This window comes from Symsagittifera roscoffensis, chromosome 1, assembly GCF_963678635.1.
Source record: "Symsagittifera roscoffensis chromosome 1, txSymRosc1.1, whole genome shotgun sequence".
NCBI lineage: Eukaryota > Metazoa > Xenacoelomorpha > Acoela > Convolutidae > Symsagittifera > Symsagittifera roscoffensis.
In genome coordinates, this window is record NC_087062.1 from 88,218,091 (window position 1) to 88,287,719 (window position 69,629).

General features: G+C 36.1%; 4 protein-coding genes across 4 annotated transcripts; all 4 read right to left on the reverse strand.

Annotated features, from left to right (window-relative positions):
• Positions 1-1,246: 1,246 nt before the first annotated feature.
• LOC134857181 (pre-rRNA-processing protein TSR2 homolog) lies at positions 1,247-9,091 on the reverse strand. The gene is made up of 2 exons (XM_063873557.1): positions 8,819-9,091; positions 1,247-1,714 (listed from the first exon to the last, which is right to left on the reverse strand). The coding sequence occupies exons 1-2, from the start codon at positions 9,005-9,007 to the stop codon at positions 1,289-1,291; spliced, it is 615 nt and encodes a 204-aa protein (XP_063729627.1). The 5' UTR covers positions 9,008-9,091; the 3' UTR covers positions 1,247-1,288.
• A 3,955-nt stretch (positions 9,092-13,046) lies between these two features.
• On the reverse strand, positions 13,047-19,487 carry LOC134851709 (protein moonraker-like). Its single transcript, XM_063867925.1, has 3 exons — positions 19,069-19,487; positions 15,568-15,825; positions 13,047-15,271 (listed from the first exon to the last, which is right to left on the reverse strand). Exons 1-3 carry the CDS (start codon positions 19,445-19,447, stop codon positions 13,212-13,214), a joined length of 2,697 nt encoding a protein of 898 aa, XP_063723995.1. The 5' UTR covers positions 19,448-19,487; the 3' UTR covers positions 13,047-13,211.
• A 4,009-nt stretch (positions 19,488-23,496) lies between these two features.
• LOC134851717 (putative E3 ubiquitin-protein ligase UNKL) lies at positions 23,497-41,774 on the reverse strand. The gene is made up of 6 exons (XM_063867937.1): positions 41,522-41,774; positions 38,224-38,837; positions 35,903-36,222; positions 34,837-35,775; positions 25,252-25,307; positions 23,497-25,079 (listed from the first exon to the last, which is right to left on the reverse strand). Exons 1-5 carry the CDS (start codon positions 41,771-41,773, stop codon positions 25,264-25,266), a joined length of 2,169 nt encoding a protein of 722 aa, XP_063724007.1. The 5' UTR covers position 41,774; the 3' UTR covers positions 23,497-25,079; positions 25,252-25,263.
• Positions 41,775-47,812: 6,038 nt separating this feature from the next.
• Positions 47,813-51,487, reverse strand: LOC134851725 (transforming growth factor-beta receptor-associated protein 1-like). Its single transcript, XM_063867948.1, has one exon. The coding sequence runs from the start codon at positions 50,809-50,811 to the stop codon at positions 48,253-48,255; it is 2,559 nt and encodes an 852-aa protein (XP_063724018.1). The 5' UTR covers positions 50,812-51,487; the 3' UTR covers positions 47,813-48,252.
• Positions 51,488-69,629: the final 18,142 nt, after the last annotated feature.

The following is a 69,629-nucleotide window of genomic DNA, read 5'->3' on the forward strand; positions in this document are numbered from 1 at the left end:
TGAAAATAGCTATGTTCTTTTTTTTCGTTCAGATTCCATTATCACACCAAGCCGAAAAAAAAGACACTAATTGGAAAAATAATTTTGTTGTAATTTTTTAACACTGGTCGGAACTTTGTGCAACTTGCACAGTAATCCACTATCCTTGTTTCATTGTTTATAATTTGAATCGATTTGCAAAAAGTTATTGTTTTAGGTAAGGTATTTAGCGAATAAACTTCAAAACATTTTGTTTCCTTTCGTAGGCTAATTGCGTTCCCAAACAATGAAGTTTTTTCAAGCAAGCTCATCAAGCGATAAAAGTTTCAATTCATTTTCTATTTTACATTCTCTATGGTTTGCAATTTAGCAACCGTTTTAAAGCAGGATAATAAAGCAATGAAACTTTTGAAATATTGTTTTTATAGCTTGAATCCATTAGTTAAAAGATAAGTTTTTTCCACTAAGCCATACAACCGAAAAACGTTTCAGTTGGTTTTCAAATTCGAATTGATTCGCATAAAGTAGTTAACCCATGCAATCTCATCAAGTGATGACCCTTTGAATTATTTCCATTAGTTTACAGCGCAAAACGTGACGCAAGAACATCAGTTTTTAGGCTAGCTCATCGAGCGACGAAACTTGAAAACTATTTCGAGTTATTCCATAGCACTAATCGGTTCGAAATGAGTTGAAACGATGCATCTTGAACATTATTTCAAGTTAATACATAGTGCGACTCGATTCGCAAAGAGCTTAAATTATTCAAGCAAGCTCATCAAGCGATGAAATTTAAATATACTTCAAGTTACATTTTAACAAGAAACGGCACGCAAAAACAAAGTTTTCTATGCAACCTCATCAAGTGATGAAACTTGAATAATTTGTTATTTCATAGCGCAAATTTCTAAACAAGCTCACCGAACGCAGAAACTTTACTTTATAGCGCGAATCGATCTCAAAAATTAAACTTTTGGTAAACAGCGATTAAACCTCAAAGTATTTTACACATGTTATTCGCTTAATATTTAGATAGAGTTTTTGACAATTTCTAATTATGCGAAATTATAAGAACAGTCTTAATATCTGAATCTTTTACGCCAACAAAATCAAGGTTTATCATACTCAGGCTGATGCGTAATAAGATTGGAAAGTGTATTTTCCACGGAATCGACTTCAATCAGACATCAAGAGGCCCAAAGAGTTTCAAGATTGCTAGTTTTCTAACACATCTGTAAACTGTCCATTTCAACTTTTTGAAAAAAAATTTCGGCAAAAATAAATCGAGGAAAAGACATAAAATCAAATATCATGGTTTTCTCGATTTAGTTTTACTCTTTTTTGAGACTTCAGTCCATCCATCATCTTGCATGTCAATATTTGAACTATCGTTTGCTACTTTATCACCGTGTAGATTCAGTTCTTCCGCTTCTTCAACAGATGGCTCTTCGCCAATTTGCCAATTCTTCAAGTGAGTTGTAACCGAGCAATTGCAATCCATGTTGACATCTTCGTCATCATCTTCATCATCATCGTCACCTTGTTGGAGTCTGGATTCGGATTGAGTCACTGCAGCTACTGGTGCGTGACCAATCAGTTTGATCAGCTCTGACTTTCTGTTGGTGGTGTACAGCTCGTAGCATTTGCAAAGGAGAGTTCCAATTTCAATTTGACTGTTGTCGTCCAATTCTGTGTTGAATTCGTCCTGCATTAGATCTTCCAGCATCTCACTGACCTATAAAAAGCCATTATTATTTTGAATATACTACTACTACTAATGCGTTTATTGTCCATTTTCCCATTGTTTTCCCGGCGGGGTTGCACATTCGGAAAGTGCGTATGCAATGGTTCAGATGAGGATATTCTGAGTAGCATTCAAGCTATTTAATGGAGGATAACACGTCTTTCCATGCTATTCGATAAAGGCAGTCTGTGGATTTCAGGCTCAAAGTATAAAAAAAACTGCTCTTATTTTCCGACGTTCTGAACTTTCCGACGTTCTGAATTTTCCGAAGCCCTGAATTTTCAGACGTTCTTCTAACTCCTGTGAAATAGTGTTTAGTAAGAAATAGTGTTATGAAATATTTTAAAAAACGGATATTTTCAAAACAAAAACGAAAAAAAATTAAACTTCCATAATTTTACAAACAAGATCGCATGTAAAGTATCTTTATGATTTTGAGCTCACGATAGCAATACCTTTCGCATGATATTAATAAATTCCGACAAAAACTGCTAGTTATAAAGTCGAGATTCGTCTGGAAAAAAAACCACGCCGAGCGCAAGTAAACCGTCACTTTCTTCGAAAATCGGAATAATAAGATAATAAAATACTGTCCCTCTTATGCACTTTCCAGAATATCTTGATGAGCGAATATAGCATACTGAGTATGATGCAAACCATAGCTCAGATTGATTTTACACCGGTCAGTTAAAACTATCGACCAATTATATTTCAGTTCTCACAATGACATTCGGTAACATACATAGGGTAATAGCCCACATTTTTCTCCGAACCATCCTGAATAAATGAAACAAGACTGCTCGTATATCAGGGCAAAGCCAGGGAAATTCCGAATACTTTCAATGTATCGAATAGTTTTTGGGAAAAGATAATGAGAAACTATAAATTTTGGACAAAATCAAAGATCAAGTAAAAAAAAATTTGAGTTGGAGGAAATTCATATTACCGATTAACTAGCCTCCATAATTTAATTTGGATTTTGTTGTGCGGAATAATTCACCACGCATAAATAATTCGCGTTACGCTTTCAATATTATGAATAATATCTTCAAAGCGCCCATAAATTAGTCTTGAGCATGGGCAAATTGGCAATTTTCAAACGCTCAGAACTTCGCAAAAAATAATCAGGCGGTGAAAAAGCCGAACATAGACAACTGGCAGTTGGAAAATAGTAATGAACGCAAAAACAAAAAAAAAACACTTAGTTGAAAAAATCTTTCGAATTTCAAAAAAAATAGATGCCCTTTAAGCTCTTTGAAGTTTTAAAACGATTTATGATTGGCACTTTTTTGATAACATTAACCCAACTTGAGAACACTGGATCAACAGGTAAAGTTTTTATTCCGCTGGAAATCTTAAATTAAATTCCACTATTGAAACTAGAAATCGTTCACGTTTTTTCGCGACATTTCCACGTTCGTTTTTGGAGAATGCTATTTACGTCACTTTGTAGAAGTTAGAACATAGTTGAAAGATGCCCGAGGGAAAGAGCCTGGCCTGAGGGCCGAAGTGCCCGAGTGCGGCTCTTTTGCCCGAGGCCATCTTCAACTTTGCTCTAACTGTTGAAGAGTATGTTTTTGCTTTCTGAGTGAAAGATGCCAGAAAATTGTCAAGAAGCCCGAAAAATTTAGAAAGGGCCCGGAAAAGGGCGCGAAACTATGCAAATGACTTCTTCTTTCATTCATGCGTTCTAATATTTCATTTTTCATTCATGCCTTGTCGTGAAAGAACATGTGTGAAAGAGCAAAAACACACTTTTCTCAGCAAAAGAATTTCGATTGCACTCAAAAAGTGCATATATACCTAAGTGCATTCATAAATGCATCAATATGTATGAATACACGTCTGTAGTTATTAGAGCATGTTCAGACTTTTTCCTGAAAAAAAAAATTTTAAAAAATCAGCAAGACATATAAGAGTCTTCACTAGTTCATTACTCTTAATCAGAGCTAGAAAATCTTTTTACATTTGATTTCAGAGAGTCGATTTCTTCAAACGGATATTTAAAAAAATTTGTTCAAACTTATTTCGATCAGCAAAAATTGACTGAATTAAGACAAAATCACCCCAAGCATAAATATTCCGTTCTCTTCTAGAGTCGGAAGGACAAGACTGTTGGTATATCAAAAACAGTAAGGTTCCGAATGCTCCGAATAGTCTGACTGTACATTAAGCCCAATTATAATTCTTTTTGGTTGAAAAATTGACAAAATAATCTCAAAACATTTTTTTTTCATTTTGTTCTTCGATTTATCCATCTTCCACAGGCTAAAGTTAATATTCAAAGAATGAAATTAGTGTATCGAATCCTTAAAGTGAGACCAAAACACCTGCCTTAATTCAATTTGAAACGCATTAAACCGCCGCTTAAGCGTGCTATGAGAACGCAATATATCGCGCGTTAATTATCCCAGATTAGCTATTTTCAAACCCCTTTAACATAACTGATCACAAGTGAAAATTGTTTTTACTGTTTGAGCTTCGCACAAAAATATCTTTCAGATGATAAAAAAATTTCCGACGAAGACCCTTAGTTTAAAAATTGAAAATTGACTGAATAATGAGAACCAGCCCAGGCATAAATATTTGGTTTTTACGTCGAAAGTCGGAATAATAATTTTATCATTTTAATTTCATTAAAATAACCTTATTATAATCTAAGCGCTATCTTAATTAAAACATCGACACATAATTGAAATTTCGATTCGACTAAGTTGATAGACCATAAAAATACAAATTGAAAAAATTCTAAGTAACTATATTTTGTGCGTTTGTATGAAATGAATATTTTATAAAGAATTAACTTTCAGAATTAATACATGTTTGGTGAGGCCATTCTACCATAGATCATTTAGGAGAAAGCGATTAACAATTGATCCTTAAAATGAATCATTTTAAGCAAAATATATCACTCAAGTTTTTGATATAGGGTAATTTTTTTCGAAACATTCGAAAGCAAAAAAAAAGTTGCAGACATTTTAGGGGGCATTCGCAATTTGGAGAATGCTCCAGATTTAAATAAATTTCTTGCCATAATCTGTAGCGAAAATACATATGACTTGTCAGCGCAGCAGAGCTGTGTTATTCCAACAGGATTGAAATTTGTTCGAAAAATTAAACCCCGGCGCCCATGAGAACAATCTCCCCCAAAATATACCAAGTGAACAATCTCCTTACTAAAGTTAATTGGTAAATTGAAGCAGTAAGGCCTGCATGTACTATGCTGAAATCGGATTGGCTGAAAAATGTTACTTTTGATCAAGTGAACGATCTCCTCCCTAACTTGATTTAGAGGGTAATTTGTTCACTTGATGAAATTAACAAAAACAAATTTTGAGCCTTTTTCCGAAAAAAACTATACGACCTAAATACGCGCCTTTACTTAGTCCAATTACAATTATATTAATTAAGCGAAAAAAGCGTAAGCTACTGAAAACAAGTGGACACAAATGATAAAATACAAAAGTTTCTATTATAATTAAATATCAAATAATTGGCTTCTAGAACCAGGGTTGAGAAAATAGACAAGCAAATCAGACGATCCGGCAATTATCGACCAATTACATTTCAGTATTCTCACTATGGCATTCGGTAACACACAAACAAGCCCGAATAATTGAAACAAGACTATATATATATATCCGAAGCATTAGACTGCCGAGAAAAATTTTCAAGATCTTTATGCCCGAATATAATGGCTGACTGTAGACAATTTTTTAACCATTTTAAACAGTCCACAACTAGTTTTCATTGAATCACCATTCGAAATAGAAAACAACTGTCAACTACCGCCTTGAATACTTTGCCAAAAAAACTTATTGCAGTAAGGATGCAATTTTTCAGAAATATTTCGCACGAGGAATTATTTAAAACACAAATTCTCAATCTAATACTTTTCTAACTCAGCTTTTTTTCTATTGCTTTTTTCAGTCTAATGCTATTTTTTTAACTCCCAATCTAATGCTTTTTTCATTTGTTTTACTCCGCTCGAATCAAAATTCAGACCTCAGGTATGGTCAATTTTTTAAAATAATTAATGAGCAATCCTCCCCTCTAACTATTCGTACGTAAATTGCAAATATAAATAACTCAATTTAAAAAACGGATTGTTTTTTACGTCTAATTTTTTTGCTTGAATTGAAATTTATACCGCAGGGGACAACAATTTGACAAAATTGGAAAATATTTAATAAGCAATCCTCCCCTCTAGCTAGTCGTAGGTATGTTGTAAACAGCAACAGATGTATGCAAAAAATTAGCTGATCGCAAAACACAAATTAAGCTATCACCAGAACCGTTAACAATCTGCCATAAAACAAAGTGTGAGAAATTTGAGGAGCAAATTGCAACAACAAGGCAACCAATTGAAGAAAATTATGCTCCTGTTACAAAACAAACTAACTAATTTCAAGTGATTTGAAACTTGATTTGAAGGCAATCTGAGCCAGCACAATTTGACAAAAAGAAATTAAAAAACAACGAACTGAGTAACTATTATCAAATAATATTGTAAGAAACTGAAACAAACAAAATTTCGATGATCTGCGCGCAAAAACAGGAAAAATAGTTTTGTTTCTCTGTATGTAGTTGCGACTTTTTAACACAGACGACCAGACGCGAAAAAAAGCCGCGGCAAAACACAATTAGGCGAAAAGTAATATTACCTAGTACTGACAATTGATTGACACTTGGAACGAATTATCAACTAGTTTTCAAATGAGCGAAAACAAAATAACAAAGTAAAAACCGTAAGCATATCCAACATATAGTCAGAAACGCGTTATCAACAACGAAACTGAAAAAAAAACGAATTGATTTTAAAAAAAGTAAAAACAAAAAATAAAACACTTTGGAGGTCTTTGAATTTCCAGAATCTAGTATCATTGAAACTTTTCTCTAGAAACTAAACAAATTTGAAAAAATCGGATCAAAGTAATTGCTTCACTCCGCTGAGAACTAAAAACGTAGCCAACAGACATTTGCAAAAGAGTCAATTAAACTAAGGAAATAGAAAAAAACTGAATTTCTTTTTGGAAAAAAAAATCAACTTTCGAACTTCAAGTAAAAGCTTAATGGCCTTTGAATTTCAAGAACACTTCTTTGATAAAATTACCTCACTTTGAGAAAACTGGATGTCAAAATCCACTTTCGAAACTAGAAAACGATCTTGATTTCTGCGCCATTTCTCTTTCGCAATTGGAGAGCGCAATTAACCTATTTTTTTTTTGCAAACGAACTTGAATTGAACTCAAAAAGTAAATCCATACCTAAAAGCTTTCATAAATGCATTAATAGGTATTATGTTTTTCTGTAGTTATTAGAGCATTTTAAGACGCGTACCTAAAAAGCAAAAACAAAATCACCAAGAACTGTTTAAGAGTTTTCACTAGGTTCAACCAATCATTAGATTGATGAGGTTGATTAATCATTGCGAAACATTTCAAAAAACATCAATTAAAAATTTACATAGACGAGAAGCTGCGCTTTGCAAAAACTTGCGCGAAAAAGACCAAAAAGCAGCTCTATCAAGTGAAATAAAAAAAAGTAGAAATAAGCCTCGAATAAGCAAAAACTCGGCTACGTGTCGGATTCGAAACTGTAACCTATCAACTTTGAGTCTCACGCACTAACCACTCAACTACGGATGCTTAAAATCAACTAGCCACCAATAACTCAGTTACATATGCTAATAAATTGTCAATTCGATGCAGCAAAAGTAGAACCAAATACAAAAAGACACATGTAACAAATTGGGAAGTATAAGAACAAATTATGTAAATTATGCATTTCAAAGAAAAATGCGAGATACTTTGAGTTGTAAAACTTCTGAAAAAGAGCTTTTTATCACTGTACTGCTGTTTGAAGCAAATAATTCTTCTTGGTTCATTCGATGACTTAAAATGCATCAGCTGAGTTAACTCTTCACTAATCAAACCACATACGATATTATACTGCTACCGCAGCCTACCGATTCAAAAGTGCCACCATATGTAGCCTTTATATTTGCGACTTAGGTTGGAAAAAAGGAAGCTCGTACTAATACACTTTGCTACGCAAGTGTAATGAAGCCAAAAACAATAATCAATTTTCATTTCGTAACAAAATACTTAGTTACCTGCAATACACTAAGAAAGCACACCATTGAATTATTTCAAGAAACACATGAATCCGAGAAACAAAAGAATATTAGCTAGGTTCGAAAAAAAATCAAAGTAGTTCGAATCAAATCAAAAAACAAAATACAGAATATGATCGATCTACAGTCTTTTAAGTATCGAAATAAAGCAAAACTATGATGAATTACATCTGTCTATTTCAAATTGAAAATCGTTCTCGAGGTTATGATCAATTTTTCAGGCTTGTGATACCACACCCTATCAATTAGAACGATTCTATAGAATTTCAAGCTTTGTTAAACCCCAGAATATCAATAAGAACAGGTATCGGCCTTTGAAAGATATAGCGAAATATATATACAGGCGAAGCTGCGCTTCGCAAACACCAGCGAGAACGACAAAGAGCAGCTCTAGAGTTCTAAAAAGTGCAATAAGAAAAAGTAACAATAAGCCTCGAATTAGTTAAAAACTTGTCGACGTCTCGGATTCGAACGTACGACCTACAAATTATGCGTCTCACGCACTAACCACACAGCCACGAACGCTTAGTCCTTCATAAAAACTATCCACAAAAAAACCGAGAACATGCTATAAAATTTCTAATGCTACAGTTCGTGGTTATAGCAAAAGGCACAGAAGTGAACACTTTTAATGAACATTTTTATTTGCTAGTTTTTATTTGTAAGAAAAAAAGGCTCGTACTAAAACACTAGCTGTTCGCTAGCTTAAAAACACGAATTCCAAGACCTTGAGACTCACAACCAGAAGCTTTAGTGCGACTTTAATTAGCGAGCTAAGAATTAAATTGAGCTTTCACAATGAACCAAAGTCAATTTCTTAGTTTTTTCAAGAACATTCAATTCACTCACAACTTCGCCAAAAAAATTAGCGTGGAATATACTTGAATCACAAAAAGTTTGACAATCACAGAAAACAATGTAACTTTATTCAAGTGAGATCAATTTTTTTGCTTACTTGCCTCGTAGTACTTGAGATCTTTGTTTTTGAAGAAACAGTCTGCAATTGCACCTGCCATCCATTCCCCCTTCTCTACACTATGAGCTCCTCCGAAACCATGCTGGATGGCAAGTTGTAGGGCAGTCCACCCTCGCAACACCACCCCCACACACTGCAAGAACTGTAGATTCTCCTCCTCTTCCACACTCATTCCAACTACCTAGCCTAATCAGTCCCAAAAGGATCTCACAGCTGAAGTGACAACTAATTAATCTGAAAATGCAAAAAGAACTGAAAATGATTGGTCTAGCGGTGTAATATTTTCTTTGGAAATTATGAGTGTTGATTTAAATTATCCTGACAAAAGAAATGAAACTTGAAAATTAAAACGCGTTTTCTTAATTTGGGTTGATTTTAGACAAAAAATGATGGAAACCAATCTGGTTTAAAATTTTCACAGAACTGTCATTTATGGCTTTTTAGTCAATCAAAAACTACTCCAAAACTGTTTGTTCCTTTACTAACAAAACTAAATCACTGCAAGACTCTTATGTATACCAACAAAACATACACTTCGCATACACCGGCAAAAATATGACTGATAACGCTACTGCAAAAAATTGAATGAGTAAAACTTTGATTCTATAAAGTTTCTTAAGTGGTTGCACTTCGCATACACCGGCAAAAACATGACCGATAACGCTACTGGGAAAAATTGAATGAGTAAAACTTTGAGTCTACAAAATTTCTTAAATGACGCACGAAAATTATGCGTCTACATAACTTCTAAGCGACGCAAGCCAATTATGACGCATTTGCAGTACCAATCAATTAAAAAAAAACTAACCAACTAACATGCCTCAATTTATAGAGCGGACGCATTTTAACTAGAATACAAAAAGTTCAATTAAAACCTCCGACCCTGCCCAGGTTCGAACCCCCTTATTTTGTTGCGGGTCTCCTTCCCTACCTCTACGCTACAGATCCATACCTTGAAGCTAAATGCTATTTGTAATATAATAGTCTATGTTAATATCCTTAGCATTGGCTGCAGTTAATAGCTGGTTATTGATCAAAATGAACACTTTCAAAATGAAAAATAACATTTGCGACTTAGGTTGGGAAAAAAAAAGAAACTATCACACAAGCTTTGCTGTTGTAATGAAAGTTGTGATCTCCAAAAATATAGGCAAAAAGTAGAATATAGGCAAAAATCTAGGCAAAAAGTGTTTTATATAGTAAACATGATATTAAATAAATGAACTGATATATGGAAAAACTAAAAATTTACCTCTTATGGGAATTGAAACTAAGCCATTGACTACCTAAAGCTTTGGAGTCTACTAATTATTGGCTGGTATTTACCGAATACCAGCTTAGCAGACACTAAATTTGGCACTTTTAAAACGTGGCACTAACTTATGCGACCTGCGTTAGGAAAAAAAGATTCGCAGAATAACACAAGCGTTTGCTCGTGCAATTACACGTTAACTAACATATATATCGTACGTTCAGTTATCAAAACATGAGCTTAAATATTTACAGATCTACAGCTAACAATTGAAACCAACTGCAAACCAACTGCAATTGAAACCAACTGCAAAAAAATTAGCAAACAGAACTTCGAAGTATGTTACAAATGAAGTGGAAAAACTATTACATATAAAACAGAAAAAGGATTTGTTTCGTGTTTGAATTTATTAAGTTTTCAAACAAGTCCTAGTGGCGTTGATCTTGGGCATTCAAAAAATTGATGCCAGCGGCTTACTGATTTCAAAAGTACTACCAGATATTTCAAGGTAAAAAAGCGCTTAAAAAGGCCGAAAAACTGAAGCCGACATCAAATAAGCTGAAATTCAGCCGAACATTTTCGTCAAAAAACATGAAGGAAAAATTTCATGTAACGCTAAAATAGGATACACGGTAGCGATGTAAGTAGCGTATGCAAAGTAGATTACATAATTTGAAAATTAAACCGACTGCGCTTAAGTCGACAATCATGAAGCAAAAGAACAATCAGTAGAAAATTGATATCAAATCTCTATAATTATACAAATAATGGTTTGACTTCTAGATATATCATGAGTAGTAACTAGTGCCCAGTTGTTAGATATGAATTTTCGTACAATTGAGGATGTCAGCAGCATCATAAGTGACTCAACTGATTTTGTTAAACTAGTAGTTAACCCACAAAAAAGTCTACATTCCTATTTGATGACGCATGCTAATTGCAAGCATAATAATAAAAGAAACATAGCCAACTAACACTTGAAAAACAAAAATGAAGGCAAGGAAAACACTGACTTCTTTTTTTAGAAATACTTCTACTTTCGAATTTTAAAGAAGAAATATATGCCCTTGAAGCTCTTTGAATTTCACGAACAATTTATGATTTGTGCTTTTTTGATAAATAGAAGCATATTTGAGAAAACTAAATCAATAGAAAAAAATTTTATTTGGCTAAAAAATCTGTCACAGAGGCGAAGCTGAGATTCGCTCCACTCCCGATACAGATCACAAAAGCTGCTAAGTCAAAAAAAATCGTAAATGTCAAATTAGACCTATCAAAATTAGATCCATCAATATGAATATTGCTAGTTTTAGACAAAAACATACCACGACAAGAGAAGGTGAAATTGGCTCCGGCAGAAAATTTGTCAAACGGTAACAAAGCCGAACAGACCTTAGCAGAAACCATTTAAGCTGAAAAAAAATTCAACAAGACGGAAGATTTACACATATTATTAAGCCCCCTAGCCCTCAACAAAAAAAAAACACACATACATGCACACACACACACACACTCACACACTTATTCACTCGTCAAATGAAAGAAGTTGAGGCCAGTAAGCCGATATAAAATGACCTTAACCTATTAAGGCAAAAAAAACGGAAAAAAAACCAAAAGTCCCCCTCACCCTCGAAACACACACACTCACGCAAAAAATATATATTAGCCTGTCAAGTGGAACAATATGAGGCCACTAAGCCGATGTAGAAGGCGCTGAACCTATAAGGCCAAAAAAAATTGAGACTAACTAAAAAATATAACATCCCCCTCACCCTCAATACACACATTGTCACCCAAAAGAAATGTTGCTCACTCGTCAATTGAAACAATTTTTGGCCAATAAACCGATGTAGAGAGCGCAAAGCCTTTTAAACAAAAAAAAATCGAAAAAAAAAGAAAATTTCCAACTACTAAAAAGCTATTAAGCCCCACTCATTCTCAAAACACACACACACGCAAAAAATTTTATTCGCTCGTCAAATTTAAAAAAATGAAAGCACCAAGCCAAAAATTAAGCGATACCAATGAAGCCGCAAAAAAAAATGAAACATTCAAAAAAGTCTTAGACTAATTAAAATTATTAAATCCCCCTGACCCTCAAAACACACACAAAAACTTTTTTTATTCGTCAGACGACGCCATAAGAGGCCACTTAGCCGATATAATATCGGTCGAAACCTATCGAGCTAAAAAAACGGAAAAAAACAAAAGAACGAAATTTTAACAAAACGAGTAGGTAACATTACAACCAATGTGAAAAGCCCACTTCGAATAGGACAGATATTTTAAATGCTAGCCAGCAACAAATGCGGTAAATTTTAACTAAAAGAGGCTTTCAGAAAATGAGTCCAGATGAGTCCTGTGAACAAATTATTTACAGGGAAAAAAGCCTAGTACCCGATTCCAATACCCTTAATAATCGCAAGGATAATAATTCAATTCCATTTTCGAAATTAGAAGTCGATCACGTTTTTGTGACCTTTACATTTTAAGTGTTCGATAGTGAAGTTTGCCTTCTTTTTAACAAGGGAAATGAAGTGGACCAAAGAATCAAGGTTTTGTTTCAGATAATAATTTTGGAAATAAAAACAAGTCGAAAAGAATCCGCTGAAAAACTTTCAAGTAGTTGCGCATGTCCAAAAATATTCTAGAGTATCACGTGAGTAAACACCATTATTTATGAAATTGATACATACCATGAGGAACGGATTAGATGGACCCATGATACAAGAAGACTCCTAATGACAATAACGCTTCAAATACGAAAACCTTAAGTACCAGGTTGCACTACTCATGCTGATCGCAATGGTAATTTAATGATGTTAGCAAGCTGTTAAATTGTGAAAAAAAAACTCTTTCCAGCAGCAATTGACATCACAATACTGTTACGTAGTGTTCTCATTGCAGTAATGCAATGAAAAACCGATACCACCAGCAAGATTCAGACTGATCATAATTTGTGAGCCGATAACACTGACTCAAAAAGAGCTCTCAGAAACTGAAATTCAACATTGAATACACTCAAAAGAATTAAACTTTCAACATATTTACACACTATGTACAACCACATCACAGTTCTAATCGACCTTATTTAATTGACTGTCTGAATTTATGCACATGTATTCTACTCTTCGCTTGGCTTGAATTCTCCTGCGTAAATTTCCTGTGCAAATCCATCGCACGCACTTGAAAACTCATTCATTACAGCCTCTAGACAGTCAGCTAATATCTCGTTCGTTATTTGATCCATCAATCCACTCGGACTTACTTTATTCAAGTCTACATTCAGAGTTTCCGCAATTTGTTTCTGATGTGAAGCCACTTCAGTCTGTACAGCTGTGAACAGATTCTGATCAACTGATATTTCAGTCCTGCCGACCATCGATGAGTCATCATAGTAACTACCACTCATTTCTTGCAATGCAGACGGCTTCAAGGAACTTTTTCCTTTGTTGACAATTATCAAGTCTCCAAATGATGACATATTATGATGATGTGACTTAGGCGAATCTATTACGGATGGATAGTCTCGGAAATGAACATATTTGAACGGATTTTTCGATGTATCTTTGGCATCAAAGCTGAAATCTTTCAAATCCAGAGCTCGCAAGCTGAATGCGTCAGAGTTCAAACTTTGAGCAATCTCATTTTCCATGTCCTCAATTTTTTCCAATCGCCTCAACATTTCCTGTAGACTTTCAACTGTTTTCCTGTCGAATTTTGTTCTGCTTTCTCGCTTATGGTCAATGTTTTCAAAAACTTCTGTGCTCTTTTCGTCTTTGATCTTCCACAGAGCAACTTGGTCCAATCTCTGCTCTATGAGAAAGTCCAGAATCCTGTCGGCTATTTGTTCGTAATCGAACGACTTAAAACCAAACGAGCACTCTTTCACGAGGTACCTAAATGTCGGATCACTCATACCCTTCAGTTGCAAAATAACAGCTCGCGCGTCTTTGTCTTCACTCGCGTACTTTTGAAGCTTCAAACTGCAGATATCTCTTATATCCTCGTAAGCTTCGGGTGTTAATCCCTTTTTGCTGTCAAACAGTCTTTGCGTTGTGTGTCTCTCTTTCTTCATCTCTGCAATCAACTTATTGGTCTCTTTCACGTAAGACTTCAGCTCTTCTTCCGCTTGTTCGTGAGTCACCATACTTATTTTGTCATCACGAATCGGAGATTGCCGCTTTTTAGCGACTGGAGATTTACTTTGACTTCTGTTGCGCCGGCCGCCGCCGCGAGCGGGCGACAAAGATTGGTTTCGTGAGCTCGACAGAATGGTAGATTGATCGATACTATCTCGCAACCTATCTAGAGATTCGTTCGGCCGCATATTCACAGGCGATGAGCTCTTCGGCTTTGCTTTCGTCTTCGAATTATTGGTGCTATTAAAATCCGAGATCGGATTTCGAATTAACATGTCCGAATGAACTGATTTCAACTGTGACGCAACTGTCGATTGCAGTATGTTCGACTTCACATTTTTCGGATTCAATTTTGCAGGCACTTGGGATCTAGTAGTCGTATAAATTACATTCCGTTTTGTATTCTTGACATTTCCGGGGGTCTTCTTTTTGCCAAACACGCCAACGTTGGCTTCAGCTATTTTGGGTTCTGTGTTTTTCGATTTCTCGTCCCGGTCCAGAATTTTATCAATTCCCAGAGCAATGATTCCAGCTCTTAATGTTTGATCTCTATCGGGACTCATTGGGGGAGAATTAACCACTCTCAATTTTCCTGAAATTTGCGGGGGAATTTGAATCGCAAGCTTCTTGGACGCTTCGGGTTGCTTGCGCGTTAAATTATTTTCCGTCACAATTTCTCCAACAGACAATCCGTCGAGAATTTCTACGTGACAATCTATCTTGTCAATTCCAATTTGATCATTTACTAATGATATTTGTCGTATCAGATGGGACAATTCACTGTAAGTTCGGCTAAACTGCTTTTCGACTCCGTGACCCTCTCTGCTTACTGCAGCCACATCTTTTGCCGTTTTCGCTACATTTTTGTGCACACTGAGTAGTTTATTCAACATAACGGTCACTTGTCCGATTTTGGAGTCGGAGGGGGAAATAGACTGGACGTCTACTACTATGTTTCCATCTGCAGTCAACTTGTTCACGTCTGTCTGCACCTGGCGTATCTGCTGCTGCAGTGAGTACAGGTTGCGTGCACACCGGATAGCTGAATTAAAACACCGAGTGTCGTTATAATATTCAGATGTTTATGGACAAATTATTGATCAAAATGTAGATCAATCGACTGTAGATTAATTGTTTGTATAGATGCAGCCAAAATTAGATGCAAAACTTGTATAAACGGATGCAAAGTAAAACGCAAAAAAAAAACGTTCGATTTCTTTTTAAACTTAGTTTTAGCATTTTTCATTTTTTCGCGTAGCTTTGAAATTTGGACCGCGAATTGTTTGGATCATGAATTCAGGCTCAATTATCTTTAATGATCACTAAATCAATGCTTACTCTGCTGATTAATTCTAGTTTCCATTTTGCGCTCTTCGTCCGCCTCCCTGGTGAATGCAACAGTAGTCTGGGACGCCTTCTGTGCCATCCAGCGAATGCACTCGACTAACTCACATCTCGATTTCCCAATCTCCTCAAGTGCCTTAGCCATGGTCTGGTGCTGCGATGCGGAGGATACACCACTTCCATGCACTTCACCCGACGAAGCTTGTTTAAACTTGTTATTTGCAGCAGGTTTCGCATATGTGACTTTTTTACCTATAAAACACCAAACAAGTCAAGACAAAAGTAAACAGGACGTAAGAAATTAACAAAAATTTACAAGGTGACAAACTCAAAAACCTTCTAAAACAAACAAGGGTAGCCGGTTGCTGAGTGACTCAAAATTTTCTAACTATATTTATCATTGCAAAAGAAACTAAATGCAGAGGCGAAGCAGAGCTTCGCACCACGTCCGATACAGCAAAAAAAACAGGATTCAAACCATAATTATAAAAAATGCTTGAAGCCTGTTCAAAATCGCAGAATTCTGAGAAATCGAACCCATTTACGGATAAACATAGCCAACAGACAGTTGGAAAGAATCAATGAATGCAAGCAAACAAAAAATCTCAACTTTCGAAATTCAGAGAAAAAATAAATACCCTCAAAGCTCTTTGAATTTCTAAAGCAATTTATGATTAGCTTTTTTTGATAAAATTAACATATTTTGAGAAAACTGGATCGATAAGTAGAAATTTTATTTGCTGGGAACTCTTAAAATTAAATTCCACTTTCGAAACTAGAAGTCGATCACACGTTTTTCGTGACCTTTACAATTTTGCAGTTCGATAGCAAGATTTTAAGAAATTTCCTGAAAAGAAAAAAAATCCTTGCGACCTATGTAAAATATGAACAAATTATAATAATTATAATAATTGTAGTTCCTGCGAATCGCAGAGGAGCTATCAGTAGGACTTAACAGTCCTGTCGAGGATAGTCCGTTTGTATTATTTCCCCACATTCCAGACTGTGTTATTTTGTTGAGCGAAGCTCTTTTTTTCGACTCAAAGCCGTTTTTGTGCGTCTAGAACTTTCACGTGGTACCACTTTTGCAGCCAAATTTAGTCAGGTTGTGGTAGACCTGAAGCTAGAGGTTAAGTGAGAGCTCGTCCTCACACACTATCATTGCCATGGCATGGGATCGATTACACGATCTGACGATTCTAAAGTGAACGCCTTACCACTATGCTAAGTGCCCCTATTATTCTATATCGACCAACAAATTCGAACTAAATCTCGCGATCGAGAAACCCAAATCATCCAAAGTTCTAAGTCGCAGCAACTAGCCAGTTTTTTTAACCTGGTTTTTATGCAACCTTCAATACAACCAGTTTCATGCGTAACCAAAACAGTTCAAGAAATTACGAAAGTCAAAGGCTATGTAAACATAACTGCCAAATTATACTGATCATTTTTTTCCTGGAACAAAAATCTTTAATTATTCTTCAAGAATTTCGTCTGAATTAAGCATGTTTCCCATATAATCAAAAACTAAACAAAAAAGAAATCAACGTTTGTTTGCCGAAGCAATTTTTTTAAAACAAAAAAATACTAAATCTAAAGCGGATTGAACCAATGGAACTATTCTGACAAATTTCATTACTCAAACGCCTCCATGCGACAATAATATTTTCATTTTGAGGTTTTGCAGTGGTTCGAGTCCCGCTATGATCATTACTTGTTGCTTGAGGTTAAGGCAACATTAACCAAGCCCAAAAAATAGTAAAAAAAAATACAAAAGCAATTATCCGTGAAGCGCTGAACAACTCGTTCTTTGGAGCGACCTTTCCTTGAACTGAGGTATTACTCAATTTTGCTCGTGAACTGTAGAAAGAAAACCAAATTTCATGGAACGACACAAATAAAAAAATCCTATTTTGGACGCTCGCCATTAATTTAAGGAAAATTGTCGAGTCTAATTGTCTAACGCTTATTGATAAGTGCATTTTTGAGTCTAATTAGTTCCAGAGCGCCTTTTTGAATTCAAGCAAAAAGTAATCTGGCAAAAAGTGAAGTCATTAGATATATGATTGAGCACAAGACTGGTACTTGCACCATAGCCCGAATACATTGAAAGGGTTTCACCTTTCGAATGATATAAGAAAAATTCCGTCAAAAATGGCTAGTCATAAAGTCGAAATTTGTCTGAAGAAAAAAAAACCCACCCCGAGCACAAATATTCCGTTACTTTAGTATCGAAAGTCGGAACAATAAGAAGGATTTTGCAGTTACAGAAGATTCATAACATTACAGGATCAATTTCTTAGATTTGTAAGAAAAACTAACGGGAAGAAAAATCAAGCTCCCGATTAAGTCACTTGCCTCGCAAAAGGAAAAAAAGAAGAAGCAAAATCAAAGGATCATAATTTGCTTTCAAAAAAGATTTCTAAGAAAAGTTAACGTAATGGTAAATAGATGAACAAATATTTTGTCGGTACCTTCATCCGCTTTTCACAAAATTTGAGTCTGAAAAGCAAAATCTTAGAGAGAGAAAAAGTTCAACGTAAAGCCGAAGCTGCGATTCGCAAACACTAGCCAGAAAACGACAAAAGTGAAAAGTGTAATAACAAAAAGTAGAAATAAGCCTCGAATTAACGAAAATTCGGCTCACGCACTAACCACTCAGCCACAAAAAAGCAGAGAACAGATGCTTTGAAATTTCCAATGTTTTAAATCTTGATTATAGCAAAATTACCACCAAATAAACACTTTTATTTGCGCGTTAGTTTGGAAAAAAAGAAGGTTTGTACTAATACCCTACGCCCTCACGAGTGTAAAATCATTTTATGCACAGGCTTCAAATTGACACCACACAGTAAGCCTGCGGATTTGCTGTGAGTTATCTAAAATTGGTCAAGAAAAAACACCCAACGCCACAGTTCTTTCCCATTTTACAAGAGTGCTCTGAACAAAAATGCAAACAATCACAAAATATTGACTTCTAAATAAACTTCATCATCAGGTTCATCATCATTCTGTTCGGTTCACCATCATCAAAACATGAGCAAGCTAGGTTTAACCTTCATCTAATTCGAACAAAATTTATGCTCAATAATTAAAACTACCAACAAAAAGACATAAAATTAGGCAGCGTAATGGAACAAAAAACTGAAAAATAATGAAGTCAAGACGAGAGAAAGGACAAATATACGAGCTGTTCATCTCTTACTTAACGCATAAAAGCAGTTGATCTCCTAGTTAAGAATTACATGTTATTATTATTAATAACATGTAAATTATAGGTTTTGTTGGGCTGGGAAATGTTGCCTCAAGCAACGAGCACAGATCAAATTACGCCTCAAATCTCCGCCCCTCTCGATTTGAAGCGGAGACTTCAACATTTCACCACCTGTCCCCTAGAGTTATTATTTCATCAAAATAACAGCACAAAATAACTCATTTTTTCATATTGAGCTCAAAGTCAATTTCTAAAGTATAACTTATGCTGAATAAACTAACCTTTGCCTCCCTTCCCTATAGTTGGCTTGTCAGCTTGGCGACCTCTTGCTTGCTCCTCATTTGGTAAATTCACAGTGTCATACAGTGGAACCTTTCCCGCCTTCGTAATAGTAATCGGCGGCTCTACAAACTTCATTCGCTCCATGTCCAGTCTCGCCATCTCCATTGCCAGAGCCATACGACTCCCATTCAGAGAGTTTCCCAAGTTAGCCAGATCCACGTCTTGCATCCCGTTTGGCGGAAGATGAGGAAAGCCGGATGGCCTCTGGACGAATATGGGAGTAGGTACGGCTCCGAAGTTAGTGTAAACATTGGGCACGGCGCCAGGATTATTTGTCAGCTCTAGCTGAGTTAGAATGTGATCTGTAGGGTTCATCATCGTCCTTCTTACCAGTGTCTGAAACGCTTGCTCATCTATGAAATCTGAAATGCGAATGAGATCGCTTTATTACCAGAAAAACAATTGGGTCTTTCCCATTATAGCACTACCAATCAAGTAACAAAAAATTATAGCCATCACACTGTGATTTTACGATTATGGTGCGGGTCTATAGATTTTGCTGAGGGGAAGGGGGTGCTAAATGGGGAAACATTCAAACAAGTTGCCTTAATTATAATTTGATTCATCGAGATATCATCGAAGTCATGTTTGAGAACTTTTGCTAATGATGAATTTGACGCTCTTTAATCTAACATACTCCATTTTTTTCGCTCAAAAAATCATTCGTTGTATCAAAATTTTTCTCATTCTCAAGAGTATGCAGAGTTATTGCCTAATCATTATCAACTGAGTTCAATTTTCTTTATTGAAATCTCATTTTAAGATAAACAACTTTTCTGAATAGTTAGAATTAAGGTTCTTACATGGAACCATGCCCAGTGCAAAAAAAAACAGCGAAACACATCCAGCTTTCTCCCAACAATTTGAGACACAGAGGCGGAGCGGAGCCTCGCGGTAATTGCGATACATCACAGAAATAGCATCGCCAGCTAGGTGACAAACTAAGCCGATAATATTTGATTAGACGACCGTAACACCAAAAAATAATGTCCTAAAAACCCTGCCCATAAAAAAAGAGATCTAGAAATTTCAAGGGTTCCCTCATCAAAACAAACTCTTTTTGGAAAACAAATGATGCAACAAGAGGCTTCTTGACCAATTTGAGATGAGCCGAAAACTTTAAAGCCGAATCAAACTTTGAATGAACAAATATTATCATGGGAAATTATTTTAAAAATCCGAGTGGAAAAATGTACAACCAAGGTTATGGACAAACTTCGATTACAACGGCTCAGCGAATGTCTGTTGGGTGTGCAGTGTCAGTCCTTAGCCTCTGAATCCTGTGAACAAAATTTTACGAGAAAAGTTAGGTACCCGATAACAACACAATTTCTATCGCAAGTGCAAAGACTGGATTTGAAAATAAATTCTTTTTACTGGATTAATAAGTAAACCAATGCACACCGCTAAAGTTTCCCAGTCATTTTTTTTAAAACTAGTAGTCGAGTCCATTTTCCCGCCAATTTCAATTTCCTTATAGGAGAATTTTCCCCCGTTCATTTAGCGTAAAATTAAACAAGGAAGCGAAAAACAGCTTCGCAGCACTTGCGAAAAAATACAGTACGGCAAACTGACGGACAGAAAATGAGGCGCAAGCCGCAGAAAAAAGTTCGAAAAATTGATCTACCAAACTGAACAAAGATTAAAATTGAACATTATAAAGAATACGGAGTTGAAAATTGTACAACCAAGGTATTAGACAAACTTCGAATATAACAATTAATAAAGTGTACACATTCTCAGTACACGTCTGTCGGCCAACAGGTCTGTTGGGAGTGCAGCTTCAATCCTTAGCGTCTAAATTTTCATTAGAAAATACCTTGTCGGAAAGCCTTTATGCCGAAAAAAAACAAGACTTAAGCCTAATGAAAAATTAATATATCACTCACCCTCAAAACGCACAAATACTCAAAAACTTTATTCAACAAATGAAACAATATGAGGTCACTAAGCCGATATAAAATAGGCCAAAACCTATTAAAGCCCAAAAAAAAAGAAAAATAAAAAAGCCGAAAAATTTCAAAAAATTTAAGACTAACGAGAAGTTATTAAGTCCTCCTCACCCTCAAAACACAGACACGCACACACAAACATTTTTGCTCGTCGCAACATTTTTGTATATAATATAAGTCAAAACGTATGAAGCCGGAAAAAAAGCCAAACAAAATTGTCATGAAAAACTTGAACAATAATTTCGATTAAAACTTTCAGCATTTTGTACGATCTAGAGGTGAGCATAAAAATATGTTTCTTTAGCAACAACTCGAAATTTTGTCACTAAGATGATAAAAAATAGGGTGAAATAACTTGGGCCGAATAAAGTTTTTAAGCGACAAAAAAAACTGAAATATACAAAGTCAAGGTTAGTAAAATTACAACCAGAAGGGGTAATCAGAATGCTGAAAACAACTATAATGTAAAAAAATTTAAAAAAAAAATTCTGAAAATAATAAGCCGACAACTTTTTTTTTGAAACGGACTGTTTCCCGTTTGAAAAAAAAACAGGTCCTTTTAGGTTCGAACCCAAGACCTTTGCCGTCCCAGGCGCATTTGCGTTAGCTCCAGAGCAAGTGTACCGGAGACGCAAAGTAATTTGAATTCATTTAGAACTGTACCTTAATTTGTCATTTCGAATTTTGACCATTCTGTGAACAAAGTTATTAGCGACAAAAAGTCAAGTACCCGATTGCAATGACCTTGCTTATCGAAAGAGTAATTAGCAAAGGAACAAAAATTACGAACGAAGCCGACAACTTTTGAGCAAACAATTTTCATTTCGTAAAAAAAAGACTTTCAAATCTCCCTGAAACTACAATGAACAACACTTGCTTATATTTATAGCTCAAGAAAAATCAGTATGTGGCAACTAAGCTGACAAAACTTGAGCAGATGAACGAAAGTCAATTTTTACCGGAAAACAATTTCCACAGGGCCCCGAGGGAACGAACCTGGAACAGCAAGAAAGAGAAGCAAGTAAGATTCGTAAAAAAGTAGTTTGCCATGAAAAAAGTCTAGTTCGCATTAAAAGACACATGTTCTCGCAAGTGTAAATCTGATTTTAACTGACTTTTAAAAAATAGCTGAAGAAAATTGAATTAGGTGAATGCAAATTTGAAATTTATATTTAACTGTATCATTGTTAAAAGACAAACTATCCCGCAAGCAACACATCCTCTCATTTTCTAGCTTACAAGGCCGTTTTAAAATAGCGCCTTTTCATTATTTCTCAGAAGACGAGAGGAATTATATTTTAACGAGAAGGGTGGTAAATGCAAAATAAACGAGTTCAAATGAATTGCTTACATAAAGAAAGATACATTTTAGAGGTAAAGTAATTTTTAAATCAATCTATTCAGTAATTGCAGTTCAATCTAGCAGAACAACAAAGCAAAGTTATAATTATTTATTTTACATAATTTCGACATTATATCACAACTATGATAGGTAATACAGTTGGGCTTGAATTGAATTGAGCTGAACAAGTTAATTAATTTACCATAATGAAGTATATATATATTCGCAATAGAAGCACCATTGCTAAGTTAGCACCTTTAGCTAATATAATCAAACAGACAAACAGTTATAGAATATCTAATCATGGCCAACAGGCAGTTGGAAAAGTGTCAATGAACTCACGAATTCAATAAAATGGCTGACTCTTTAACTGGAAAAAAATCACTTTCGAAATTCGAAGAGAAAATTATATCACCATAGAGCTCTTCGATTTTCAAGGCAATTTCAGGATTGAAACTTTTTTGATAAACCTTAATTTGAACTTTTGTTATTGGAGAGCATTATTTCCCTTTTATTTGCGAAATGAAATTGAAAGAACATCAAAAATCAAACCACCAAATATAAATTTGAGCGTAATTAAGAATATTTCTCGACAACCACACAAACAAAATATGTGAAAATTCGCTTCGTTCATTAACACTTAATAACTATGGCGACAAATAAATCCATGAAACCTAGATAGACCAACGGGAAAGAAACTAAAACGGGCAAACCAGGTCAACTTTAGTATCTGTAGATCAAAAAGCCGAAAAATAACAAACTAAAAACCCATGAGTAGTTAGAAGAAAAATCTACCTGCGATTCAGTTTAAGATAAAGAACTAGAATAAAGGTTTGAAAAACTACTGCGACAGATTGAGTGAAAATGCGCCTTAAGCACTTGAAGGAAATGTTAGCACTGAAAACAAACAATTAGAAAAGTTTTTATTATCTGAAACTGCCATCTAGCAATTTGAAATGAAAAAAAAACGAAACTTAGTGTCTGATTAGTCAAAAAAAATCAGCTGATCATTCAAAAGTCAAAAAATTAATGTTTCAATTCGATAGAATCAAAATAGCTTATAATTTGTTTGGTTTTTATATTCGTTTTTTCTGAGGACTTTTGAACAACGATCAGCCGTCTCATTCATACAAGTGAGAATCAAATCGAAAACAAGCGAAATGCAAATTGATCCAATTCTTGGATACTTATTTGATCTCGACATTTTTTTCTCTCAGCTGTTGAACAGTTTTTTTTTTTGAAACAAAGGCTCAAGTCTAATCATAATTTGAACATAAATTAGAGCACGCTAAGAACCGAAAGTGGGCAATTTGAAAGGAGCTGTAGATTAGAGGTAAGTAAGCGATACAATAATAATGCAGATAGATAGATATCTTATTTATATAAGCGAACATGTAAAAGGTAAGGAGCTATTATGGATGGAAAATCTGTTCGAATGCTAGTTGATGCACATAAAAACCAGACAATTATACAACAAATACAGCAGCGACATAACAAGGTAGGTGAAGGTGATAATCACGATGATACTGATATTACCTCTAATTACATTATCCAAAGACCGTTCAAGTTAAAGCACTTTTAGCACACCGAAATAGAAACTGCATTTCTTACTAGGTTGGAAATCGGCCTACTTAAAGCTCACTATTTTCAAAACTTACAGATTTTTGAACTTTTATTTTAAATTGACTGTATAACCACCGATAACCAAGCTAGTCAAAGCAACATGGTAACGTATGATTGAAATAAACTAAACAGATCGAAATTCTATCAAGAGAAAACTGTCACCTATTAATCTTCTTCACCGAAAAACGAAACTCATCGCCTCTGCATTTTCGTACAAAACTTTCTCTTGAAATGTTTAAAATATGCACCGGAGAACAATGATCAAAAGTATTAGCTTTAATTGAATTTAATAAATAAAACTAAAAAAACCGTATGTTAACTTTTTCAAATCAAGTACAAAGATGATAGAAGATAACATCTACAATGAGGAAAACATTTGAACAAATCCAAACGAAAAGGCCGAACACACAAAACGATATAAATTTTATAGTTTTATCTTGATTTCAAGAGTACAGAAATAGAGCAATTTCGAAACAGTCATGATATAAACCAAAATATAAGCACTAGTCATTCGTTAATCTACGAGCTCGGTGGCAATTTGAATATTATAATTGAATTTGAATTAATTGCAATAAAATTGGATTTGGAATAAAAAGAATTCTAGAACTAATACCGATTTGGTATCTAGAAGAAAGCAAGAAAGAAAGAAAAGAAATAAATTTGACAACAGCTCACTGAGCCGACAAATCTAAACTAAAAGTCAGTAGTAGCACATCAACCAAATTGTTGTTTTTATAGCATTTGAGGAGGATTTATTTATGAACTTGAACCACAATTCACAGACCAACTTGTCATCTTCGAAGCAAATTTAAGCGAGTATATTTGAGGGCAAACATTTAAAAAGAAACAAAACAACCTGCGCCAAAACATATCAATATTGATTCAAATGCAAAAATGCCAGCCGAACTTCGAATAACTTCGACTAGTTCACGCCGAACTTGGACTAGTTCACGCCAGAAAACAGATGATGCTTCTTCCATGTTTTTGCTGTTAAACCGAAGCACCATGATCGGCGAGGAGAATTGCATTGGATCTAAATAAAATATGAAACTTGATTAGGATCTACTTAACAATCGCCCACCCCCGTTTCTTGAAATATGCGAGATTTTTAAGTAGAGCTCTTGATTAAATAATAGATTTCACACATTCATATTCTATTTAATGAATTTTACTATGACAAACATATCAACACAATATGTACTCACTGGTCGCCAAGCTCAGCTGTCGTTCATTTGAAAAAGGGCTTCAAATTGTTCTTCCACTGAAACAAAAGAAAAGATGAGTAGGCGAACACATGGCAATTTTCTACCTGTTGGTTCACAAGAGGCAAAGCTGGGGTCTAGGACAACAAGCCGAGGTGACTTCCAGCCGAAAATTAAACTTTACAAGCACCTCAAATAGGGGTGTGCGGACTTACTTACTAGTAAGTAAGTTACTAGTAAATGTACTAGTAACTTACTAGTAAGCAAAATAAGGCTTATTACTAGTAAGTTGAACCAAAATGAAATTTTTCAAAAAAATGAGGCTCAATTATCAGTCGAAAGAGAAGAAAAACTTGTTTTCATATACTGCAACGCTGCTTCACTTAATAATATTTATCATAATGATTATTAAGCGGATTTTGTGTTTGTGTAAAATAAATAGTCTTCAAACTTGGTAGTTTCAAGCAGATTCTGAGTTTTTGAAACTTACTAGTAAGTAAAAGTAACTTACTAGTAAAAAAAGTGGTAACTTACTAGTAACTTACTAGTAAACGAATTTTACTTACTAGTAACTGCACAACCCTAACCTCAAATCAATATTTTTTCATCTGTCAAACGTTGCTTTTCAAAATCTTACGCTAGTTTAGTCCATAATAAGCGTTATTTATGACGATGAATCACTTAGGATTGGCATCCCTTAATAATATAAGCCGGTGTTTGAAATGCATAAATTATAAACAAGAAATTTACCTTCAACCGTGTTTAACTTTCCTAAACATCATTTAGAGGTTTAAATTTTAGGAAAACGCTAATAATTACCGACTAAAGATCATGAAAATGAGAAAATCTTCAGAAAAGTTTTCAAATTAATCTTATTTCATGACTTAATGAGAAACTTTTCGGCTTTAAGTCCCTAATTTTACGTTTCGGCTTGAAGTCCCGTCGGCTTGATGTCCGGCACCCGCAAAGCTGAGCTTCGCACCACTTCCGATACACACACATGAAGAAGGCCGCTAAGTCGGAAACAAAATCGGAAGTGTCGGTGACATTAGATCAATCAAAATGAATAAGGCTAATTTTGGAACAAAAAGATGGACAGACAATAGAATGTAAAATTAGTATCTACAGAAAATTTACCAATTAGTATAAAATAAAGCCGAGCAATTTAATAAACAGTCAACATATGCTTCGAAAACTGTGAAATAACTCAGAAAACCAATAAAACTGAAAAACTTGAAAAACGGGATAAATGGTGAAAACCTCATACCGCTGAAATTTCAGCAAATTAAATGCATTTTTGAAACTAAAAGTCATTCACATTTTTCGTAACTTTTCCCATTTCGCTGTTCAATAGTGGAGTTTGCATTCTTTACAAGGAGGAAAAGAACTGAACTTGAAACACATCAACAGTCAAACAGCAAAAAACTAATTGAGCGTAAATAATTTTCTTTAAAAAAATCAACACGACCTATAGAAGCGTATTAACTACGTTGATTACCTCATAAAAAACAGACACTCTAAAATAGAGAACGCAATTTGCCTCAACTTTGGCAAATGAATTTGAATAAAACTAAACAAAAAATTAAACCGCAACACTGACAGAATGCAATTTTTTATTTTATTATTAGCCCCCGGCCCACCTGCCGCCAATCAGCCTTGGGCCTTTTTTCCGTGGGGAGAGAGATGTCATCCATTTTGCCGCAGCCGCTCCCACCTTGAGGAGGCGGATGACACTGTGACCCCTCCAACCGCGACCGAAGCGGGATTCTAACCCAAAACCTTAGTGTTGAAGGCCGCGCGTATTACCAACTCAGCCACGATAAAAACGCAATAAGGCCTGGCGGTGGGCGCGCGTCGCACACAGAGCAGTCAGACATTTTCATAATTAGTTCACGTCTCAGTTCTCACCAGATAGCAAAACAAGTAATCCCGTTTGCAATATCTTTCACGCAAATCGATGAACCAAAACAACAAGACTGCTCGTATCAGGGCGAAGCTTTGAATGTTCCGACTGCCTTTTAAGGTTTATGGAGCAGTAATGGAGCAGTAATAACATTGAAAAATTAAATGAAAAAAAAACGCGAAATGAAAAATTTTTTTTTGTAAAATTTGAAATATTTTATGAAAATAATCCTCGCACACGCCATATAAATTACAAAACGATAGATTTCGCTCCTTGTAACAAATCAATTATGGCAAATAAGCTTCTTTCAACCAATTTGGAACGATTTATAAGAAGGATTAAATCTCCGCTTACACGTTAATAGCTCGAAATATATCGCGCGTTAATTGTCCCAAATTGCTCAAAATGGCCAAAACGGCAATCTTTAAACCCTCATAACTTTACGAAAAATGATCACAGGTGAAATATCTTTTTAAATTTAAGCTCAGGACAACAATACCTTTTGAATGATATCAAAAAATTTGCGTTAAAAATGGCTAGTTAAAAAGTCGAAATTTTCCTGAAGAAAAAAACTCATCCCGAGCACAAATATTCCGTTACTTTCGTATCGAAAGTCGGAACAATAACGGGCAGACCGAGTGAGTAACATAGGCACACACTGAAACATCTCTTTAGCAACTGTACAATACTCAATTTTATATATACAGGAGAAGCATATCTTTGCACTACTTTTGATACCAAAAAACATATTCAAGAGTAGAATAGAGCAAAAAATGCTTTAGCATGAGTTTCCAATGAATATACATTCTTATATTATTTCAAGAATATTGTTTCAAATTAAAATTCAGTCGAAGATTTTACTTGCGGATTGCCTGCCCCAACCCCCCTTCCCCCTCCCCGACCAAAACAGGGTCTTTTACTGATTTTGGGAGCTCCAGAAAATCAACTTGGTCGACCTAAAAAAAGGTCGACGAAATTTTTTGAAAATCCTCGGGGAAATGCTAGATCCGCCCCGTTAAATTTGGTCTAATCTCACATCATTCCTCTTCCAAAAGCGTTTCAGTGGAATGACATTAACTTGGTTCGGAGTTCGAATTTTCAGCCAACCAGAATCGCGTATTTTATACGCAGTGTTTAGCAATTTTAATCGAAATTAAAATGTGGTGTCTACTTATACAGAAGCAGGCTTGCCACTATTTTCTGAAAACAAAAGAACTATTTGATTTGAAACACATATTCGATGGTAAACGTTGGCCTACAATGGCCAAACAACCAACAATGGCCAAACAAGCGCATTCATATCTCAAACTTATTAATTAAACTCGGCGAGTTTTCAGTAGTTTCGACGAAAAAAAAAGGATGCCATTAAACAGTATTTAAGGGGAACCTTCTGGATCAATCATGATTTGGGTCTATAAAAGTCCCGACTATCAGAAAGACATCGAAAAATTGACATTTATACACCAGTCTATAAATATATACCAAGTGATCTCCCTTGGGGGGAAGATGTTAGCGTGGCCACCGACCAAGTTAAATGGTAAGCCTTAATTATGCGGCCTAGGAAATAAGACGAAAAGCAAATTAGACGTGACCAACAAAAACGAATTTAGACGTCGATGCAAAATTACAAATATGGGAAATTAGACGTAATTGTATTGTTCGTGTCTGTTTACCGACTACAATTAACTTTCGTTGTTAGCTTTCTTAAACGCAAATCAATTTTTCATATGCCCCAATTTTCACATTCCGCATTTTTAACATGCCGCAATTGTATAATTTACGCATTTCAAATGTTTTATAATCTTGAAATTAACATTTTATAAATCAATTGAGATAAATAGTTTGATATGCAGTGGGATCATATATTATTTTTGTAATTATGAAAACTTGTTTTAAGCAATAAGTTTTGTTAGCCCTTTGCTTTCCGTCTAAAATGCTAGTTTTGCGAAAACAATTTAACGTCTAAATTCGTTTTTGTTGTTCACGTCTAATTTGCTTATCGTCTAAAGAACTCCTTTGAGCCTTGAACATGTGCTGAAAATTGACGCTCGCGAAAGATTAAACTTTGTTGCCACTTGCGAATTGAAAAGCAAAGTTTGCCAAATTTAATAATCGAACTATTTTCACTAATTTCTCCGGTAAGTTTTAATCGCCAAAACAAATAGGAAAACTTTTAAAGCCTTAAAAATCAAAAAAATCAATTTTTTGACCTTATCTACGCTTTCACAAACACCTTAAGCATGTCATCAAGCCAACAACCTATCAAAATTGTGAGCAGTTTTTTGATTTTGATGAAATGTTACAAAAAAGAGCTGAAGAAAAAGGAAGAACAAAAGAGTTAAGGCAGCAACGATGTTGCCAAAAAATCTAAATTTTTCATAATGGGTCTATTTGCAGAAAATTTGAAATTCAGAAACAATAAATCAAAAACCGGGAACAAAAATTTGTACTGTTACTACTTTGCTCTCTTTCTAGAATCTACTACGAAATATAATAGTTAAAATCAGCTTTCCAAACCAGAAAAGATTTAGGTTTTTCGTGACCCTTACACTTTTGTGCTCTTGTGCTTTTACGAAGGAAATAAATTAATTTAGAACAAAATCAAATTTGAGCTTGGTTATGTATAATTAACTTCGCCCAAAGCTTTGCAATAAAGTATGCGTCTATGCTTGGTGAAAAAGAGGACTGACCATTTTGAAAGACTACGCTTGAAAGATAACTGGTTAAAAAAAAGCATAGCCGGTTGCTGTGCAAGCAGCACAGAATGTTCCAACAACATTCCTTAAAAATTGTTTTTCCCTTTTCTTCTAATTAGTGTCGGTTTTAGTGCAAAGTGTCATTTAAGAACAATACAACCGCGCAGAATTTTAGTTAATAAATTATAATCGACAACATTCGTCTGTAAAAAAAATGACATAAAAAAAATTTAGAAAACCTTTATTGCACTCTAAATTTTACATCCTAACTAGGTTTCGATATAGTACATTTAAATTTTCTAAATAAAAGTCAAAATGAAAGTGCACAGAGGCAAAGCGGAGCTTCGCAACACTTGTGATGCAAAAAAAACACCTTGCACTACAAAACAACGAACGAAAAAAAGACTAAAGGCAAAAAATTCTGAAAAATTATTTGGGAAAGAAACTACTTGACAAAAGTTGAAAAATTACAGCTACAAAAACTTCATATTTGTATCGGATGAAGTTCACAAACAGTATTTCAAAATTGGAATGGAAATCATTTATCGAGCGGCAACAACAAGGAGAAACCTGTTGGGCCGAAAACAATACTATTGTCATAAAAAACTTCAAAATTAACAAGTAAACCAATAAAAACCCTACCAGATAAAAAATAAAAGCATTTAAAAAACGGAAAAGGAAACGAACGAAACTAGGTCGAAACCACGAACCCAAAAAATGGAGACATTTTTGTTGAAAAGATAATTACAACCCGAAACGGGCTAGAACGAATTACAAGCGAAGTGATAGTAATTTTATTTGAATTTTCAAGAAATTGAGCATGTTAGATCATCCTCTAGAATAGAAGATCCTCTAGAAGTGAAGATCCCGTGCCTAAAGTTATTTACGGGAAAAAAGTCTAGTACCCGATTGCAATACCCTTGCTTATCGTAAGAGTAATAACGATCGTTACTCTATCGCTTTACTCGCTCGAAATTGAACTATAATCAAAAACTTAAACCAGCTTTTCTCGAGACTGGGATAACTTTTCGAAAAATTTGATTTTTGAATCACGACTGAGAGGGCTTTAATTTGGTATATCACTCAACCCAATCCATAGATTACTTGTGGTCCCTGATTTCGTAGAGAAACAAAAAAAACTTAATCCAAAGTTCCTCCCCATTTTCAATGGTCGGAACAAAAATGCGAAATAAATGGAAAAAGTAAAATCTAATTATAACGAATGTTTGCTATTGCAAAATTATGATAGGCGTCAATTTCCCAAAAAAAACACAACCACAACATAAAGAGATCAAATTTCAGTTTTCAACGATACTTAATTCGCTTTCGGCGTTTAAAATTTGAGCAAAGTAAATTATCTACAGAAATTTAATTAGATTGAAGAGATAATAAAACCCAAGAAAAGGTGAAACAATAAAAAAGCTCGCTGAAATTGACCTTTAAACGGTATTTAAAAAGTGCACTAAAAGAAATATTAAAAAGCCTACAAAGGTAAATTACGGTAAAACAGAGATTCTGACGCAAATTCTGCGCAGTACAAGCCAGATGCGTCTAGAAGTTTAAGGCCAGCCAAGCAATATAAAAAAAAGACTAAAGTATTAAAGACATTTGAAATATTAATTTCTGATTTTGATAAATCTGTGAGTTAAGTTTCACGAAAAAAATCCAGCAGGTGGAAAAAAATTATCAGTCTTAAGGGTAATAATTTGATACAGAGTGGAAGCTGAGCTTCGCACCACTTGCGATACAACAAGATCTATCAAATGAATGAAGATAATTATATAAAACATGCCCAAACAAAAGAAGGCAAAATCAGAATGGGACACAAATAACCAGGGGCTGACAAAGCCGAACATAGCCAAATGACACTTAGAAAAAGTAATGAACGCAAGTAAACAGAAAAAAAACACTGACCTAGTTGAAAAACCTCAACTTTCGAATTTCGAAGAAACAAATAGATGCCCTTTGAGCTCTTTGAATTTCTAAAACAATTTATCATTGGCGCTTTTTTGATAACATTAACCCACCTTAAGAAAACTGGGTCATTAGGTAAAGTTATTCCACTGGAAATCTAAAAACTAAATTCCATTTTCGAAACTAGAAATTATTCACGTTTTTTACGCCATTTCCAAGTTCGTGTTTGGAGAGTGCTATTTACGTAATTTGCAGCAGGTTTATTAAAATTGAACTCAAAAAGTGCATACATACATAATTGCATTCATAAAATCATCAATATGCATGAACACACATCTGCAGTTATTAGAGCTTTTTAAGATTTTTTCCTGAAACAGAAACACAAAAAAAAATCATCAATCAAGACCTATATAAAAGTCTTCACTGCGTTCATTACTCTTAAAACTACCTGAGCAGAAACTCTTCAAGCCGAAACTTTGTTCTCAATTCGAAATTATTTAAAAAATTTCATGTACACCTTACCCTCATAACACAAACAGGCACAAAAAAACTTTTCGCGCATCAAATGACTAAAAGAGACCACTAAGCCGATATAAAACAAACCAAAACATATTTAGCCAAAAAAATTCATCAAATGAAGATCCAACTCAATTAAAATTGGAGGGGGACATAAAAATTGTGTTTCCATTGAAACGAGCCACAATAGGTAACTAAGCCGATAAAAATAGGCTGAAATAATTTGGGACCAAGAAAATTTTCAAGCGAAACAAAAAGGCAATATGAAGTCAAGGTAAGTAAAAGTACAAATTTTGGGAAAGCGACTTCATGTAAAGCTTACCCTCATAACACAAACAGGCTCAAAAAAACTTTTCGCGCATCAAATGACTAAAAGAGACCACTAAGCCGATATAAAACAAACCAAAACATATTTAGCCAAAAAAAAAATCATCAAATGAAGATCCAACTCAATTAAAATTGGAGGGGGACATAAAAATTGTGTTTCCCTGGAAACGAGCCACAAAAGGTAACTAAGCCGATAAAAATAGGCTGAAATAATTTGGGACCAAGAAAATTTTCAAGCGAAACAAAAAGGCAATATGAAGTCAAGGTAAGTAAAAGTACAAATTGTGGGAAAAAATGAAACATTAATAGCAACATTAGGCCGACAAAACATAAGCAGACAAATAATCAGCCAACGATTTTTTTGAAACGGAATATTTCCCGTTCAAAAAAAAACTGGTCCTGATCAGATTCGAACCCAAGATTATTGCCGTCCCAGGCGTATTCGTTAACTCCAGGCTATTCGCGCCGGGAACGTTAAGAGATTAGACAAACAGGCAAAGCTCCACTTCGCAAACACTAGCAAGAACACAAAAAAGCAGCTTCATAAAGTGAAATAAAAAAGATAGAAATAAATATCGAATTTGTAACACTTGGCTACGTATGGTCTTCAAACGTGCGACCTTGAGAATTGGAGCCTCACCCTGTCCTCTCGACCACGGACGCTTAACAACCGACAACAACTAGTCATAAATAAAACAGCTACATAAGCTAACAAATTGCCAATGCAATGCAGCAAAAGTGGCACCAAGCACAAAAACAGAATTTTACAAGTAATAGTTTCGAATAAAACTGAAGGTATCCACTCTAATGCATGTAAAAAATTGAAAGCATAAAGCCACATTATGTATAAATTATGCATTTCAAAAAAGTGCGAGATATACTGAGCTAAAATTTTTGAAATCAAGTTTTTATTATTGTTGTTGTTTGAAACAAATAGCTTTTTTCGGTCAATTTGATGGCTTCAAAATGCATCAACTGTGTTAATTACTGCTATGCGAAATTCAAAGCAGATGCTTTCAATAACCCGTAAAGGTGCGATAAAAAGTGGCACTAATATTTGCGACTTAGATTTGAAAAAAAATAGTCGTAGTACAACACTAACGCTCACTTAAATTCGCTAGTGTAAAAACGCTAGGAAATAAAGTATGGCTACATATGAGTCGAGAAGTCTAGATAAGTCCTTTGAATAAAGTTAGGTACTGGAAAAAGTCTAGTACCTGATTGCAATACCCTTGTTTATCGCAAGGGTAAAAAGTATGAGAAACAAAACAGAAAATAACCTGATGATTATAATTTAGAAATAACGTATTGAAGATAATAAAAAAACAGAGAGGAAAAGGAGAAAGATTATTTTTAAATTGAATTCGAAGTAGGACTATTTATTTTCAATTTATTTATAACATTTTCAGTCAAAATTATGATTCTAATCAAAATTTTTACATGTATTTAATTAACAACAGGTAAGTGAAATAAACAGAAGCAAGCTATTAAAAGGGCAAATGAGACAACATACCAGCTGCATTATGAATGATGACGATAATCAAGATAGATAGAAAAAGGAGACCATGCTTAAATAGAAATACTCCAAATGCAACTGATAGTTGCGATGACTATCAAAAACATGCTCTTTGAGAAAATAACTCTTTAATATATCTGAATATCAATTTCCCAAATTGGAGATCACTAACAAAACGGAAGAAGTATCGATGCGATTTACACTAAACCTATTGCAATATGTGCTACCCTAAGAAAATATATATAATAAAAGATAACAAAATTTTTTGCTCCTATAACTCCAATAAAAACTTTAAGATGGTTTATCGATTACTGACAAGTTTTGTAATAGATTTTTTTCATTCATTTAAACTACTTATAACTCTCCTTGGATGATATAAGCATAATTTTGATATAAGATCAAACAAAAGAAAATTATACTTGAATTTGAAGGAAATATGAAAAAAGAAATCTTGTGGAATATCAGAAAAAAACATTCAGACCGCATCGATGCCATGAGCTACAAATTTCATCAATTCTGACACAAAATCCAATGTGATTGAAGTAAAAGGAAAAATAGGACTAGGCTGTATATTGATAACAAAAGAGATATACAAATACAGCTCAAGATCACAAGTACCACAATCACTCTCAGCCTCAAGGTACCAGTGCCAATCAAATTGTTATGTGATTTAACTAGGATGAACTAATACAGTGCATGTTCGTATTTTCTCTTACGCATTTGAGGATTCATGGGAGAGTAATCAACCAGTCCGTTATTGGCCATCCCCGAGCCCATCAACCTTCCATCCGTTGAGCCACCCATTCCCGATTGACCATTCATGCCCATCGGCATCACGCTTGAGGCCCCCATCGGATCCATGGGTCCAGGTCCGCCCAAACCCCCTGCATTGGAGAATTGGGCATTCATAAAGGGACTGTTTGCCCCCATGTTCCCAGAATACCCCATGGTTCCTCCAGCTGACATTGCTGTCGGAATCGCGGGATTTGAGGCTCCATGTTGCTGTCTGGGCATCATACCGGACGGTCCAGTGGCATGCTTAATCATGTCCAGAACTCCCGTCTCTTTCAATTTCATGAACTCCAGAAAATCACTGAACATTTCCACGTCTTTATTTGGTCCAGATCTACCCATCATTGCACCTTTGTTGGCCATCATTGTCGGGGAGTGCATTGCGGCTGCTGCAGCAGCACTGCTATGCAGTCCCATTTGACCCGGCCTATCCATCATTCCAGAGCCGACGACGCCACTAGACAGTTTATATCCGCCAGACATCATTGAATTGCTCTGTTCATTTCCAAACATATTTCCAGGCGAGTAACCCACATTTGGCTGCATGGATCCCATCATCGTCACCGGAGATGTTTTCGAACTTGAGGACAGTGACGAATTTCGATTCTGTTGCAGATCATTTTCACAATGCGCAAACGTGCAAATGGATCCCTGAGGACAGAAGCCTTGTGTGAACAGTTTTTTGCACAGTTCAGTTTTGAACCTCCTCACTTCCGGAGGCCCCGGCTTTTCACTTCGCAGCTCCTTCTCACCATGCGCATAACTGCAATCATCGCCGTTCTTGCATCTGTTTGTCTCGCTCCAAGCTTTACAGAGATTGCACTTCCACCGAGGGTTCTCAGACACTTTTGCCTCAAAGTCGCCTAAAAGTATCGTATTGGCTTGTTGAGCACTCTTCAGATAACTAACAACCAATGACTACTAAAACTTCACGACGATTTTTTTGGTATAACAAAACAAAAATTAAAAATTAGTGACGGATTAGCATACCTTTGAACCCGATGGGTCTCAACTCGTATCTTCCGTGTGCGTATGTACAGTTAGGTCCCCTTGGACAGATCACTTTTTCCAAAAATATCTGGCAGACACTGGTTTTGTACCTATCAGACACCTTCTGTTCATCTTCTGGACTGCGGTTGCGTAGTTCCTCGATGCCGTGCGCGAAGTTGCAGTTGTCTCCGGCCAGACATTTTTTCTCTTTTTCGAATTTGATACAAAGCTTTGTTTTGTACTTGGGGTCGCTTGGGTCCATTGGAGCAGGCGGCGCTTTTTCCGGAGTTGGCTGTAGTTCGTTCATACCATGCGCATACCTGTGAATCAACAGAAACAATGAAAATACATGTATAGTAAAAACAGTAACTGTCAAAATCTTCAACTAGTTTTATTGTTTTATGCTCAGACTCGACACAGCAGAAAGTAATTGACTCAAAAAGTTCAATTCTTTGTCAGACAATAGAATATAGTGTGTTACTTTAATATGATCGATCGCAACTTGAGCTGATCAAGAAAAAAGAAACGAAGAAACGATAATGAAGACAGCTAAGATGAAACTTCGTGTCGATTAAGAAATAGAGTCAAAAAGCTCTTTCTTCGAAACCCGAAAATCAAAAACCCCTTTCCAAGCATTGCACAAATTTTTTGAAAAAAACCTACTTGTAAACTCATCAAAACCATTTTTTTAGAAAACTAAATAAATAAAAACCGGTGCAAACATTTCAGGGGACGACAAAAAATAATCGTCTTTATAAATTTTGGAGAAATTGTTGTGACTTAGAACCTTATACTTTTCACAATCTAAATATCCTTTACAAAAACAACACAACAAGCTTGTGACAAAAAGTTTTCCAAATTACTAAGTGCAAAAAAGTGTCGTTTCTTGTGCGTGGTGTTATGAAAGAATTATACACACGTGTAGAAAGCAAGTAAATTAGGTATAACTGACAGACTTTTCTCTTTTTTCAGACAATTTTTATTGCCAAGGCTGCGCTAAATGAAGCTTCCGAAACTAGTTTTCATTTTGAAAAAAAAAAAACAATTTTCTTTAGCCTAACCAATTTTCCAAACGTTATTATCGCCTTAATCGCTCAAAATTAGTCTATAGCTCAAATTTTTACACACAGGCGAAGCAGAGCTTCGTACCACTTGCGATACAAAACTGAATGACTATCACTACTAGCAGATGAGCCGACAAATCGAAACATGAAATTAACCAAAAAAAAACGAAATCTTGGAACTGAAACACCATCAACTTAAGAGATTTTAAAAAACAGAGGCGAAGTGAAGCTTCGCGCTGCTTGCGATGCAACACATACATAACCTACAGAACTTGCGATACATCACAAAAAAAACCGACAGAAATAGAGATCAATCCGTAGAAAAAACTTCAAAATTTGTTTGTAAAAAATTATCGAAAAAAATAATGTACCAAAAAATTTCCTATATTTGTATTGATTTTGTCTTGAATAAAAGAAACTATGCCAAAAGCAAGATCATTGAACGTTAAGAAAGCATCGAAACAATACTTAGAAACGGTAACAAATGTGCTCAGAAAAAATTGTCCCTCTCAAAACATTTAGATGAAACTTTTTGCTCCTCGAACTACTTTAAAAGAAGCCTCTATATAAAAAGCCTCGACATATTAAAGTCGAAACCTTTCATGTCAAATAAAGAGATAAATGAGCATAAAAACGCTCAAACACTGACACACTAAAATCGGAGTTGATAAAATTACAACCAATCGACACTGGGACAATTTTTTGAAAAAATTTTCGACTAAAAAGGCCTTAAAATGGAGCATCACTCGAGAGATTCTGATGATTATGTTATTCCTGATTTTGCGCGGAACATAGAAAAGAGCCATCAGAATTGGAAAACAGTTAATAAATTCACGGAACCTCTTTGAATTTAAAGAACAATTTACCTTTGATCCTTTTTGATAGAATTAACCTAATTTGAGAAAACTGGATCTATAGGTAAAATTTTTATTTCGCTGGGTAAACTGATATCCATTTTCGAAATTAGAAGTCGATCACATTTTCGTGACCTTTTTTGTTTTATTTTTGCTGATCTATAGTAGAGTTTGCCTTCCTTTTAACAAAGGAAATGAAGTGAACTTGAAAAAGTCAAACCGCGAAAAATCAAAATTGAGCGTGAACAATTTTTAAGACTTTTTCCTTAAAAAAAACACTAAAAAATCTCGAAGACCTATATAAGAGTACTCACTACCATCATTACTCTTAATAAACGTTTGCAAGTAGAGAGAGGGATAGGAACAAAAAAAACAAAGAAGGTGATAAAAAACGATGGCTGACCTGCAGTTGTCTCCATTAGCACATCTGTTGTTCTTCTGGAAAGCATGGCACAGGGCAGTCTTGTACTTAGATCCCATCATTCCACTTGCCCCATTCTCTCCCATCTGTCCCCCCATTGCATAACCCCCGCTGACTACACTAGAGTTGTCACTCATATCTCCTCCTCCCCCACCCATACCTGACATTTTGGGGACATGTGCGTACTGGCAGTTGGCGCCACGGTTGCAGGATCCGTTGCGCTGGAACGCGTGACACGACGGGGGACCTGAGTTGGTGCTGTTGCCGTTATGCGAGCGTTGCATCATGTTACCGCCAGCGTGTGAACTTCCTCCGTTTTCTATTGAATTATTGGCAAATGATCGTGATAGAATTCTGGTGGGTTGTTGGTGGGAAGATAGCGGAGTAGACTGATGCTGATGGTGTTGCTGGGAAGATCCTGATATGGGACTGCCTCCACTGTCGCTGCCACTCCCAGTACCCGGCGGCGGCTGCCTGTTCAGGTGAGTGCCGCCGCCCATCTGGTTATTTTGGTTGGAGGACCCAATAGATAGTTCTTCTAGTTCATCGTCGTCAGGTCTCAACTCTAGCGCATCATGCGCAAAGAGACAGTCGTCCTTAAAACAAACATCATTAGTAGGATATGAAAACATAATAAAGCTTTGTTAATGAAGCAAGACTGCTCGAATACCAGGGCAAAGCCCTGAATGTTCCGAGTGCACTGTAAAGCCAATTAAAAACACTTTGGTTGAAAAAATGTCGAGAAAAAATATATATTTTTTTCATTTTTCTTCGTTTTATACCAACACACGCTATGTAAAGTAAAAAGTTATGTACTTAGCTATTCATATCCTGGAAACCTGACCATATGACTTCAAGTTGGAACAAGTTACTCTGCCGCCTACGCGTGTTATACGAGCGCAATATGTCGCGCGCTAATTATCCAAAGTTAGCAAATCTCAAACCCCTATAACTTGAAGGGTGATATTTTTTTAGATTCGAGCTTCAGACAACAACTTTCAGATGGTATGACAAATATCTATCAGAAACGCAAGTTAAAATGTCGAATATTCACTTAACAAAAAGACCACCCCAAGCATACAGTCGAAACAATAAGCCCTATTGTCCATCCGCTGTTTTTCTTCATACTTTCGAAGACAATGAAGAATATCTATGTTCCACTGGTTTTATTTTATTCAGATCAATTTCCAAAAGAATATCTGCTCACTCGGGGATCAATCCGGGGGATCAATCAATCTTTGTGGACCGCAGCGGGTGCGGCCACCACGATATTAACCTGACATGGTCTATAAAAACGACTCGTTTTATCATTTGAATTTACGCGTGGCGAATTATCCCGCACTACAAAACCGTTTCAACTTCAATTGAGGCAAACTAAATTGTCTTTATTCATGGTCTTATTACCCATACACGACTCAAACTTTAACACTTAAAATTGGATATTATCAGCCTAAAATTCATACTTTGTCAATAATTCAATTAACACAAACTATTCGAGACCAGTTAAATGGCAGCCGGAACATTCGGGACTTTGCATTAAAACGAGCAGTCTTGTTAAATTATATTTGTATTTGTGTCAACCTCCAAAATATCAAAAGGTTGAATTTTTCTACCCGGACAACGAAAAAAGTGGAAACTTTACATTAGTTTTTTATTGAGTTGACATTAGACAGAGGAAAAGTGTCATAGAAAGTAACCAATATTTATATAGTGCAATTTAATAATTACTCCAAAATCTTTCATTTTTGCTCCTTTTAGTTTTTCAAAAACTACCAGGTCCATGTTAAACAAATCATATCTGAATGAGCCCTGTACATAGCCTAACAAAATTTAAGAGGGCTAAAATCTTCTTATTCAGGTATAAGTAGGTATATTTGAGCCGAAAAAAGTTGTTGTTACTACATTAAATACATTTTTTAGTAAGAACATTTTTGAACGTTTTGCTCAGAAATTGGGAGATTAAGTCCTTCTTAAATGCTGTTGGGCCATGTAAAAAGCTCATTTAGATGAAAAAAGACAAATTTGTTCAACAATTGACCCTGTAATTTTTGCACCACTTTCGATTAACTAAAAGGAGCCAAAAATGACCAATTTCAGGCAAATTTTTCCACCGCAAACCAAAGTGCTCATATTAATTCTGGTAATTTCTAAGCAACTTTAGCTCTCGTCTTTTTTGTCTTATGTCAACTCGCTTTGAGAAACATTCATTTTCAAATTTTGTTCATTTTGTCCGGTTAATTTAAACCAGCACTGTGCTGTTTCATTTCAAGCGCCTTTTGTATTCTCTCCCACACCTGCGAAACTTAACTATAATAACTTTTGCTCATAATCTCTGATTGCTTTATAAAAATTGGCATGCTGACTAAATTAGCTATTCCAAACTTATTTAGTCTTCATACTCAACCCTGCAAAAACACTTGTTACACTAGAAAATTCAATTTTATGAAAGGTTGGGGCAAAAATAAGTAGCCCGATTGTATACAAGCACAACCTTTAAAAATCACTAGTTACACCATAGAAATTGTAGCATAACTCTTTTATTATTTTTCAGCGCACCATTAAAAAACCCATGAAAAGAATACCATCGATTGCATTCAATTTTTAGAGGGAGTCAACCGAACTTTAATAACTTCCGATCATAACTCTAGTAGCTTTTTTACTGTCTGCTATGAGCTTCTCTGTTACTCTAATAGTTATAGTTGCATACATCCTGATATGCATTTTCATTTGACCTAAAAAGGTATAATATTTAAGCATGTTTAGAGCCGTTTTCATGTTGTGAAGAACGTTCAGAGTCGTTTTCATGCTGGGAAGAACGTTCAGAGCCGTTTTCATGTTGTTAAGAACGTTCAGAGTCGTTTTCATGCTGGAAACAACTATATCACATTATAAGATGTCATAACAGGTTAAAAGTGGCCATTTACTGACAACGCATTTTTGATTTCCTGTCAAAGGAATGAATACACTTCACAATCACAAATCATGTGTGAAAAAGGGAGATGAGATCCTTGTAAAGTTAGTATCACAGTTGAAAAGAGGGTTTCAGGGACAACTGATAAGTATTTCAACCGAGAAACTCAATATATTTGGCTCTTTCTACAGAGAAACTTTAAACTACAGAAATTTTTAAGAAGTTTTTGAACTAATCAACCAAAAACGAAAAAATATATCTACTTCAAAAACACACCTTTATATTGTGAAGTATATTGTGTCAATTAAAAATACATCTCTACTTGATATTTGTATGCATATTGAGTGATGATGGATGATGATAACTAACAGCTAGTTGGCAAGTGCCGCTCTGAGTGAAGGCGGTGCAGAGCTGGCTCTTGTAGAGAGGGTTCTCATAAGTCCTCAACTCCTTCTTTCCATGTGCCATGCCACAGCTGTCTCCACTCTCACACGCCCGGTGCATACTGTACTGGCCACAAATTCTACTCTTGTAGCCTCCCCCTGTTCCTGTTCCTGCTGTCCCAATCACTGGCGGCGGCTGACCTCCACGACGCCCTCCTGCAGCTACTGCTGACGACATGCTAACTGAAAAAGCAACACAAACAATACAAATTCATCCAATGTACAACAAGTAAAAAACGCAAGTATACGTTAACCAAGGATAGCCGGTTGCTGTGCAAGTAGCACAGAATGTTCCGACCACATTTTCAAAAAATACTCTTTTTCTTCAAGTAAGTGTCTTTTTTGTACGTCGTGTGATAATACAACTATACGAACGCGTAGAAAATTAGTGAATTAGGCATAAACGAACCCAATGATCTTCAATAAAAAAATAGATAAAACAGCCATCTGAGAGTTAGAAAAGAGTAATGAACTTAAGAATTTCAAATAAAAATTAGATACCCTTTAAGCTCTTTGAATTTCTATAACAATTTATGATTGCTACTTTGATAATAACATTATCCGAATTTGAGAAAACTGGATCAATAGGTAAAGTTTTTATTCCGCTGAAATCTAAAAATCGAAACAAAAAAAAATCGTTCACGTTTTTTGCGCCATTTCCACGTTCGTATTTACGTTATTTTCACCAGATGAATTTCAATTGAACTCAAAAAGTGCATATATACCTAAGTGCTTTGAAAAATGCAATAATACGCACATCTTCACAACGTTCATTACTCCAGCCAGAGAAGAGAAGAGCTAAATGAAAGAGAAGAGCTAACTGAAGCTTCTTTTAGTAAAATCAAGTTTTTAGGCTTAATTTCTAATTTTCATACATAATAAACGTTACTTAATCATTTTTCTCAATCGAAAATAGTAAAATCAAAAACTTCGAACCGGTTTTTCTCGACAAAAGAAAAAAATTGTAGAAATTTTTCAATGTCGATCGAATCACGACTAGAAGCTCTTCAATATGATTTATCACTTTACCTTGTCCCATGACTATTTGTGGTACCTGATTTTGCATTGAAAACAAAAATCTAAAACACGCCCGATGACAGTTTTTCTCTTTTCAGAGGTCGGACCAAATAATTTGGCCAATAGTAAAATCATATTAGGAGTAACTCGAGCGCGATTGTTTTCGTCTGCCGATAAAATTCGTCGCAAAAAAAATCCGACCAATTTAGGACCAAAAGCTTTCATGGATTTTTGTTTTGCCCAAAAAGGCTTTAACATGACACAAAATTCTATCCCTGCAAGCTTTTTGATGAGTTACCTTAATTAGTGCTGGAAAAATTATCCTACGACATGGTTCCTTTTCGAAACCTCATCACTCAGTGTCTCGAAATAACAGAAAAAAAAAATTTAAGATAACTTAAATTTTCAAGATTCACTGCTGATGTTACAAATACAAATCAATTTAAACACAGAGACAAAGTTGAGCTTCGCGCCACTTGCGGTTTAAAAATGAATGAGTACGATTGAAATCAAATGAAAAAAATCTTCAAAAATCGACTTTTGTCAAAAACAATTGCAAAAGCCCCAAAAGTCTGAAAATTAGCTGCAAGAAGCGCCGGTTGCCGTGCAACAATCACAGAATGCTCCCACTACACTACTTTTTGGCAACTTTAGAAAAAATACCAAATAATCAGTAACTTAAAAAGAGCTGTTCCGAAAAAGCAACCAAAAACTTGGCTCAGTTTATAAACTGAGCCGAATTGCAACTGGAAAAGCTTTTATACGATACCGAATTTGACCACCTACGAGATTATTTTGAGGCAGTCAAAAGAGGGCGGAAACACCACCTAACACCTTTGTCCTTTCCTAATCTATGGGAACAAAAAAATCTTCATGCTATCTCAATTATTGATATTCATAGATTACCCATCTCAATTATTTATCTTTTAGCATAAGCAAGCAAATTTCATGAAACACTATTTGACACCAATTAATCGCCGAACATTTTCAATTAATCAGCTGTTTATCAATTGATTGCACCAGTTGCAGCTGGTTCAAATACGTCAGCAGGCAAACTGCCAAGTATTTCCGAGCTTCAGAAGAAAAATCAAAAACAAAACACCTGAAATTTTACTGAAAAAATGAAAATGACGCTAGTGATTCATAGGAATAACGCTACTGACTTCATTTGGCTTCCAATTGTTTATCCATTACCAAACAATGAGTGCAACAAAGCTTGATTTATCCATTCAAAAATATCTTCTTATTTCCAAACCTAATTTTTTTCAATCATTCTTTATTAAACATTTTTTATTAATTTTTTTATTCAAAAAAGCGATTACTCGCTTATACTTTTTCAAAAATTCGAAAAAACTGGCTTTAATATCAACAATCAAGCACAATCGAAGTGTGGATTTACCTCAAGCTAAATACAGTGCTGATTTAAATTATCCGGACAAAACGAACAAAACTTGAATTTTCAAACGCGTTTTTCTCAAATTGGGTTAAGATGAGACAAAAAGTGAAGAGGACAAAAGTTGCTTAGAATTTCACCATAATTAATATGGTTCCATTTTTTCTCCGAAATTCTCAACAAAATTTTTACCCCAAAAATGGGTCATTTTGGCTTTTTTCAATTAATCAAGACTTACGCTGAAACTACTTTGTTAATTGATATAAAAAATAAATCACAGGAAGCCTCTTACGCAGTTCAACAAAGTTTAAGAAGGGTTAAATCTCCAAAAATTTGCACAAATTGTTTAAAATTTATTTTTAAACAGAGATTCTGGGTTTTATATAGTAAAAATCACATTTACTGACTATCAAGTGAAAATTTTTTCATTTACACTGGTTTTTGGAGATTTAACCCTTCTTAAACTTTGTTGAACTGCGTAAGAGGCTTCCTGTGATATATTTTTCATATCAATTAACAAAGTAGTTTCAGCGTAATTCTTGATTAATTGAAAAAAGCCAAAATGACCCATTTTTGGGGTAAAGTTTTTGTTGAGAATTTCGGAGAAAAAATGGCACCATATTAATTTTGGTGAAATTCTAAGCAACTTTTGTCCTCTTCACTTTTTGTCTAATCTTAACCCAATTTGAGAAAAACTCGTTTGAAAATTCAAGTTTTGTCCGGATAATTCAAATCAGCACTGTACAAAAAACACGTCACACAACTATAAAACAGAAATTTTGAAAAGTGGGGGAGGTGGAAAAGCCAATAAAACACGGCAAGGCAAGCAAGCCGGTAAAAACAGACAAAATTTACACAGCCGACAAAAAAAACACCTAATTACTTCTGGAAAATATTTTGCAATTTCAGCTTTAGATACAGTACCACTGCATTTGAAAACATATTTAGATTACCATGATTACTTCAATTGAAGATGACCTCAATTTCTGGCTCATCTGGTGAACTAGGTGGTTTAAGGGTAAAAAGTACCGCAGCCGAGTACTTTTTAGCCTTAAGCCACCTAGTTGGGCCAGAAACTGATGTCATCTTCAATTTAAGCAGTCATGGTAGTCTTTTGCGTTGAATACTGCAAGGGTTCATCTATTCAAAACCTGTCAATAAAAAACTCACTTTTCGTGGATACCACAATCCAGCTTGAAAAACTTTCTTCCAAAAAGACGGAAATTTTGCCAAAAGCTAGATCAAACATATTTTAATTAAAATAAAGACTGCTAAATCTAATGTTTCTCTTAAAATTGATTTGCATCATTTGAGCATGTTTAGCACAGATGACACGAGTGAATGTATGCGGAATCAGCCATTTACATAACATCCATATAATAAGCGTGTTCGTCTATACTTGAGTAGCATTTATAAATATTTATATTTTCCATAAAGGATTTGAAGAAAGAGAAAGCTTTATTGATTCCATTTAGCTCAATTCTTTCCCACGTGCGTTTGATTTCCCATCTTGGAATTTGGTATCATGTCACTTGGAATTAGTTAATCGATGCTTTACCATATGGCTTTCAGTTTGTCGTTGAATCGGTCATGCAAGTAACGTGAACTATTTGCGGTTCACTTGATGTGGCATTATTAAAGCCTGGTAAACGGACAAAGGCGGATTCAAAAAACGGCCCATTGCATACACAACATGTGGAATTGTCGTCAAATACAAATACAAATCAATTTAATCACAGAGACAAAGTTGAGCTTCGCGCCACTTGCGGTTTAAAAATGAATGAGTACGATTGAAATCAAATGAAAAAAATCTTCAAAAATCGACTTTTGTCAAAAACAATTGCAAAAGCCCCAAAAGTCTGAAAATTAGCTGCAAGAAGCGCCGGTTGCCGTGCAACAATCACAGAATGCTCCCACTACACTACTTTTTGGCAACTTTAGAAAAAATACCAAATAATCGGTAACTTAAAAAGAGCTGTTCCGAAAAAGCAACCAAAAACTTGGCTCAGTTTATAAACTGAGCCGAATTGCAACTGGAAAAGCTTATATACGATACCGAATTTGACCACCTACGAGATTATTTTGAGGCAGTCAAAAGAGGGCGGAAACACCACCTAACACCTTTGTCCTTTCCTAATCTATGGGAACAAAAAAATCTTCATGCTATCTCAATTATTGATATTCATAGATTACCCATCTCAATTATTTATCTTTTAGCATAAGCAAGCGAATTTCATGAAACACTATTTGACACCAATTAATCGCCGAACATTTTCAATTAATCAGCTGTTTATCAATTGATTGCACCAGTTGCAGCTGGTTCAAATACGTCAGCAGGCAAACTGCCAAGTATTTCCGAGCTTCAGAAGAAAAATCAAAAACAAAACACCTGAAATTTTACTGAAAAAATCAAAATGACGCTAGTGATTCATAGGAATAACGCTACTGACTTCATTTGGCTTCCAATTGTTTATCCATTACCAAACAATGAGTGCAACAAAGCTTGATTTATCCATTCAAAAATATCTTCTTATTTCCAAACCTAATTTTTTTCAATCATTCTTTATTAAACATTTTTTATTAATTTTTTTATTCAAAAAAGCGATTACTCGCTTATACTTTTTCAAAAATTCGAAAAAACTGGCTTTAATATCAACAATCAAGCACAATCGAAGTGTGGATTTACCTCAAGCTAAATACAGTGCTGATTTAAATTATCCGGACAAAACGAACAAAACTTGAATTTTCAAACGCGTTTTTCTCAAATTGGGTTAAGATGAGACAAAAAGTGAAGAGGACAAAAGTTGCTTAGAATTTCACCATAATTAATATGGTTCCATTTTTTCTCCGAAATTCTCAACAAAATTTTTACCCCAAAAATGGGTCATTTTGGCTTTTTTCAATTAATCAAGACTTACGCTGAAACTACTTTGTTAATTGATATGAAAAATAAATCACAGGAAGCCTCTTACGCAGTTCAACAAAGTTTAAGAAGGGTTAAATCTCCAAAAATTTGCACAAATTGTTTAAAATTTATTTTTACAGAGATTCTGGGTTTTATATAGTAAAAATCACATTTATTGACTATCAAGTGAAAATTTTTTCATTTACACTGGTTTTTGGAGATTTAACCCTTCTTAAACTTTGTTGAACTGCGTAAGAGGCTTCCTGTGATATATTTTTCATATCAATTAACAAAGTAGTTTCAGCGTAATTCTTGATTAATTGAAAAAAGCCAAAATGACCCATTTTTGGGGTAAAGTTTTTGTTGAGAATTTCGGAGAAAAAATGGCACCATATTAATTTTGGTGAAATTCTAAGCAACTTTTGTCCTCTTCACTTTTTGTCTAATCTTAACCCAATTTGAGAAAAACGCGTTTGAAAATTCAAGTTTTGTCCGGATAATTCAAATCAGCACTGTACAAAAAACACGTCACACAACTATAAAACAGAAATTTTGAAAAGTGGGAGAGGTGGAAAAGCCAATAAAACACGGCAAGGCAAGCAAGCCGGTAAAAACAGACAAAATTTACACAGCCGACAAAAAAAAACACCTAATTACTTCTGGAAAATATTTTGCAATTTCAGCTTTAGATACAGTACCACTGCATTTAAAAACATATTTAGATTACCATGATTACTTCAATTGAAGATGACCTCAATTTCTGGCTCATCTGGTGAACTAGGTGGTTTAAGGGTAAAAAGTACCGCAGCCGAGTACTTTTTAGCCTTAAGCCACCTAGTTGGGCCAGAAACTGATGTCATCTTCAATTTAAGCAGTCATGGTAGTCTTTTGCGTTGAATACTGCAAGGGTTCATCTATTCAAAACCTGTCAATAAAAAACTCACTTTTCGTGGATACCACAATCCAGCTTGAAAAACTTTCTTCCAAAAAGACGGAAATTTTGCCAAAAGCTAGATCAAACATATTTTAATTAAAATAAAGACTGCTAAATCTAATGTTTCTCTTAAAATTGATTTGCATCATTTGAGCATGTTTAGCACAGATGACACGAGTGAATGTATGCGGAATCAGCCATTTACATAACATCCATATAATAAGCGTGTTCGTCTATACTTGAGTAGCATTTATAAATATTTATATTTTCCATAAAGGATTTGAAGAAAGAGAAAGCTTTATTGATTCCATTTAGCTCAATTCTTTCCCACGTGCGTTTGATTTCCCATCTTGGAATTTGGTATCATGTCACTTGGAATTAGTTAATCGATGCTTTACCATATGGCTTTCAGTTTGTCGTTGAATCGGTCATGCAAGTAACGTGAACTATTTGCGGTTCACTTGATGTGGCATTATTAAAGCCTGGTAAACGGACAAAGGCGGATTCAAAAAACGGACCATTGCATACACAACATGTGGAATTGTCGTCAATACAAATGGGACCAAGGGTTTTGATCATTTCAAGCTCTTTGGCCTTGTAGTCTTGAGCAACTTGTAGAGTTGCGTATTGGCGTAAGCTAAGCAAACTACTCGCATTTGCTCTACATTTGAGAGCTTTTGTGACATGAGCACTAGCATCTTTCAGTTTGAAATCGTCAGGAATGTACTGTAATGTCTTCGAAGGACTGATTTTGTTCCCATGACGTTTAATTAACTCTAAACAGAGAGTCTTGTTGTTCAGTCGATCTAACAAACTTTCGTACAATTTTTCGCCACTTTCATCTTGAACTTTTTCACAATAGTCGAGAGCTGATTCAAATTCAGTGACACCGTTATCTTTCAGAATAAGGGAGAGGGCTTTTTCATGCAGACCGAGTCTTCTTAAAAGGATAAGTGTTTCCTCCTCACAGCAGCTACAGTTAGCAAAGTATGATAGCGCCTCTTGCAGATTTAAACTCGGTGAGCCTCTCAAAAATGTTCGAAATCTGTCTCTGTATGAAATTTCGTCTGTAAATTGTTCATTTTTTATCTCATGTACTTTCCTATGAAATCGTTTGAACAAAATCAAGTTCACATTGTAATCGCACTTTTTATACAGGGCTTCAAGAAACCTGAGAACGAAATCAGAATGCTGGTCGAACTCTGTGACCATCTTGGAGGGATGAAATGATGAATCAAGATCAACTAGATTCGCCCTCTCAATGGCTAAAGGCAAAGCAAGTTTGTCTTCGCCTTTTTCGCACAACCAGTGCAATGCATCTAATACAACACGAGTGGTTTGAAACTTTGAAATTGGATCGGTTAGAAAATGTATACCGGGAAATAAAGGGTCTTCAATTTTATTATCCACTAGATCCATCCAAATTTGCAGAGAAACTTTCTCGTTGAAAATTTTATTCAAATGTAAAGCGGCTGAGTGCCACTGCTTGTTTTCTTTGAGCAGGGCCACCACCAAGTCTCCATTAAAGGGTAGAAAAAAATTCTGGTCTATGAGCTCAAATAACTTAACCGAATCTGTTTGACAATAGAGATTGATCAAAATTTCAGCACATGCATCTAATGTTTCACTGTAAACTGAATCACTTCGTATGTATTGCATGATTATTGAAATATAAAAATCTGCATACTGATTGAAATGAGATGCGTTTTGAGCGCATAACTCGTCGATGTTGATTTCTTTACATTTGAAACGACTGCTTGTTTTACTACATGAAGGCCACATTCCTATCAAAGTTTCAATCTGCAAATCGGAACTTAGGAAAAGACGTCTAGCTTCTGAGAACTCTCTATTTTTGAGCTTAAAAAAAGCGCATTTCTGTTCCGTTTTTCTCTTGAATGCGAAGAAGTCTTCTTCGTTTTTCGCCGAATTAGTCTGATAATAATTATCCAAAACAGCTAGAGCTTCGTCAATTCTCTTCTCATCGAGTAATCCCTTTATCTGTTGCTGCTGAGTCAACAACAAAGCGACTAGTAGGTCTCTGCTCGAACCAACAACTACTTTTCCGTTTGTATTTTCCAGATGTTTCCAGCCAGGAGATGGAATACTCTGCTTCTGAATCTGATCTAGAACACTATGCACGGTCAGAAATTCGTCATCTAAAGCCAGAACATACGGATGCGAGAAAGCAGTAGCGAATGTTGTCGGTGACCATGTAAGAGGTGGTTTTTGTGAAACACCCTGACTATTGGCAAAAACACCAAGAGCATTTGGCCCATTCAAAATGAACTCGCCAACACCAATGCGCTTCACAAATGGCTCCACTATACTACCTTTTTGGTAAGGAAATAGCATTGAAGATGTGCCATTTTTCATGTCTGTTATGTAATAAGCCCCAGATGACGCCCATATAGCCACCCAACTGTCGACAGCGATACAAATCGGTATTTCAGACACAGACACTTGCTTGATTAGAGATAACTTATAGTCCAGTGAGAGATGGAACAACTGGATCATTTTGCGCGAAGTGCCTATTAGAAACTCTACTCCTATTGTGTCGTCATTTACAGGATTCTGGTTTATACTCATGCATGAAATCGATTTTGCTCTGCCACTAAGAGATGACACAATTTTTAAACTATTTGATTGTAAACAGTATAATTGCTCGTCGCAGACGCAAATAATAGCAGATATCGACAATGAACAAAAAAGATTGCTTATTCTGGAGGAAACAGGAAGCTTTGTTGTAGCCAGGTGCTCCGTTGAAAAGACAGCAGATTTTCTACTGTTAGTTGCAATAGAAAATTGAATGACTTGGCCATTAGTTGTTCCGATAAATAAATTATCTTGCTCCAAATCGAAGCAAGAGATACTGACGTTCAACAGAGCTAGGTCGCACTCATCAAGCAAACCACTGAGCTCAAAAGTTTGGATACTCATTACATCGAGCTGAAAGCTAAAAACTTTCATCTCAGCTGTCACAAAAACTCACAGGCCGCAGCAATCAGACTAAATTGGTAATCTTCGCTATAAATTACAAAAGTATCAATTTTCATGAAAAATTTAGCTTCATATATTGTGGCCTCTTTATAAAAAACCCTCTTTTTAGGCTCGGTCAGTGAACAAGCAGGATAGGGCCACGCTAGACTTATACAAATACATCGAAAACTGTACAAGGGACCGATCGTTTAGCAGACCAATCTTTTAGCATAAAAAGTGAAAAATGAGTCTTTTAGCAGACCAACCTAAAAAAAGTGATGGATGATTGATTGACAGACTCAAAAAGACGCTCAGTCTGGGCCAAGCTTCTCCAATTAAGACAATTATCAGACAATTTGTCCACAAAACTAACAACTTTGAAACTCAACAGTCTAAATTAGCGGCTAAACAAAGATTTACGCGCACAATAACACTCGTGTTGAATTGAAGCGCAGCGGAGCAAGCGGTCGCTAATCGCCAATGCCGCGTTTGAAGTTAGCTATCACACTTTATAATTGTTCTGATTCTGCTAAAAAACTGGTCTGCTAAAATCCTTAGACCCAATAAAATAACATTTGTAAATTGATGAACCATTGTGCCAGTCGGTCATATCTAGAAGTTTGACCTTGAGGGACACGAATATACGTGATTTTGGAGTGAAGTTTTATTTTTCAAAAATTCGAATGGAGCCTGTCATGCTCAGTTTTCTCGCGACAACTGAAAACATAAAATAAGAAATCAGAACAACCGAATTAACAATTGCGGGAAAGTTGTCAAATATATACAGTGGGAAATCGCTATTCGCAATTTCCAACGTAGAAAACTAGAGTAGAGCTGTCCTATCTGAATCTGACATAGGAGACCAACCGAACACGAGAGCAGAGCTTAAATCAACTGGACCAGTGTAAACCTTCAACGGAAAGGCGGACAAGTGAAGTCTAAGTCTCCCAATGGTCCAGAGCCAAAACTATATTCTTGAGTTAAAACTTACTTCCCTTGATTGGGATTCATCGTTAGAAAACTTCTTGAGTTATATTTGATTATATTTATGCCAGAGTCGTTAATTAGTTTAATTACTCTGTGTCTCAAGCGTGCTGCTATGTAAGTACCAAATTTAGTTTTCTCGAGTGTGTTTTATGATTGTTATGTTGAGATAAGGCGAGTTTTAGGTTGGTCCATCTGAAATGGATCAAAGTTCCACTGTCTAATGAAAAGTAACTTAACGGATTGTTCCGACCCTGTTTTTAACGGCATTCGTGCATTTTGGGTATTTCGAGACCTAAGTATGGGAACGTTCTTATTTTCTAGAGTGGGGGGATATTTTGGTAGTAGCCTTTGAGCTGTAACGGGTTCTAGTCTCATGTCGCAAGCGAACCGAATTGGCTCCGACCGTTTTTGAGGTAGAAAAACACAAGAGATAGTGTCCCTGACTCTTGAGCCAATGGTTATAGGGCCTATTTTTCTTAAGCCTCACCTGTGACCGAAGTAGGCGACTGTTACAGTGTTTTTATGGCGCTTCTGGTTGTTTTTACGACATCATGACTACGGAGTCGAACCCACTTCACACAGCTTCGGGCTGTAAGCCCATTCTAGAGTACCGGTGGTACGGTTCAGTGGGAACATGTAAGCCTTCCGGTTGTATCGTGATAGCTTTTTAAGAAAACTTGAGAACAAGGCCTAGCTAACCGAGTAAGGGGGGGTAACTAGGGGAACAAAAACACGAGCAAAAACACTAAAAAAGGAAACAAAAACAAGAAAAAGGGACAAAACCATAAAACAAAAAAAAGACAGTGACTTTGATACCAGATTAGTTGGATCAAACCTTTATATTAATTAAATTGTATACCCATACTGTTTTATAAGACCGATCGTTTCGATCAATCTAGCAATCTAAACCAGTGACTTCAATAAGGTGCCCAAGTGGGGGGCGTTGTTAAGGGTTTTCAGATAGCTTGCAACCTAGCCGGATCACTAGGAGACTTGACTGGAAAAGGTGACCAGCCGAGTGGGAGAGTGGTTCACAAGGACAGAACCGGACCGCTAGGAAACTTGACTGGAAGAGGTGACCAGCCAAGTGGGAAGGTGGTGCTGGTGTCAAGTGCAGTGACGTCAAGGGGACAACCAGCACGGGATCACTACAACAAGAAGAGGACGCACAGGGGTGTTCTCAAGTTGGGCAAACTGGTATCGTTAAAATCCACATTACATTATAGGAGATAAGTGTAAAATTGGACAAGCGGAGCCATATTGTTTTGAGGAAATTTTTACACAAGCAGGCCTGGAAACAGGTCTACGGTTTTCTCTCGAGAGGTTTAGCACCCGGCGCTTAAGGGATTTTTTGGCTTAAGAGGGGGACTAAAGAGGGGGGAGGTTAGAAGGGGATTGGTTAGGTTAGAGGTTCGCGGTTGTAAAGTGTAAAAAGGGGGGACACATTAGAGTAATTAATTGTTCGGCATCATCGATTTAGTTACATTAGATACTTACACGCGTTGGTTATAAGAAGCGGATATCCAAATTTAACATCGAGTTATGGTAGGTATCCTGGTCGGATCGGTAGGAGGGAACGGACATAGACAGTTTTTGTGATACCCCATAAGATCGCTAGCAGGGGGGAGGAAAACGCGTGGCAACCGGGTACCAGACATATTTTCGGACAAAGGTTGACATCTGTCAACCTTGAACTTTAGGTGGGTTGATCTCTCTGTTTTTGGAATTTTTCCTGTTTAAATTTTTACGTTTTGGTGAAAATTTGTTGTTGGTATTTGAACGAACAGGTGATCACAAGATACCTGCGAGGAAGTTAGGGTTTCAAATAGCCTGAAACAACGAGAGGGAGATAAATACAGGGGGTCAGTGTTTGGGTTTTGGCCATTAAGATAGGGATTTTGGAATTTTTTTTTTACTAGAGCTCAAGTGGTGGTACACGGTACAGTGGTTCAAGAGTCCCCACAACGAAGAAGAAGAGATCCTATATCCGGACACTTAGTGACAAGTCTTGGGACAGTACCGAAGAAGTCTTGGGACATTGCAGTCTGGGGACGGTCTTGGAGCAGTACGGTCTTGGGACAGTCTTGGGACGGTGCAGTCTTGGGACGGTCTTGGACCAGAGCAGTCTTGGCACGAAACAATCTTGGGACACTGGTCTTGGGACAGTAGTCTTGGGACAGTAGTCTTGGGACAGTGGCCTTGGGACAGTGATCTTGGGACAATGGTCTTGGGACAGTGGTCTTGGAACAGTAGTCTTGGGACAGTGGTCTTAGGACAGTGGTCTTGGGACACTAGTCTTGGGACAGCAGCCTTGGGACAGTAGTCTTGGGACACTAGTCTTGGGACAGTAGTCTTGGGACAGTAGTCTTGGGACAGTAGTCTTGGGACAGTAGTCTTGGGACAGTAGTCTTGGGACAGTGGTCTTGGGTCACTAGTCTTGGGACAGTAGTCTTAGGGCAAGGGTCTTGGGACAGTGGTCTTGGGACACTAACAAGAAGTACTGGGACAGCACTGAATAGTCTTGGGGCAGTAGAGAGGAAGTCTTGGAACAGTATAAAGAAAGGGGTGACGGTACTAAAGAGTACTAAGACAGGTTGAAGTAACCAATCGCAAAATTAAATTTTCTATCCAGTCCTAAAGATCCGGTACTGTAGGGATCAAGAACATATAGAATTTTAAAAAAGCGTAATCACTTTATTTCTCGAAAACTACAATGTGATGTTTAGCTTTCATATTTGGAGGCAAAATTTGCAATCATTGAGAGGACTTTTACTGCACCCAACTTTCAACCCCCATGCCAAAACATCGCGAAAACAAACGCAAATACCACGAAACGCTGAAGAACTCCAAATATCAGCAAAGAATTTTAATCGTAGAGCAGAGTAGCTTCTGCCCGCTAATTTTTGGATGCACCGGTGGCGCTGCTTCAACAGCCACGCGGACGATGCAGCGATTAGCCGAAAAACTAAGTGAAAAAAGACTAAAAAGCTATCCAGAATCTATAATCTACATAAGAACTAAAATAAGCTTCGCGCTCCTGAGGAGCTCTACTTTGTATAAGGGGTGCAGATCGCTACGCAAAATTCAATTGATCGACAACTCCATAAGCGCAATTGTAGAGGAAGGACGGCTAAGATAAATTAACATTACGACGATGCATTTAATGCTGATTTATGACTTTATTGCTGATATATATGCATTTTTATAACGCTGGTATGGCCCTATCCAGCTTGTGCACTTACCGTAACTAAACGGAAGAGCCCATTTTGTAATTTAGTTTTTTGACCGTGGGTCTTGTGTTGGTACAGGGTCTATAGTTGAGGGTCTTTGAAATTCTTAAAAAGGTTTCAGAAGGGTCATCATTGAGGAAAACGACTTATGACAGTAACTTCATAAACCTAACCAAGAGGTCTGACGGTTGCTGTTCAGGTTCACTGAATGCTCTGATTATAAAACTGTTGGGCTAGCGAAGGGCTTCGAACATCTAAATCCAGATTGCTCATGTTTGCTTTTTAACATATTAAAACAGAAACTTCCAGGAAAGGATGGTTATTTGAGGTGAGATGAACCCGCTTCCTCATGGCTGAAAGACCAAAAAAACTAAAAACAAAATGTTAAAATAAAAAAAATGGTGTTTTTTTTTGAGAAAAAACTAAAAACAACGTATTACAAACAAAAATTTCTCAAAAACAGTAAGAGACCAAAGAAATCTTCAAATGGTCAAACAAATTGACGGTATATATTATTATTATTATTATTATTATTATTATTATTATTATGGATTCAGCTATTAGAGCTTGGGTGTTTCCACCCTTAAGTTTCAGCGTCATGCAAGTTTCCATGTCGAAATATCGTTGTATCTATAGTTTGTCATAAAGTAATTCCAGAAGTGCTTCAGTAGCGGTGGTTTGAGTCCCTGATGGTTGGAGTAGTCGATTGAATTTGGTAAGATGTTCACAAGTTTGCAGGTTCTGAGCCAAAACTCCTGTTGGTAGATAGATTTCTTTATTTTCGGCAGTTCGAAAAAAGGTTTCTCTGATAACCGGGTGGCTCTGTCGAGTTCCTTTAAACAAAAATACTCTGTGGCATCAATTTTATAGTAACCATTCAACATCTTGGACATAAATAGTAGATCCAATAATTGCATATACAAGGTCAGCGGTAAAAAGTTGCATTGCATCAGATTTGTTACGTAGTCGTTCCGGCCATTTACCCATGGCCATTTACGGACAACATACAATCTTACTTTTTGAATGTTGTTTTTTAAAATTAATTTATATCATTTTTGATTGAGAGTTGCTCTGGACGCAGCTATAAAAAAGTTAAAAAGGGGCTCTTTCTAATTAATTACGGTCGGTGCACAAGCTGGATAGTGCAATAACGGCGTTATAAAACTGCATATATATCAGCAATTTGTATGATTGTATCACCATCCTTCCTCTGCAAGAGCGCTTAGAAAGTTTTCAGTAAACTGGATTTTGCGCAGTAAACTGCACCCCCTTATATATAGAAGCAGCTGAGGAGCGCGAAGCTTGTCTTGGTTCTTATGTATTTAATCAGTTCCGGTAGTTTTCTTGTCCCATTCATTTATTTTTTCAGCCAATCGTTGCAGCTACCGCTTGGCTGTCGTAACAACGCAACCGTTGCATCCGAAAATTGGCACGTAGAAGCTACTCTGCTCTTCTTTTGAAAATATTTGATGATATTGGAAGTTTTTCAGCGTTTCATGTTTTTTGTATGTATGCATTTTTCAGAAAACTTTGCTATGTTTTGGCATGAGGGCGGAAATTGTTTTATGCCTAAGAAAACCCGCCTAAATGGTGAGCCACAGTTTTTTTTTAGCTTGACTTAATGTCAAGTCGAGCCTCATCACAAATTGTAGTTAAATTGTTGACAAAGCTTTCTATGTCCAATGATTAACTTTTAGGCTCAATCTCGACGTCATGACAAACCTCGTTCAAGAAGATGGCGATTGTGTCTCTAATTTACTTGTATATGATGCCTGTGTTTACGCCCTCTGAGTCGGGTTAAAATTTTCAAGATATTACATGTCAGTCCGTTTTTGGTCAGTTCTCATCTGTATCTTAAGTAAACGCCATTTCTGACTTCTGATTATTTTAGTTTGAAGTGAACTCTGCTTTCTGACAGAGCATTGAGCCTATTAGAGGCTCACTCTTCTCCTCCAGATCATTTGCATTTTTATCAATTTAATTAAAAGGTTTTTAAAAATTGTTTTTTTCTCTCATTTGATCAAACATTTTTTTTCGACTTTCGTACAAATGTTTACTCTGGTCTTTAGATGTTTTTACAAGGTAACCAAAGACTTTGCCTTGGGATACATTTTTATCTAATACGGGTTGTACATTGCTTTATTTACCGACTGCGTTACCGTCGTCTGGAAACCATTTGTGAGTTCGATAAAAAAAACTTTTTACGAGGGCTTTTTTTGGCTACACAGTAAATGGCCAAGTAGATTTCTTTTCTACTTGAGAGTAAATTTTTTTGTTAACGAACAGTGTAGATGGACTAGAATAAGAGTTTTTGATCGCTATTTAAAGGGATGGCTATTTGTTTTTGATGTTTCATAGAAAAAGCTTTCAATTTAGTGGGTTGAAAGCGTATTCCGTATTCATCAGCATAACCGCATCGGCGGAGGTTTTGTTGTATTTATCTCTTAGCGTATGGCTTGCATATTCAATGCAATATTTCTGACCCAGACAGAGTTGGTAGTTAGAACCCTGTGATATGAGTTCGTATTTTAGGCATTCGTCTTTTGTTCGTCCCAATATTCTACACACATAGTCTCCTATCTCCTGGTCTTACTTCTAGATTCATTTCTATGCCTTTAATAGTTCCATAAGATCTGGGTTAAATTCTTCGGTAGCCCATTTTTGGCGGTTTTAGCTATTGTTATGAAATTTCCATGATTGTTGTCATAAGTGTGTTAAAAACGTCTCCCTTCCTTTGCATCATGAGCTTATGGTCCCTGAGATCCGTGTGCTCTCATGGTTGCTTTATTGATCTGTTTTTCAAATACCTGATCAGCCTCAAAGATTGTTTCCTTTTTGATGTTGCAAATGCTCCAATTCTCCGTAAAACTTTAAAATCTATTCAATAAACAATGAAATTCAAAAAGTAAAAAATGAATAAAAAAATATATGTTCCTAAAACGCAAAGTCTCAACAAGGACCGTATTTCACAAAAATGTCTAGTACTTGACTGTCACGCATTTTTGTTTTCCCCTCTTAACGTTGTTATGGGGCGTTCACCTACTAGTTTCTAAAAATTGTCTATTTCCGATCCCCCACCCGATCCGGCCTTGTTATCTACCTTATTTCGAGTTTACTGTCGGATAACCTCGGGTTCTAGTTTTTGTTCTGAGACATTAAATTGACCGTTCCATACTCTAGTTAATCTCTTGTAACCAAATCGACGATGTTGATTGTATAGTTACTGTAAGGGAGCTCCCTTTTTACATTTTCGAACCACCAAACTCTATCTTAACCGGTCCCCTTCTAACCTCCACCCTTTCTAGCCTCCCACTTGAGCCGAAAAATACCTTAAGCGCGATGGGTGCTGAATCTCTTGGGAGAAAGTCCATAGAACTTGTTTCCAAGCTCTGCTCAAGTAAAAACGTTTCCTCAAAACTGTTGGGTGCCGCTTATTCATTTTCACACTTATCTCTTATAGTATAAAGTGGACTTTAACGATACCTGTTTGATTGAACAATGAACCCGGGTGATCCCCTTGGGTTGTTTTATTGCTCTGATTACCCTACTTTACTCGGTTAGCTGGGCCTCGTGTCGGAAAGAGCACTGGGAATTTTTCTCAACTTTACTTAGAAATTATAACGGTACAACCAGAAGGTGGACACATTCCAGTTGAACCGTACCACCGGTACTCTAGAATGGGCTTGTAGCCCGGAGCTGCGTCAAGTGGTTCAATCCCGTAGTCTTGATGTCGTAAAAACACCCAGGAGCGCCATAAAATCACTATGTAACAGTCGCCTACTTGGGTAACATATGAGGCTAAGAAAATTAGGGCCTGTAACCATTGGCTCAAGGGTCAGGGACACTATCTCTTGTGTTTTTGTACCTCATTCAGGCGGAGCCAATTCGGTCCACTTGCGACATGAGACTACAAACCGTGTTACAGCTTAAGGCTACTACCAAAATAACCCCCCACTCTAAAAATAAGGACGCCCCTATGATCAGGTCTCTAAATACCTAAAACACGCGAACGCCATTCAAAATATGTTTGGAAGCTTAAGTACACCGTTGGTTTTTACTGGAGAGTAGACCTTTGATCCTTTTCAGATGGATCAACCTTAAACTCGCCTTATCTTAACATAATCACATAAAATGCACTCAACAAATTTAAAATAAGTACTCACATTTTGACTCGACTCTAAAAATAGGTAAATGATAAAAATAAAGCAACTCTAGAAAAAATTTAAGTAAATGAGTTCAGTTCAAGAAGTTTTTTCCCTGGACAATTGGGAAAAACTCACATTCCATCAGAGTACCCTAGAGCAGCCTCAGTACAAAGATATAATTTTGAAACAAGGTCCTTTTTTAAAGTTTTTGTTGATCCAATTTCACTTTCACAGAAATGTTTTACAGAAAAGATTTTACAAACGTCACATCTCGCATTGGAGCATTTGGACGCTAGTTTTGCAACTTGAAAATTCTTAGAGTACTCTCAGAAAACACAACTAAAAGGTCGTGTTTTTGTGATATTTTTATTTTTTTGTTATCTAGGAGTTAAGAAAAATTTTAGAAAAATCACTTTATTTCTCGAAAACTACAATGTGATGTTTAGCTTTCATATTTGGAGGCAAAATTTGCAATCATTGAGAGGACTTTTACTGCACCCAACTTAGGGGTTGAGAATTACCATTTCAGGATTCGAGGATTAAGGACTCAATTGAGTGGAAGCGGATGGTTCAATGACAAATTCGAAATTGATGGCCTAGAAGTCGTTAGATGTACGTTGACCCTTAAAAAGACCTAAGCAATTTGGCTAGGTTGAGATAAAAAAGTTAAAAAGGGGCTCTTTCTAATTAATTACGGTCGGTGCACAAGCTGGATAGTGCCATAACGGCGTTATAAAACTGCATATATATCAGCAATTTGTATGATTGTATCACCATCCTTCCTCTGTAATAGCGCTTAGGAAGTTTTCAGTAAACTGGATTTTGCGCAGTGAACTGCACCCCCTTATATATAGAAGCAGTTGAGGAGCGCGAAGCTTGTCTTGGTTCTTATGTATTTAATCAATTCCCGTAGCTTTCTTGTCCCATTCACTTATTTTTTCAACCAATCGTTGCAGCGACCGCTTGGCTGTCGGAACAACGCAACCGTTGCATCCGAAAATTGGCACGCAGAAGCTACTCTGCTCTTCTTTTGAAATTATTTGATGATATTGGAAAATTTTCAGCGTTTCATGTTTTTTGTATGTGTGCATTTTTTAGAAGTTTTCGCTATGTTCTGGCATGTGGGCTGAAATTGTTTTATGTCTAAGAAAGCCCGCCTAAATGGTGAGCCACAGTTTTTTTTAGCTTGACTTAATGTCAAGTCGAGCCTCAGCACAAATTGTAGTTAAATTGTTGACAAAGCTTTCTATGTCCAATGATTAAATTGTAGGCTCAATCTCAATCTCTTTATTGCTGATATATATGCATTTTTATAACGCTGGTATGGCCCTATCCAGCTTGTGCACTTACCGTAACTAAACGGAAGAGCCCATTTTGTAATTTAGTTTTTTGACCGTGGGTCTTGTGTTGGTACAGGGTCTATAGTTGAGGGTCTTTGAAATTCTTAAAAAGGTTTCAGAAGGGTCATCATTGAGGAAAACGACTTATGACAGTAACTTCATAAACCTAACCAAGAGGTCTGACGGTTGCTGTTCAGGTTCACTGAATGCTCTGATTATAAAACTGTTGGGCTAGCGAAGGGCTTCTAAATCCAGATTGCTCATGTTTGCTTTTTAACATATTAAGACAGAAACTTCCAGGAACGGATGGTTATTTGAGGTGAGATGAACCCGCTTCCTCATGGCTGAAAGACCAAAAAAAACTAAAAACAAAATGTTTAAATAAAAAAATGGTGTTTTTTTTGAGAAAAAACTAAAAACAACGTATTACAAACAAAAATTTCTCAAAAACAGTAAGAGACCAAAGAAATCTTCAAATGGTCAAACAAATTGACGGTATATATTATTATTATTATTATTATTATGGATTCAGCTATTAGAGCTTGGGTGTTTCCACCCTTAAGTTTCAGCGTCATGCAAGTTTCCATGTCGAAATATCGTTGTATCTATAGTTTGTCATGAAGTAATTCCAGAAGTGCTTCAGTAGTGGTGGTTTGAGTCCCTGATGGTTGGAGTAGTCGATTGAATTTGGTAAGATGTTCACAAGTTTGCAGGTTCTGAGCCAAAACTCCTGTTGGTAGATAGATTTCTTTATTTTCGGCAGTTCGAAAAAAGGTTTCTCTGATAACCGGGTGGCTCTGTCGAGTTCCTTTAAACAAAAATACTCTGTGGCATCAATTTTATAGTAACCATTCAACATCTTGGACATAAATAGTAGATCCAATAATTGCATATACAAGGTCAGCGGTAAAAAGTTGCATTGCATCAGATTTGTTACGTAGTCGTTCTGGCCATTTACCCATGGCCATTTACGGACAACATACAATCTTACTTTTTGAATGTTGTTTTTTCAAATTAATTTATATCATTTTTGATTGAGAGTTGCTCTGGACGCAGCTGAAATATAACCGGGATCAACTACAATGACTGTTGGATTTTGTTAGATTTTTCTTAGTAACATTAGGGCACTATTTAAAAGTGCTAGATTAATGTGAGGTACATTGTAAGCGAACCTACTGTACACTTCATCGCTTGCAACTTTTCAAATCGTTGGCAAGTTTTCATCGTTGGAAAGTTTTCATCGTTTGCTAGCAATTTGATTCGGATATTTTTACTGAAGAGGATTTTTTTTAAAACAGTTATTATTTATTAATATTTTATTCCCGGTATTTAAATGACCCATCGAGTTTTTGACGAAAAATCAAAAACTTCTCTGCATCTTCTGATCCTAAGAAATCACTCGTTTTTAATTTAGACCAATTATCCCTGTTTCGCCTGCCTAGCTACCACTGTAATTTTTTTATGTTAGTTCAATCTGGGTATGTTTCGCCACAGATTTCGATCAAAATGAGTTCAATTAGAAACAAATATTTTAAGTTTTCTTCGTTTATTGCCTGGATCGAATTTCTTTTCCATACTTTTTGAGCGTCATGGTGTTTTCATCCAAGAATTGTTGTATCGCAAGTGGCGGTAAGCTCAGCTTTGCTTCTGTGCTGAAGGGGTGAGTTAAGGAGTGACTGGAAGTGTTTTAAAGTAATGACTTCCTTTTCAACTGAATCGAGTTTCTTTCAATTGCTTTGCGACTACTGCTTTCTAAACGAGGATTCTCAGCGGAATGGTTTTTTTTATTTCAGCTCGTTTTAGAAAACAATGACAACTAATCAGAGCTAATTTTACTACGTAGCTATCCTTGCGCGCTGTGACTATTCTCGCTGGCTTGATCGTTGATCTAAATTGATCAAAAATGATTCTTGACGGGTTTTTGAATCACAATAGCAGCTCAACGCCTGTATCCAATTCAGCGGGAGTGCTTACTTGCCTTCTTCGCCCATTAATTCTGCATCTCTTGTGTTTTTGTACCTCATTCAGGCGGAGCCAATTCGGTCCACTTGCGACATGAGACTACAAACCGTGTTACAGCTTAAGGCTACTACCAAAATAACCCCCCACTCTAAAAATAAGGACGCCCCTATGATCAGGTCTCTAAATACCTAAAACACGCGAACGCCATTCAAAACATGTTTGGAAGCTTAAGTACACCGTTGGTTTTTACTGGAGAGTAGACCTTTGATCCTTTTCAGATGGATTAACCTGAAACTCGCCTTATCTTAACATAATCACATAAAATGCACTCAACAAATTTAAAATAAGTACTCACATATTGACTCGACTCTAGAAATAGGTAAATGATAAAAATAAAGCAACTCTAGAAGAAGTTTTAAGTAAATGAGTTCAGCTCAAGAAGTTTTGTCCCTGGACAATTGGGCAAAACTCACATTCCATCAGAGTACCCTAGAGCAGCCTCAGTACAAAGATATAATTTTGAAACAAGGTCCTTTTTTTAAAGTTTTTGATGATCCAATTTCACTTTCACAGAAATGTTTTTCAAAAAAGATTTTACAAACGTCACATCTCGCATTGCAGCATTTGGACGCTGGACGCTAGTTTTGCAACTTGAAAATTCTAAGAGTACTCTCAGAAAACACAACTAAAAGGTCGTATTTTTGTAATATTTTGATTTTTTTGTTATCTAGGAATTGTGAAAATTTCAAAAAGCATCACTTTATTTCTCGAAAACAATGTGATGTTTAGCTTTCATATTTGGAGGCAAAATTTGCAATCATTGAGAGGACTCTTACTGCACCCAACTGAAGAGTTGAGAATTCCCATTTCAGGATTCGAGGATTAAGGACTCAATTGAGTGGAAGCGGATGGTTCAATGACAAATTCGAAATTGATGGCCTAGAAGTCGCTAGATGTACGTTTACCCTTAAAAAGACCTAAGCAATTTGACTAGGTTGAGATAAAAAAGTTAAAAAGGGGCTCTTTCTAATTAATTACGGTCGGTGCACAAGCTGGATAGTGCAATAACGGCGTTATAAAACTGCATATATATCAGCAATTTGTATTTATTTTTTTCACCATCCTTCCTCTGCAGTAGCGCTTAGAAAGTTTTCAGTAAACTGGATTTTGCGCAGTAAACTGCACCCCCTTATATATAGAAGCAGCTGAGGAGCGCGAAGCTTGTCTTGGTTCTTATGTATTTAATCAGTTCCGGTAGCTTTCTTGTCCCATTCATTTATTTTTTCAGCCAATCGTTGCAGCTACCGTTTGGCTGTCGTAACAACGCAACCGTTGCATCCAAAAATTGGCACGCAGAAGCTACTCTGCTCTTCTTTTGAAAATATTTGATGATATTGGAAGTTTTTCAGCGTTTCATGTTTTTTGTATGTATGCATTTTTCAGAAAACTTTGCTATGTTTTGGCATGTGGGCTGAAATTGTTTTATGCCTAAGAAAACCCGCCTAAATGGTGAGCCACAGTTTTTTTTAGCTTGACTTAATGTCAAGTCGAGCCTCATCACAAATTGTAGTTAAATTGTTGACAAAGCTTTCTATGTCCAATGATTAACTTTTAGGCTCAATCTCGACGTCATGACAAACCTCGTTCAAGAAGATGGCGATTGTGTCTCTAATTTACTTGTATATGATGCCTGTGTTTACGCCCTCTGAGTCGGGTTAAAATTTTCAAGATATTACATGTCAGTCCGTTTTTGGTCAGTTCTCATCTGTATCTTAAGTAAACGCCATTTCTGACTTCTGATTATTTTAGTTTGAAGTGAACTCTGCTTTCTGACAGAGCATTGAGCCTATTAGAGGCTCACTCTTCTCCTCCAGATCATTTGCATTTTTATCAATTTAATTAAAAGGTTTTTAAAAATTGCTTTTTTTCTCATTTGATCAAACATTTTTTTTCGACTTTCGTACAAATGTTTACTCTGGTCTTTAGATGTTTTTACAAGGTAACCAAAGACTTTGCCTTGGGATACATTTTTATCTAATACGGGTTGTACATTGCTTTATTTACCGACTGCGTTACCGTCGTCTGGGTACCATTTGTGAGTTCGATAAAAAAAGTTTTTTACGAGGGCTTTTTTTGGCTACACAGTAAATGGCCAAGTAGATTTATTTTCTACTTGAGAGTAAATTTTTTTGTTAACGAACAGTGTAGATGGACTAGAATAAGAGTTTTTGATCGCTATTTAAAGGGATGGCTATTTGTTTTTGATGTTTCATAGAATAAGCTTTCAATTTAGTGGGTTGAAAGCGTATTCCGTATTCATCAGCATAACCGCATCGGCGGAGGTTTTGTTGTATTTATCTCTTAGCGTATGGCTTGCATATTCAATGCAATATTTCTGTCCTAGACAGAGTTGGTAGTTAGAACCCTGTGATATGAGTTCGTATTTTAGGCATTCGTCTTTTGTTCGTCCCAATATTCTACTCATATCGTCTCCTATCTCTGGGTCTTACTTCTAGATTCATATCTATGCCTATAATAGTCCATAAGATCTGGGTTAAATTCTTCGGTAGCCCATTTTTGGCGGTTTTAGCTATTGTTATGAAATTTCCATGATTGTTGTCCGAAGTGTGTTAAAAACGTCTCCCTTCCTTTGCATCATGAGCTTATGGTCCCTGAGATCCGTGTGCTCTCATGGCTGCTCTATTGATCTGTTTTTCAAATACCTGATCAGCCTCAAAGATTGTTTCCTTTTTGATGTTGCAAATGCTCCAATTCTCCGTAAAACTTTAAAATCTATTCAATAAACAATGAAATTCAAAAAGTAAAAATTGAATAAAAAAATATATGTTCCTAAAACGCAAAGTCTCAACAAGGACCGTATTTCACAAAAATGTCTAGTACTTGAATGTCACGCATTTTTCCTTTCCCCTCTTAACGTTGTTATGGGGCGTTCACCTACTAGGTTCTAAAAATTGTCTATTTCCGATCCCCCACCCGATCCGGCCTTGTTATCTACCTTATTTCGAGTTTACTGTCGGATAACCTCGGGTTCTAGTTTTTGTTCTGAGACATTAAATTGACCGTTCCATACTCTAGTTAATCTCTTGTAACCAAATCGACGATGTTGATTGTATAGTTACTGTAAGGGAGCTCCCTTTTTACATTTTCGAACCACCAAACTCTATCTTAACCGGTCCCCTTCTAACCTCCACCCTTTCTAGCCTCCCACTTGAGCCGAAAAATACCTTAAGCGCGATGGGTGCTGAATCTCTTGGGAGAAAGTCCATAGAACTTGTTTCCAAGCTCTGCTCAAGTAAAAACGTTTCCTCAAAACTGTTGGGTGCCGCTTATTCATTTTCACACTTATCTCTTATAGTATAAAGTGGACTTTAACGATACCTGTTTGATTGAACAATGAACCCGGGTGATCCCCTTGGGTTGTTTTATTGCTCTGATTACCCTACTTTACTCGGTTAGCTGGGCCTCGTGTCGGAAAGAGCACTGGGAATTTTTCTCAACTTTACTTAGAAATTATAACGGTACAACCAGAAGGTGGACACATTCCAGTTGAACCGTACCACCGGTACTCTAGAATGGGCTTGTAGCCCGGAGCTGCGTCAAGTGGTTCAATCCCGTAGTCTTGATGTCGTAAAAACACCCAGGAGCGCCATAAAATCACTATGTAACAGTCGCCTACTTGGGTAACATATGAGGCTAAGAAAATTAGGGCCTGTAACCATTGGCTCAAGGGTCAGGGACACTATCTCTTGTGATTTTGTACCTCATTCAGGCGGAGCCAATTCGGTCCACTTGCGACAGGAGACTACAAACCGTGTTACAGCTTAAGGCTACTACCAAAATAACCCCCCACTCTAAAAATAAGGACGCCCCTATGATCAGGTCTCTAAATACCTAAAACACGCGAACGCCATTCAAAACATGTTTGGAAGCTTAAGTACACCGTTGGTTTTTACTGGAGAGTAGACCTTTGATCCTTTTCAGATGGATCAACCTTAAACTCGCCTTATCTTAACATAATCACATAAAATGCACTCAACAAATTTAAAATAAGTACTCACATTTTGACTCGACTCTAGAAATAGGTAAATGATAAAGCAACTCTGGAAAAAATTTAAGTAAATGAGTTCAGCTCAAGAAGTTTTTTCCCTGGACAATTAGGCAAAACTCACATTCCATCAGAGTACCCTAGAGCAGCCTCAGTACAAAGATATAATTTTGAAACAAGGTCCTTTTTTAAAGTTTTTGTTGATCTAATTTCACTTTCACAGAAATGTTTTACAGAAAAGATTTTACAAACGTCACATCTCGCATTGGAGCATTTGGACGCTAGTTTTGCAACTTGAAAATTCTTAGAGTACTCTCAGAAAACACAACTAAAAGGTCGTGTTTTTGTGATATTTTGATTTTTTTGTTATCTAGGACTTAAGAAAAATTTTAGAAAAATCACTTTATTTCTCGAAAACTACAATGTGATGTTTAGCTTTCATATTTGGAGGCAAATCTTGCAATCATTGAGAACACTTTTACTGCACCCAACTTAGGGGTTGAGAATTACCATTTCAGGATTCGAGGATTAAGGACTCAATTGAGTGGAAGCGGATGGTTCAATGACAAATTCGAAATTGATGGCCTAGAAGTCGTTAGATGTACGTTGACCCTTAAAAAGACCTAAGCAATTTGGCTAGGTTGAGATAAAAAAGTTAAAAAGGGTCTCTTTCTAATTAATTACGGTCGGTGCACAAGCTGGATAGTGCCATAACGGCGTTATAAAACTGCATATATATCAGCAATTTGTATGATTGTATCACCATCCTTCCTCTGTAATAGCGCTTAGGAAGTTTTCAGTAAACTGGATTTTGCGCAGTGAACTGCACCCCCTTATATATAGAAGCAGTTGAGGAGCGCGAAGCTTGTCTTGGTTCTTATGTATTTAATCAATTCCCGTAGCTTTCTTGTCCCATTCACTTATTTTTTCAACCAATCGTTGCAGCGACCGCTTGGCTGTCGGAACAACGCAACCGTTGCATCCGAAAATTGGCACGCAGAAGCTACTCTGCTCTTCTTAAGAAATTATTTGATGATATTGGAAGATTTTCAGCGTTTCATGTTTTTTGTATGTATGCATTTTTTAGAAGTTTTCGCTATGTTCTGGCATGTGGGCTGAAATTGTTTTATGTCTAAGAAAGCCCGCCTAAATGGTGAGCCACAGTTTTTTTTAGCTTGACTTAATGTCAAGTCGAGCCTCATCACAAATTGTAGTTAAATTGTTGACAAAGCTTTCTATGTCCAATGATTAAATTGTAGGCTCAATCTCGACGTCATGACAACTCTCGTTCAAGAAGTTGGCGAATGTGTCTTTAATTTACTTGTATATGATGCCTGTGTTTACGCCCTCTGAGTCGGGTTAAAGTTTTCAAGATATTACATGTCAGTACGTTTTTGGTCAGTTCTCATCTGTATCTTAAGTAAACGCCCTTTCTGACTTCTGATTATTTTAGTTTGAAGTGAACTCTGCTTTCTGACAGAGCATTGAGCCTATTAGAGGCTCACTCTTCTCCTCCAGATCATTTGCATTTTTATCAATTTAATTAAAAGGTTTTTAAAAATTGTTTTTTTCTCTCATTTGATCAAACATTTTTTTTCGACTTTCGTACAAATGTTTACTCTGGTCTTTAGATGTTTTTACAAGGTAACCAAAGACTTTGCCTTGGGATACATTTTTATCTAATACGGGTTGTACATTGCTTTATTTACCGACTGCGTTACCGTCGTCTGGAAACCATTTGTGAGTTCGATAAAAAAAACTTTTTACGAGGGCTTTTTTTGGCTACACAGTAAATGGCCAAGTAGATTTCTTTTCTACTTGAGAGTAAATTTTTTTGTTAACGAACAGTGTAGATGGACTAGAATAAGAGTTTTTGATCGCTATTTAAAGGGATGGCTATTTGTTTTGATGTTTCATAGAAAAAGCTTTCAATTTAGTGGGTTGAAAGCGTATTCCGTATTCATCAGCATAACCGCATCGGCGGAGGTTTTGTTGTATTTATCTCTTAGCGTATGGCTTGCATATTCAATGCAATATTTCTGACCCAGACAGAGTTGGTAGTTAGAACCCTGTGATATGAGTTCGTATTTTAGGCATTCGTCTTTTGTTCGTCCCAATATTCTACACACATAGTCTCCTATCTCCTGGTCTTACTTCTAGATTCATTTCTATGCCTTTAATAGTTCCATAAGATCTGGGTTAAATTCTTCGGTAGCCCATTTTTGGCGGTTTTAGCTATTGTTATGAAATTTCCATGATTGTTGTCATAAGTGTGTTAAAAACGTCTCCCTTCCTTTGCATCATGAGCATATGGTCCCTGAGATCCGTGTGCTCTCATGGCTGCTTTATTGATCTGTTTTTCAAATATCTGATCAGCTTCAAAGATTGTTTCCTTTGAGGCTGTTATTTTATAGTTATCATCAATTGGTTCAAGTGGTGGGTGCTTCTTAATAAGAATTTATTCTTCTGTTTTACCTCTGATGATTTCGTCGAGCGAAAGAACGGCTTTGAATGTGTCCTCTAAATTTTTTATTGCGCTTGATATTTCTCCGCTTTTCATTTGTCTGTTGAACTGCTCTACTTTTTTGTTTTTTTTTGTCTCTCTCTCTCTCTCTCTCTCTGTGAAGCGTATTTGCAGTGGGACATTTCTTCACTATATAGGTCATTCAAGTCTCCTTTTTGCCATTGCTTAAGAGGCCTTGCTTTCATTTTAGATCAGCAACCATCGTTTTCGGAATTTGTTTTGCTCAGTTTTAATTGAGAAAAAATCAATTCTGCTTGAAATAAGAAGGTGTTTTCGTTCTTTTCTCGTAGGTTGTTCAGAGATCTAATGAGGGTTCCGAAGAATTTGTAACCAATTTTGTTTTTTGATTTGATCAAAAAGAGCGATTTCCAGTGACCACTTCAATGCATGTTTTCCCTATGGTTTCGATGAGTTCTGGAGAGGGATTTCCCCCCAAAACGTTCATGCCTGCTATACTAAAGGAGTTCAAGAAAAGCATTCAATTCTTGCCAGGACAACGGCTAACACTATGGAAAACTTAGAAATATGTGAAAATTTTATCAAAGAACAATTATT

What these genes read in the sequence shown, in the direction of transcription:
- LOC134851709 (XM_063867925.1), bottom strand. Translation starts at nt 19,447, where the DNA reads ATGATGAACCCTACAGATCACATTCTAACTCAGCTAGAGCTGACAAAT. An exon ending in TATAGGGAAGGGAGGCAAAG is followed by an intron (nt 15,826 to 19,068) that starts GTTAGTTTATTC and finishes GGTGTTTTATAG; the next exon opens with GTAAAAAAGTCACATATGCG. An exon ending in AACTAGAATTAATCAGCAGA is followed by an intron (nt 15,272 to 15,567) that starts GTAAGCATTGAT and finishes GTTTTAATTCAG; the next exon opens with CTATCCGGTGTGCACGCAAC.
- LOC134851725 (XM_063867948.1), bottom strand. Translation starts at nt 50,811, where the DNA reads ATGAAAGTTTTTAGCTTTCAGCTCGATGTAATGAGTATCCAAACTTTT.
- LOC134857181 (XM_063873557.1), bottom strand. Translation starts at nt 9,007, where the DNA reads ATGAGTGTGGAAGAGGAGGAGAATCTACAGTTCTTGCAGTGTGTGGGG. An exon ending in AAGATCTCAAGTACTACGAG is followed by an intron (nt 1,715 to 8,818) that starts GCAAGTAAGCAA and finishes GGCTTTTTATAG; the next exon opens with GTCAGTGAGATGCTGGAAGA.
- LOC134851717 (XM_063867937.1), bottom strand. Translation starts at nt 41,773, where the DNA reads ATGTCGTCAGCAGTAGCTGCAGGAGGGCGTCGTGGAGGTCAGCCGCCG. An exon ending in GCGGCACTTGCCAACTAGCT is followed by an intron (nt 38,838 to 41,521) that starts GTTAGTTATCAT and finishes GTTTGTTTTAAG; the next exon opens with GACGACTGTCTCTTTGCGCA. An exon ending in GCTAATGGAGACAACTGCAG is followed by an intron (nt 36,223 to 38,223) that starts GTCAGCCATCGT and finishes GTTGATTCACAG; the next exon opens with GTATGCGCATGGTATGAACG.